A 69516-nucleotide genomic window follows, 5' to 3' on the forward strand; every position below is an offset into this window, starting at 1 on the left:
CCCCCTCTAAGCGTCAGTTTCTCTGGGCCAGCCCCTCCCCACTCTGGGTGGAGAGAGCAAGCCCAAGGATGGAGGACTGGGCTACAGAGGAATAGTTTGTAATTAAAAAGAGAAAGAATTAAAAGCAGCACCGAAAGAGACTGGGTAATTATCCTTCAGCTGCTGCCGAAATACAATTAGGGCCTTGCTCTCTGAGCCGCCAGGATATTGTTGCTTTTGCTAATTAAAAAGCGGATATGCCCCGCCAGCACAATTAGAGGCCGGCCAGGCAGCGGGGGCCTCGCCTCTGCTCTCTCAGGGCCCAGGCTTGGGGGAAGTTAAGCCGGGAGCCCAGCGCTGCGCCTGGCTGGGTTGGCGGCGGGGTGCAAGGCAAGGCCTCCACCTTCCCCCGGCCCACAACCTTTCCCCTTTTCCTCTCCTCTCTACTCTGCGAGGCCCAGCATCCCCACCCCACTGCCTTCGGAGCTGTGGCTCAGTAAGCACTGGGAGGATTGTCACCCTGGGCCTTGACTGTGGACTTGGGCGGGGGGGGGACCTGGTAGAGAGAGGGGTCACCATAACCTGGAGCTCTTCGCTTTTCGCTTCTCCATGATAACACAGTGTTCGGTGATTACCGAAGAAAGAAGTGAGGCATCCGCTGCGTCCCTTTTAAAAATAAGATCCCCCTTGTTATTAAAGGAAGTATGTTCACGATAGAAAACGGCACACGCCGAAGAAAGAAGTAAGGAAACAATCCCCCACCCCCTACCCCCATCAGAGGCCCCGGAGAATTCTGGGGTGGGGGATGGTGGGAGGAGGTGAGCTTGGGGTGGGGGCGGGAACAAGCTGGCCCGGCGGGAGTGTCGGGCTGGCTGGCCGCGTGGCGGGCCGAGCTCACCCAACGCCTGGCCGGAGTGGCGGGGGCGGCCGTGGACCAGCCAGCCCCATCTGGAAGACTAGTGATTTTGTTGTTGTCTCCCTGCGCTCAACAACAAGTCCCAGTCTGCCGCATGGTGCCGGCCACCGCAGCTGCGGCTGGGCCCGCTCCCTCTGTGTCTCTCCTTCCGTGTGTTCTTCCTGTGCCTTCTCTGTCTCCTAGAAAGCATCTCCGGAAACTACCTTGAGCACCCCACCTGAGCTGCACACCTCAGGCAGAATCTTCCAGAAACAATGACAGACTATAGTGGGGAGTGGGGGTGGACAGGGTCTCTGTCCTCCGGAAGCAGTGTGCTGCTTCCACACTACCCACAAGGGCACGGAGACAGAATCCCTGCCAGGGGCCTAGGGGTCTGGTTGTCTCGGGCAGGAGAGAGCCAGGGTGTGTGCAGACACAAAGGGGTCTGTGCTCATGCCCAGGCTGTCTGCGATGGTGGTGTCCTGACAGCCACCTGGAGGACATGCCTGTCCCTGGCCGGCCTGGACCTTGCTTTGCCTACCCCAGGGGGGACAGAGTGGACTTGTGTGTATAGAACTTATTCTTGGCCCCAGAATCTGCCTCTGTGCTGCTGGGCCCAGACTCCTCCCCAAGGGAAAACTGAGATGAGGAAGCCCAGTCCTCCAGCTCAGCCTGGAAACCAGTCCCCCACTGTGGCAGAAGCAGTGGTCATCAAAACCATTTCCCAGCCTTTGTCCCTGCCTCCGTGTGGGGGGCACCTGGCCCTCAGATGGTCATCATGTTCCAATGATGAGACTCTCAGTGGGGACAAATTTTTCAAGCAGCAAACTCAAATGCCCTTCCCAGCCCTTTCTAAATACTGTATATTCTCACCCTCCTCCTCCACCCTGGAGAAGGAGGCACTCCTGGGGGCCCTTGGGTCAGAGAAGGGAAGTGTTGGTCAGCAGCCTCGGGAGGCAGAAAAAAGCCTGGGAAAGTCTTTTTTTAAAAGAACCCTAACACATCTTTACCGATTTAAATTGGGTTGAGAGCTGTACTCCTTTAGGGAACCTTAAAAATGCAACCATTGCTGAGCTCACCCTGCCTCTGCCACTTGCCAGCTGTGTGACCTTTGGCAAGGCACTTAACCTCTCTGAACCAACCAGCCCTTCACTTCCACCCAGAGGCTGCTGCGGTCCCTGTCTCAGCTCCTCCAAACTGGCTCTCTCCTTCCCCATTTCCTGCCTCTTAAATTCTCTTTACTTCAATCCTTCCTGAAGCCCGTGGGCAGCCAGTCCTATTAGAAATCTCATTCACACTTGAGAAGGCTGCAAATTGGTGTCACTCAGCAGGTGCCTGGCCTTCACTGAAGGAAAGAGGCCTGGATTGGGTGGACCGATGGTCAGAGGTGGGGAACAGGGGAGGAGGGAGTCAAATCACTGCCAAGCAGTCCTCAGTATCCAGGGCTGCTATGGAGGCAGAAGGGAGAGAGATCCTGCCTCAGTGAAACAAGCATCTGGGAGGGCAGCAGGGTGCACTTCTGATTTGAGAGATGGAAAGAGTGACCCTGTAGATATGTAGCAAGGTGCAAAATAGAGGGAGCAAGGCAGTCCCTGGCGGGTGGGGAGGGAGTCCTGGCTCCGAAGTCAGACACACCCCAATTCCAATCCTGGCTGCCCCTTACTAGCTGTGTGACTTTGAGGCAGTCACTTAACATCTCTGAGCCTCAGATTCCTTCACTGTAAAATGGAATTGATCACATCCACCTTGCTATGCTATGATAATTAATCAAGACAAGTGTCAATATATAAAGGTACATATAAATACTCAACAGTAGTCTCTTTTGCCTCCTCTTTCATAGTTTTTCGCTTCCCGGATCTGGGATACCACAGGGCCCCTTCCCTGAAGTAGGAACAAATGAGAACCATCATCTATTAACCTCCCTCCATTGCGTAGAAGTTTTATCCTATTTAAATGTTTCTCTCTCCCCTCCCCAGATCAGTATCTTGTCCATTTCAGGAGGCTCTATATTTAAAGCATGATTATGGACCAAGGTTTCTCCCCTCCCCCCTCCCTCCCTCCCTTCCCTGCACCTCCCCGTTTTAAAAATGCAGAAACCAAGAGTTAGGTTGTATGACTTACCTCTAAGTCACTCAGTAAAACAGACAGCTTACTACTTCTTAAGGTAACTTTCTAGGAGTCTCAGAACACAAAATGGTTGCTGATCCAAGGGTCGGGCATCTGGGGTCCCTTACCTCGACTGCATCGCCTGGCGGTTTATGCAGCCCGCAGCCAGAGCTGCTCGCGCGTTTCCGTGGATAAGCAGGAAGGCGGCGCCCTCTGCTGGATCCTCCAGGTATCTGCGCTTTAGCGCCCGCTCTCAGTCTTGGCTGCAAACTAGAATCACCTGGTGAGCTTTAAAAATCTCCATGTTCAGGTCACATTGCAGACCTGTTACATCAGAATCCTGGGGTGTCACCCAAGTGTCAATATTTTTTAAAGCTCCGCAGGCAATTCCAATGTTCAGCCAAGATTGAGGAATAATTACAGATTAATCTTATATGTGAGGAAACTGTCGTCTAGAATGGAAAAAGTTAACGGTGGAGAATAAAATCCCCCTGGATCAGATCTTGCCAGTTTTCCATAAAATATCAGTCATGTGAGAATTGACATGGTTCTAAAGCTTCTGGGAAATCTCAGGAGTTGTGGGGAGGTATAAAAGTATCATAATTGTCTTGGTGACTGGCTGTGTCTAGTTAGGTCCAAAGTCACTGTTGGATCAAGAGTGCTAGTAGAGCGGGAATGTGCTTGAATAAAATGAGTAAGTTATTTACACTGGCTCCCAGGTTTTGTCAGCTTCATACCCTGTAACACATCTGATTTTAAATTTGAGCACGCATAAGGAAGCTGTTAATCCGCTTGTCGAAGCACAGATTGCTGGGAGCCACCCACCCCTGAATTTCTGAGTCAATAGGTCCAGCAAATTTCCAAGTGATACCTAGGCTACTGGTTTAGGACCACACTTAGAAAATTGCTGCTACAAAAAATGGCCAGATCGACACCTGCCTTCATGTTTACACCTGGTCCAGCAACATAGGAATCCCAGTAGCATCCCAAATAGTCCTCAAAACAGGCGTGTAAGGAAGGCAGAATGGTTCTTCCAGTGTGGCATGATAATTTGTAAGCGCAAAACACACATCAGGTCCTATGTGTTGAGTGCTTCTGGATTGACAAGGTGGGGCGGGGTGACAGGATGGGTTCCCTGTGGGCAAGGTTTGGATAATGGGCTTTCTCCCACCAAGTTCCAGCTCAAAGAGATCTGTTATAGAGGAGCCCCAGTCTTTGTGAAAGGAGGAGAGAGTTTCATTTCAGGAATGGGAAGGTGATGTCCATAAAGTCTGGGGTTGGAGGTACTGCCATTCACAGTCAAGATGCCAGTATTGTGCCACTGTGGACCTTCAACTTTTTTGGTTGATAATATTTTCTATCATAAGTCTTGATAGTTATAAAGGATGTATCATAAATATTGACATCTTTTTTAAAAATGTGTCTGTAAATGAGTGAATTGGAGTCTATATATCATAGCAATTTGATACCAACGGTAACCATTTTTAAAGAACATGAAGAAACTCTTACTGGCAATGTTAAATTTTACCTGAGTCCTGTGCTCTGGGAAAACAGCAATGGTGAAGAAATTTCCCCCCATCCTTTTGTGTTCCAGAAACTAGTTACTGCAAAGAAACACCCTGACCCATATGACCGTGTTAAGACTCTGGGATTCCCCACTGTTTACCTATGACGAGTCCTGGCATGGACACTTCAAATTCCCATTCTTTGCCTCACTGATGATTAGCTGAACTACTGGACCCATGGATCAATTGGAATAAAACACTTGTTAACCAAACTTTGGTTAAGCTTCTTTTCTTCCCCTAGATCCCTGAACTATGGCCCATCCTCAGCCAGAGCCAGTTTACAATCCCTCCCTAACAACCCCTCTAGGGAATAGGCTGGCCTCAGGGTAAAACAATCTCTATATCTAATATCTAATATCTTGATCCACTAACCTAATAGGGTCTGGGATCTGGTCACTCCTGCTTCTGTCACTTGTTCTTTCTAGCCCAGTTCACTCCTCTCTATAAAAGAAAACCCTTTTTGCCTAACCCTTGAGAATGAGCAGCACATTTTCTTTATTGCAATAAATCTCCCCTCCCAAACAACCCCTCCCCATCCTTTCAAATAAGTCTCTCCTTACTAAATCTCCATTTGTTTTTTATTTACATACAACGTTCTTTTTTGTTCTTCAACTTACATTTCCATTCAACTTCCTGCTATGGAATTTTATCCTAGCATAATCTAGTTTCATGCTTGGCAATATTTTCTGGAGAACTGATCATACTTTTATGTCATAAAATTATGTATATCAATTTGAACTTGTTAAATCTAGAAAAATGTCCTTGACCCATGAGGTTCTAAGTGTTTGTTTTTTTTTCCTTCTGAATTGAGATATTGTTGCAATTATTTCTATTACAAGTGAGCAAATGATAAATATACAGCATTTCATTATATGAGTAATGATCTTTACACATAAAAAGTAAATTTTCATTAGAATTGCCAGTGGAAATATGTCTCTTTAGGAGGTGGATTGAGCCAGTTATTTTTCCATTTTATAAATCCGGGGATGAATATCACCTTTTGCAAAAATGGGAAAGAGTTGGGCCTTCTATTTTGTTTTTATGGATGTAAACACTGATAAACATTGTTCACATTAAAAAGCAGATAAAAGTGTAAAAAAAATTAAAAAAAATAAAAAGCAGATAAAAGTGGGAGGAGGTTTTTCTGGCAATGTCTCTCAGTTCTTTTCATTCCTGATAATTATCTAGCCTCAAAAAAAATTTTTTAATGACCTATTAGCTGGCAACATGATTAAATCCTTCTCGGATCATAGTGAAAGCAAAGAATCAGAAACCACGGCTTGTTGAAGGGTTTCTTGCCCAGTCCTCAATAATAACCCATATTTAGAACAGTCTTATTTTTCTTCATCTCTGAGACTACTTTTATTTCCCACGGTAATGCTGCAGAGCAAGATTTAGGATGTGTGTGTGTGTGAGACTTTCCTTTGTAAAGGGGAGACAGCTGATTATAAAAGGGGAGAGGGGAGAAGGACCCCAAAGACTCCAGGTCCATTCCCAGGTCTAGTCCCATGGGAGTTGAGGATCTGGTTACTGACTCTCTTAAAACCATCCTTGCCCGGAGAGTTGCCTCTGACAAAGTCTCCATGTCTGAAGACAGCTGCTCTGCATCCCCTTCCCTTCTGTTCTCTGTCCTCTCAATGTTGCCTCCTAAGGAGCTCAGGAATCTGTCCCAAGCTCTTTGTCCTCTCTACCACTCTGGCCACCAGGATCTTATCCTACCTGAGTTTCCACATTCACCCCACCCCCACCCCTCTTTCTCCAGGCCTTGTCCGTTCCTTTCATACTGCCCCCAGAGTGAGCTTCCCCAAATGCAAATCCACTGGTGAACCAGCTCTGGCTTCATCTTTCCAGCTCCCCCAAGCCTGCAGGAATCTGAGTAGAAAGTCTTCTCTCTGGTGGCCTTATCCTTTGTCCTGCTTTTCTCAATTCTGTAGCCAGATTTGATCTGGTCAGAAATAGCCAATTGCTGGACCCTGGACTTCTGGGTACACTTACAGTGCCACTGCTGCTTGCAAAACGGGGCTAGGAGGAATCTGACTGCTTTGGTAAGGGTCTTTGTTTGGGTCCTAGCTGTTTTTCCTTAATTTCTTTAAATGTCAATTTCCTTAAGTGTAAAACAGAAATAATAGTACGTATCTCAGAGGGCGCGTCAGATTAAATGGGTGTATCGCCTGGCACACTGTTAACGATCACTTAATAAATGCGGCTCTTTGTTATCGTTTTTATTATTCACGTTGCACTAGGTTAACCTCTGCTATCGCCCCAAACCAAAGCAACTAGAGTCCCCAGCGACTGTGCTTGTTTTGCGTATCTCAATGCCGAGCCCATAGTAGGAACTTATTACTTATGAGTAAAGTAGAGCAAAAGGATAAATGAAAAAGCGCCGAAGGGGCAAACTTGACTTTTAAAAATCTTTCTTTAGTGCCCATGATGTGTATTATTTCACAGAATCCCCTCGACACCCAAGGAGGTAGGGGTTATTATTCCCACTCTGCAGACGTGGGTGTGTACTCTGTAAGTCATTCTGCCTTCAGTGGCACGTAGCTCCTAGGAGCCCACATCCCGACCCAGGGAGCGGGACAGATTGGAGCCTTTTGGCAAAGGTGGGAGGGGACGCTGGCGAGAGGATGCCACCGTGCCCTTCAGCCGCTTTAAAATCTCCCGCGGGCTGGGCCGGGCTTGTGGCACCTACCACGCCGCTCTAGGAGTCTCCGCCTCTTATGCTCCCGAGCCCCGGCCCGCGGGAGAGCCAGGCTCCCGGCCAATCAGAAGAGGCCTTAGGCGGACACTGTCGTTCAGCGAGCCAATAGGCGGCAGGCCGGAGTGGGGCTTGCCCGGGCTTGTAGGAGCAGCCGGCTCCCTAGACGCCACGTGCTGGCGTGGGAAGACTCGCGGGGCTTCAGGTGATCTCGGGGGCCCTGCTGGGGGTCGCGGGGTTGGGCGGGCTGGCGGGGCCCCGCGGCCGGGGTCTGTCCGCCCTCGGCTGGCGGCGGGGGACGCCTGGCCGGGGCGGCCCGGCTGCTGGGGCCCGCGGAGCGCAGGCCCGGCCCTGGGCGCCGCCCGGCCCGCGTCTCGCCCTGCGCGGGGGTCTCGGGCCTGAGCGGGTGGCGCTGGGCGACGGGGCTCGGCCTGCTGGGCGTCGGCCCGGCCGCCGCGACCCGCGAGTGACCGATGCCTCAGTCCTTCCCTGGGTGAGGCCGGGCCTCCCACGCGTCGCTCCTGGGGAACGCGGGCGGCCTGGGGAGGCCGTGAGGGGCCCTCGGACGTTTCTCGTCTCCTGAACTTTTTAGTAGCGCAGGGGATCTTATCCAGCCAGCTTTCCCCAAACTCGGGCGATTATTAGTATCATGGCTAGGGGGTGGGGCCGCGCGCGCACTCTTTGAAATACAGATTCCAGGCCCAGTTTCCCGAAATGGCAGTTACGAAGGTTGTCGGGGTAGGACTGGAGATCAGCCTTTTAAACAGACGTCTTAATTGTTTCTGATCATGAACTGCTTTGGGGAAGCCGCTAACTCAGTTCAGTGCTGGATTTAATAAACCCTCGTTTTAGGTTAGGAGACAGTGCCTTGGTCCGGTTGATCTAGCTCTTTGGTGTCAGAGCAGGGTCTAGAACGGCCCACCTTCCTGATCAGCCAGCAGCAGGTTGGTGGCCCTTAGGCCACTGGGGGTTCTGACTTAGGGACCATTGCCCAAAGGCCTGGTGGCTGCTGATTCAAAGTGCTGGTTCTGGGCTGGAGAGAGATTTGTTTGCCTCACCGAAACACTTGTTATTTGAGTGAAACTTCTCCCGAGCCTCACTGAGCTCCACGTGGGGGCCCAGGATGAGAGAGGTGTGCCCTGGATGATTAATTGTTGGTTCTGACGTGTGGGCTAGGTCAGGGTGTGTACAAGAGGACTACTTTCATTTCTTGGAACATGGGGCAGCAGAGGCCTTTTTTCTCAAGGATCCTAATTTCTGGCTTCTTTGAAACCTTGCCAGTGGAGTCAGGCAGGCTACCAACCCTAACAGGATGGGTCACTGTGCCCCCGCCTGGCCCAGGCATCACCAAATGGCAATTCATCTTCCCTCCCATTTCTCTTAGTCTCTGCTGCTATTGCGCAGATTTGTATGGTCTTTCTCCAGGTCTCTTCCTATAGGCAGTTGTGATCCTGTGCCTTTCTCCCAAAGGGAGATCGATGGTTCCCATCCACCTTTGGGTTTAGCCCAGACTTTTACCACTCTCCAGGAGCAGTTCTCTCTCACTGTCCTCACTGCACCCATCTCCTCGCCTCTTACCTCCTTGCTTTCCAGTTGCTGCATCAAATGCCTTGCTTTCCCTTAAAGGATATGCTTTGCCTCCTGGACTTTGTGTCTGAGTTTTTCTCTGTGTGGATGCCCTTCCCTTCCTGGGCTGCCTGGCAGACCTTTCTGAAACCTTTCAAAGTATCCCCTCCACTGCTAGGCCTTCTCTGACCTAGCACTTCTGCTTTTCAAATACCTGGCCTGGTGACTCAGGCTCAGGTCCTTTGTCCATCGCTCCCATCCTGGGCACACCTTGTAAGTTTCTGACTATCTCTCTCCTGACCAAAGCAGAGTTGCCTGATGATATGGTCACCTCCAGCTCTGTAGTCCCCACAGTCTGGCAGATAGCAGGCCTGGTGTCAGCTTCTGGAGAGGATCCGCTCCATGCCAGGTCCTGGGCTGCCTGTAGGGGAAGAGACACAGACAAATAAGACTGTGCCTGCCTTCAGAGTGCTCTGAGGTAGGCTGTATGTAACTTTTGACTTTGAAGAGTGCCGTGAATTCTCTGAGTGTGCTGTCAGAGCAAAGAGGGGTGAACTTCTTTTGCTCCCCAGTTAGACTGTAAATATCCAGGGTCAGGGCTGTTGTGCCATATTTCAGTGACCTCCCTAGGAGCCTCTGGGGCCCCCCCCCTTGACCAGCCGAGACTAGTATAGGGACACCAGCTTGAGGTAGGAAAAGCCACCAAAGTGTGATGGGCTTCCCAGAGTGTGGACAGCAGGTTGAGTGGTAAAAAGAAGAGAGGGGCAGTTCCTGCAGCCACGCCCACCATGTGCCTTACCCCCAAATGGCATCAGTCTGCGGGTGGACCCTTCCTCACTCCTGGGGTATTTCTTTCAGGCCTTTGCCCTTAACATGGCCACTAATTCCTCTCCCTTCTACCTGAAGGGCTGTGGTTCCACCATCATGCAGACTTAACCCCTTCAGCCTGTCTTGCATCCCTGGCATTTCTCACACAGCCCTTCACACAACTTCAGCTCCATTTCTGTCTCTGCAGTGAAACTAAACTCTTGAAGTCCAGGATCTATCTTTGTAACTCTGCCCAGCACTTGCCACATTTGGGACCCCAGAGGCCTCAGTGTGGCACTGGGCTGTGCAACCCGGGTGATTGTTCCAGAAGGGCTTCCTGGAGAATGTAGAGAGTGTAGGGCTGTGCAACCCTGAGTGATTGTTCCAGAAGGGCTTCCTGGAGAATGTAGAGAGTGTAGGGCTGTGCATCCCCGGGTGATTGTTCCAGAAGGGCTTCCTGGAGAATGTAGAGAGTGTAGGGCTGTGCAACCGCGGGTGATTGTTCCAGAAGGGCTTCCTGGAGAATGTAGAAAATGTAGGAGGGATATGAGTGGGAAGAGAGGCAGGAGGAAGGTCTGTGGGTTGGGAGGGGTCAGTGAGTCTAGGCTGAGGCAGCCCTGGCCTGGGAAGAACTGGTTACCAGCCATGAGCAGGAGACTTCACCTCTCTGTGGGAAAGGGAGCATATAATATATGCAGGGAGGGATTTCCCCAGCGGTCCAATGGTTAGTACTCGGCGTTTCCACTGCCATGGCTCCAGTTCAATCCCTGTTTGGGGAACTAAGATCCTGCAAGCTGCACAGCCAAAAGCAAACAAACAAACAAGCAAATAAATAAGGTAAAAAAGCAAATTGTTAAAAGGCAAACAATAAAAAGATAAAGTCCTTTAATATGTGTGTGTGTGCACACACATATATATTTATACAGGGAGTATATAATATATGCAGATATGCAGTTTAATGGGGATTTGGCCACAATCCAAATATACACTAACCAAGGGAACCCTGGGATATGACACTGCTGACTGCACAGAAAATCCCCTTGTTCCTGTTAAGAGTAGTTGATTCAGGAGTTAAGGATGAGCAGCTAAATTTTATCCAGATGTACTAGGAAATAGCATTTCCATGAATACAGATGCAACTAAAATTGGTCACCTGTAAAGATTTTAAAGGCTACATCAAAGTATATAGTCTTGACTAAAGACAGATTAATGAGCCAAATGACTGTAATAGTTCGTATTCTTAATAAAAAATAGGGTGTGGGAGGGAAGGATTGGGAGTTTGGGGTTAGTAGATGGAAAAGAATCTGAAAAAGAATGTATATGTATGTATAACTGAGTCACTTTGCTGTACAGCAGAAATTGACACGTAAATCAACTATACTTCAATAGAATTAAAAAATAATAAAAAATAATGATCAGTTAAAAAACATACGCAGATCCTAGCACACATGGATTTTGCCATTTCCTCTTCACACGGGAAGGCTAGTACGGCCATTTTACACACAAAGAACCTGAAGCTCAGCGATTAGGTAACTTATACAGAGCTGCGTTAGCCCCTGCTCTGCCTGTTTCAAAGTGCCAGTTTTCTGGTCTGTTCAAAACGTACCAGCTGAGGCTTCCCAAACTACATCCTTCACTGTTGGGAAGATGCTGGCCTTATTGCATGGAATTTGCAAACTCATGTGAACATCAGACATTTCCAGCTTTCAGGGACGGAGAGCTTGTGGGAGGTACCACAGAAATCTGCAGCACTATAGATCAGGGCTTTTTGTTTCTTTTTTATTAGAGTTGAGCTGGCTTACCAGCACACCAGTGCCTATAGGCTTCCGTGATTAAACTACATGTCCAACTGTTTTGAAATGTTTGTAGACAGTGTTGTGATGAGTGAATTAGAAAGTCATTTGGTAGATTACATTATTTTGGTTTTAACACATACCAAAAATACAACTATTGTGGGCTTCCTGTGAAATAGTTTCTCCAGGTTCTGCTGTGGGTCTGTGCCTTCACATTTCATAAAGTTTTTGTTTTTTAAAATAGGATTTCATATGTATACCGTTTCTGTAACCTTTATTTTCTTATAACCATAACTGTCTAAAAATTTTTGATGCTAGCAGTATTGGAGGTAAGCTGTGGCTTGGAGGTTGAGAGCATGGATTCTGGGTTCACATCAGCCTTTGTTTATTAATTGATCGAGTTACTTAACCTCTATGCCCCAGTTTTTGTGCCTGTAATATGAGGATAATAACGTTTTGTTCAAGTTGTTGGAAAGATTGAGCGATTCCACGTAAAGTACTTAAAACAGTGGTTTTGCAGGTTGTATTGACTGTATGAGTGCAATTATTATTAAAATAGGTCCTTGACTCCTGTCTGCTGGGATCCTGAGAAAACGTGAGGGTTCTGGGGCAGCCTAGCAGTAGGGAGAGCACTGCAGGGAGGGAGGGATGGAGGCGCAGGACTGGCCTGGCACACTCCTCACCCAGCCCCTCTGCCCTATGTCTTCTCTCCCCAGGCTGCTGCCCCATTGGCAGATTACCTCCCAGGCCCTGAATGGTGAGCTGATTGGGATGGTACCCCGGGAAGCTCCTGAGTCTGCCCAGTGCCTGTGCCCTTCCTTGGCCAGCCCGAGTGCCAAGGATGTGCTGCGGAGGAAACACAAGAGGAAGAGCCGACAGCACCAGCGGTTCATGGCACGGAAGGCCTTGCTACAGGAGCAGGGGCTGCTGAGCACATGCCTGGAGCCAGGATCCTCCCCACAGCCCATGCCGTCACGGGCAGCGCCCGGCACGGAAGCCGCCAGCAGTGTGAGGCAGCGTCCAAGGGCTGAATCTGGAGGTGCCCCGTGCAGCAGAAAGCCCACCCCCAGGGAATCTGCTGGGCCATTGCCCAGCAAGTGCGTGGCTATCGACTGTGAGATGGTGGGCACAGGACCCCGAGGGCGGGTGAGTGAGCTGGCCCGCTGCTCTGTGGTGAGTTACTACGGCGAGGTCCTCTACGACAAGTACATCCGGCCTGAGATGCCCATCGTGGACTACCGCACTCGCTGGAGTGGCATCACCCGGCAGCACATGCGCAAGGCCATCCCCTTCCAGGTGGCCCAGAAAGAGGTGAGGTCAGGGTGGGGGGCTTTGGGTTGGTGTGATGGGCTGGGAAGAGCAGCCCTGGGTCTAAGGCAACACTTAGCCACTGGAAGCGAGAGACCTTGGGAAAGTTACTTAGTTTCTGCAGGTTTCCTCTCCATAGAAAAGAGGGAATAGAAATCCTGCCCTACCTGCACGGAAGGATTGCTGGGGTGTCCCATGTGATGGTGTTTGTGGAAAGGCTGCGCTGACTGTAAGATGTGAAACAGCTTACCCTCCACATTTTCTTTTCTGTTATAAAAGTTCTACATGTCTGCGTAAAATTTGTACAGCACACAGTGCTATCACTTTCAGCTGTTTATATATATATATATCTGTATATATGTATGTATGTATTTTTAGTGTTTTTCATTGCTTTGAAAAAAATTAGTTAGTGGTTAGGATCACACTAACATGCCAGGAACTTCCAGATGTCCTCAAACATAGGAAACACCTAAATCCTTATTAACAGTCTTGGGTCCTTGTCCTCAGACCCCTCGGTAGAGATTCTGATCCTGTAGGTCTCTAGGCCTTGGGAGGGCTCTTATGTGTGCGTTCCTAAAAGCCATCATGCTGTGCAGACTTGCATGATAAAAACCCCAGAGCTGATGGGGAAAAAGGAGTTAGGGACACGATGCTTAAAAACCTTCATCGGTGACACCCCAAAAATAAGATGGAAACCCAATAACAGCAGGAGCACAGTTTTGCAGAGGTTCAGTGGTTAAGAAACGCATAAATTCACTGATAAGTATGGCGCTTTGCCTTGAAAAGACCTGGAGCCCTTGGGGAAGTGGGTGTCAGGAGGGTGGCGGCTTGTGCTGTGGGAGGGGTGAGGGAGTTACCAGGAAGTGGGAAGCCAGTTGCGGGCAGCGCACAGCTGAACTAAGCTGGCTGGTAGACGTGTGAGGCGTGGTCACTTTCTGGACTCCCCAGTGGCTCTGCTCAGCTGGCTGTGGTTTCTGCATTCACTTAGTGTTTCTCAAGGGGGAATTTGCATTATTCTCAGACCACATCCTATTTTATCAACCACGTTGGAACATTTTGCATTTTCAATCCAAGTGTAGCAGAACTGCTTAACGTTTCTAGTTTAATCTTGGGGTAAGGTACATTTAAGAAACACTGATATGCCATCTTGTATCTTTTTCACATAAGATACAGTGTAAGCATTTCTTTCAAAAGGTTATTTATCAAGCAGGCTGATCAGGAATAGAAGCAGCAGGAAGGGAGGCAGGTGGCAAACCCTCCAGCGCCCTGGTGCTTCCCTCGGCCTGCCAAGAGCAGGACCATGTTTGATCTGCCCAGACTCTGAACCAGTGCGGAGTGTCCCTTCCCGCCACATGGCTTATGTGGGTGTGTGTGAGGGAGTGACTAGAGTGGGTAGCCCGTCTCTACCTCTAAAGTCTAAATGCATCTTGTCCACACGCTGTGAAGGCTGAGTTTAGCGATAAACCGTGCATGGCCAGCAGAGGCGGCTGTGGGAGGCTGGAGGCGGGTGATCAGGAGACGCAAGCTCAGTGAAGAGGGCTCGAGGCATTTGCAGGCCCGCGGCCCTGGATGTGGCCTCCCTGGGGCTTGAGGAGGGCGGAAGGCAGGAGAGACAGGTGCGCATCGTGCAGATGGTCAGACCTGGGCCAGAGAGCAGGTGTCAAGGGTGAGGAACAGGAGTCCTGTACAGCAGAGCAGCCCAGGGAGAGAATCCTGAAGACAAGGACTGTTCCCTTAATGCTGTAAAAGCTGCCATTGGCGATATGTCTCTAGTGCCTGGCACAGTTCTGTGACTTCACCCTGACCCCTCCTGTGTGCTGAGCTGTCACTGAGCATCACTAGTCCAAGCACACATGGTCCCTGCCTGTTACCATGAGCTTACCTTGGGGGGGGCAGCTGGACAGGCCATGTGGAGCTGAATGTGTACTTAAAAAATGTGAATCCCCCCCAAAGGAGTGAACAGTGGGGGTCCTGATGGTGATGGGGGGAGGACTCCTGCTGTGTAAGCTGAGACCTGCAGTGAGAGGAGTTGGTGGGAGAGTTGGGGGGTGGGGGCTGGTGAGGTCTTCCGGGCTGAGAGAGAAGAGTGTGTGCCTACAGGAAAGAATGCTTGTATTGGGTAACTTACGCATCCCAGAGCCCCTTAATGCTCACGACCATCCCACCAACGCCGTGGCCAGCTTCCCCGTTTGCAGGTGCAGGGGGAGCTTAAGCAGCCCCCTGATTATAGTGAGTCGTGAATAGAGGGTCTGGATTCAAACTCGGGGCAGCGTGGTTGACTGTGGCGCCCAGGGTTGCACCTGCATGCGCCTCCCTCCAGAGGGGCCCTGCACCCACTGCTCAGGGTGTCGGGATATGTCTCATGCCTGTCTGACAGTGGGGCCTCCGTGACTCCTTCTCTGCTCACAGATCCTCAAGCTCCTGAAGGGCAAGCTGCTGGTGGGGCACGCTCTGCACAATGACTTCCAGGCCCTCAAGTACGTCCACCCTCGGGGCCAGACCCGGGATACCACTTACGTCCCCAACCTCCTCAGCCAGCCCGGCCTTCACACCCGGACCCGCGTCTCTCTCAAGGACCTGGCCCTGCAGCTGCTGCACAAAAAAATCCAGGTGCGTGGTGCAGGAGGAGCTGGGGGAGCAAAAGGGCCTGGCCTCCATGCCAGCCGGGCCGTGGCCAGGCAGTGGGGTGTGCCTCCAGCCTCCCAGTCCTGGTCCTGGGGCTCCCGCTTGCACACACAGCCCTGGGTCTTTTCTCTCCACATCCTCCTCCCCCAGTGCTTTGTGACAGGCAGCCACACCCTCCCAGCTGCTCTTTTTCAGATCAGTCTCCCACCCAGTTCCTGGCTCTGTCTCCACATTTGCATGCAGCACCCCATCTCCTGCAACCAGAGGTGGAGCCTTCGGTCGGGGGCAGCTGGTCCCTCTGGCTCCTGCTGTGCTTCACATGCATTATTCCATCTGCTCCTCAAGCCTTTGAAGCAGGGATTTTTAACCAGGTTTTATATTTGAGGGAACAGGCTCTGAGAAGCAAGAGAGACAACTTACGGTACAGCTGGGATTCCAGTGCTGTCCTGTGTGACTAGGACCCATGCCCTTCTCACTACCAGGCTGTACATCGGAATTCTGAGAGTGTGTATCCCTGGGCCTGGACACAGCTCGGGGTGCTGGGCCCCCCCCAGGATGCGGCAGTGATGCATGGGCTCTCATCTGCAGGTGGGCCAGCACGGGCACTCGTCAGTGGAAGACGCCGTGACGGCCATGGAGCTCTACCGGCTGGTGGAGGTGCAGTGGGAACAGCAGGAGGCCGGCAGCCTCCGGCCCCACCCTGAGGACAGAGAACCTGACAGCAGCACGGACATGGAGCAGTACATGGAGGACCAGTACTGGCCAGAGGACCTGGCCCAGGGCACCAGCAGAGGAATGGGGGAGGCGCTGGGCAGAAGGGAGTGAGGGAGGAGAGGTTCCCGTGGGGGCTGGGGGCCAGGCACGTGGCTGGGGCAGGATGCTGCCAGGGACCCCCAGGGTCTAAAGCATTGGGACCATCTGCCCAGAGCACAGTCCTCGCCTCCCCTCTGTGGTTTTGCTAATGGCACTTTATAGACACCATGAAAATGATAGGTGGGCTGCCTGCTAGAGCCCAGCAGGAGTAGGGAATGCGCCAACAGACGTCCCAGAGGTCACTGACCTTCCCCACCCCCATGCTGTGCTCTCCAGAGGGATACTGTCTCCCTCCTTGGGGGTAATGGGTGGGGGTGTCAATATTCAAGAGTTCCCTTATCTCAACCCAGTAACCTGGGGTAAAGTTCTCTTCCTGTTGTCACCTACCTCTTCCTCCAGAGTCACTTTCAGGAGAGTAAATCCACCCTGAAGCTAGAGTTAAGGCCACTCAAGGATCATTTTGTCCCTTTCTCTCAGAAGTGGATCTCTGGCTGTAGCCATCGCAGGAACCGCCAGGGCACAATGGAGTAGCAGAGACCACAGCTCGTGGGGAGCTGGGTCCTCACTTGCTCCCCACCAGGAGTCACCAGGCACTACTGTTCTGGGAGGAGGGAAGGCAGATAAGCTTTGGGTGGGGACTGGCCTATGTATCTTGACCCAAGTCAGGCATTCCTCCTGCCCACCCAGCACTAGGTTCTCTTAAGCAAAGGTCTGAGAAACAAGACAGCCGCTTGAATTCTGGGACCCCCGTGCAGAATTGCCCACAGGGGTCTTTATGTATTAAGAGCAAGGCCCCGGGTCTGTAGGGGAGCAGAGGGCGGGTCCACTGGGGTCGGGCTGGGCATCGACGGCTGTGCAGTTGTGCCTGCACTCGGGTGGGCTGGGTTTTCTCCAAGTCTCTAAAAATGTCCTCTGTCAGGATTCCTCCCCTACCCCTTTTTCCTTGTTTCCTAGGGGGCAGTTTGGGGACATTGGGGTAACCCAGGGCTCAGGTCACGCAGAACTTTTGAGCCTCATCTTTGCTCACCCCTCAATAGCCTTGAGACTCAGGCAAGTGTGCGACGTCACGCTGGAGTCTGTCCTCTCATCTGTAAAATGGGGGTAATGATTCCACCTACCTCACAGGGCTGTTAGGGGGATGAGGAGTTGAGTGTTTGGCCCAGGGCCTGGCACCCAGCAAGCCGAGGTCAGTGTGAGTGAGGTTAGTGCGGGCAGCTGTGTTTTCTTTAAGGATCAGCGTTAGGCTCTTCTGGGTAACAGCTGAATACCCCCTGGGGTTGAGTGGCTCTGGCCCAGACAGCACTGTCCTCATGGCTGTTCCAGCAGGTGGGGCACTGGCCACTGAGGGCAATTTGGAGGTTCCGGGCTCTCACTGCCCTGCACTGCATGGATTTCATCTCAGTCTGAGCAAAACAGCCAAGGCCAGGAAGGGAAAGACATTATTGAAACCACAGAACTGCGAACTTGTTCTGGGAGCTGGCTGAGTCACTGCCCACCACTGGCCTGGTTCCAGGACTTTGTTTTAGGTTCCTTAAAAATCTGTAGCTGATGCCACACTCACAGCTGAGCAGTAGCTTTGGTTCTTTGGTCTGTGGGTTGAGGAAGGATGGAGCTGTTAGTAGTGGGGAGATGTACTGGGTTTAAAATCAGCTTTGTTGTAAAACTGTTCTGGAATAAAACTCAAGTGGAAAAGTGGGGGAAGTGGCCTTTTTGAATTCTCCAGCTGAGGTGGGAGGGTGGCTTGGTGGAGGGGTTGTGGGGACGCTGGGGCACTGAGTCTTGCTGGGTGCTTTGGCCTTTGATGTCGGTGGCTTTCAAGATGATGCTTTGGGACGTGGCAAGAAAATATTAGAGCTACAGAATTTATACCATTTATTTTTGAAAATCTTATAACTCCCCATTATAGAGCACAAGTTTATTAAACTTGTTTCTCTTTGAAGCTGTGTGTTCACTTTCTTTATCTTAAAAAAAATCTTTGTAGTTTTAAATATAAAATACACAGCATAAAATTTACCTTCTTAACCATTTTTAAGGGTAAAGTAGTGTTAAATGCATTCATTGTTGTGCAACTTGTCTCCTGAACTGTTTTATCTTGCAAAACTGAAACTCTGTACTCATTAAACAATAACTTCTCATCCCCTCCTCCTTCCCACTCCTGGCAACTACCGCTCTTTCTGTTTTTATGAATTTGATTAGGTACCTCATGTAAGTGGAATCCTACAGTATTTGATTTTTTGTGTCTGGCTTATTTCACTTCATGTCCTCAGAGTTCGTCTCTGAGGTTGTAGTATGTGTCACAATTTCCTTCCATTTTAAGGCTACACAGTGTATGACACTTTTTGTTCACCCATCCAGCCATACATCAACAGACGTTTGGGTTACTTCTCCCTGTTGGCTGTTGTGAGCAATGCTGCTGTGTCTCTCCAGGACCCTGCTCTCAGTGCTTTTGGGTGTATACCCAGAAGTGGGAGTGCAGAATCACAGTAATTGTGTTTCTTTTTTTTGACCACGCTGTGGCTTGTGGGATCTTAGTTTCCCCCGCTACCAGGGATTGAATCCAGGCCCACAGCAGTGAAAGCTCGAGTCCTAACCACTGGACTGCCAGGGAATTCCCTGTATTTCTTTTTTTTGAGGAATCGCCATACTGTTTTACAGTGGCTGCACCATTTTACATTCCTACCAACAGGGCAGTAGGGTTCCAATTTCTCCATATTCTCACCAACACTTATTTGTGGTCATTTTGATAATAGCCATTCTGACAGGTGTGAGGTGATAACCTCTTTGTGGTTTTGACTTGCATTTCCCTGGTGATTAGCAACGTTGAGCATCTTTTTCACGTATTTATTGGTATATAGTTTATTTTTAACTCATTCTTTTTATGTCTGTGTTCTTAAAAATATATTCCATTAGCACAGTTTGACATGTTTTAAGTTGAACCACATGAAGTTGCTGATATTTGACTGAAGTGGTTCCATCTGTGGTATATAATTTAGAAATACACATACACATTTTAGGGGTACATGACCCGCTGAGGTTGGAGACAGTTGAACTGGATTTCAAAGGGCAGGTTGCCTGTAGTGAGAGGTTATCTGACCCACCGTTAGGAGTCATCCACTCAGCCTGTGCCCTGTGCCGGGGGCTCAGAGAACGCCACACAGTGGCAACCTTTGAACCTGCTACAGGCACTGCAGGTGGCCCAACAGGCCGGATGGTGTCTTGTAAGGCTGAGAGAGGTTTACCCTGAGTGACTCGCTTTCCTCTTGACCCAAGGAAATTTGTGGACTCGGTCTGACCAATGAGTGACATCCGTTAAACCTGGGAAGCATCACCACTAGGAAATCCCCAGCCCACCCCCCTGGCTGGGGTCAGGGATTCCTGGTCTAAGCTGTTACTCAGCAGTGCCCGTGTCCAACCTCAGAGCACACAATACATTTGAAACAAATTCAGTGTGATCCAGGCAGTGTTCCAGGTGCTGGGGGCCCCCACAGCGAGCCAGACACGTGGGAGGCGGAACAGTAAGTGAACAAGTACAACACGTGGTATCTCAGATGGCGCTAATTCTTCCAGAAGAAACCCAGGCAGGGGATGGGGGTGTAGTTTTAAATAGAGATCAAGAAAGGCCTTGGTGGGAGATGTGAGGGAAGGGGAGAAAACTGGTTAGATAACCTGGAGGAAGAGCTTTCCAGACTGGGGAGAGCAAGTGCCCAGGCCTTGGAGACAGAGAAAAAGCCAGTGGATGGGAAGGTGAGAAGGGGGTGCTGATTGAAGGCACGGGAGAGGGGCTGACCTTGTAGCGTGACTGTCCATCTCCTTGACCTGAAGGCTTAGGCCTGACTATACCCCTGATAGCCCTAGGCCTAGCATGAGATGAGTGAATTAAGGTATGACTGATCTCATTTGAAGGAGTCAATGTGAATTTAGGTCTAAACCTAAAAAAAAGTCTTAGATTGGATAGTGGCGCAAGATGAGATTGGAAAGGCAGGTGGCACAGATGTAAGAGGGTCTTGGGGGCTGCTGCACTGCAAAGTGAGGTGTGATTTTTTTTTTTTATTGGACAGCAGGAAATCACTAGGTTCTTGAGCAAAGTGCCGTGACAAACAGTGTACGAGATTAGATTTTAGAAAACGTAATCTGGTAAGATGTGAAGGATAATTTAGAGCAGGGCATGCAGATGGAGGTGGGGGGGCATATGAGGACTGGGGTAGGGTGTGGGTAGAAAAGGAGAAATGCAGAGAAGACTTGACGATGCACATTTGGAGTTGACCACAGAGCAGGCTCAGGACCTGTGGGGAAAAGAACTGTAGGGGCGGGTACGTGTTCTGAGTCCTGAGGAGGCCAGTGGAGGCGGGTTGAGACCTGCAGCTGGGATGTTGATGTGGGTGGATCACCAGGGGGTGCATGGGGTTCTATGGGGATTGTAGAAACAGAAACCTCCAGTTGGATCTTTAGGGGGTTAATTTTTCAACACAAGTTCATTTAGAGTAACGGGAATTTTGCTTCATCTCCCCCTAAATCAGGATAACAATCCTTTACGCATTTGAGAAACAAAAAATTCCGACAGTCTAAATTCAAGGAAAAGTTGCTCATTCAGAATGGGAACCCAAAACAACCTCTTCTAACACAGACTTTAAACCAGTTGAACAACAAACAGGAACAATGCCTTGTCCTTTAAACATATTTCAGTATCTGGTTTTCTTTTCGAGGTCTGTTAAATGAAGCTGGATGTCACTTGGTGAAAATACCAAGAACCTGGGGAAATTTCTTTCCAAGCCACAAGTCTTTGTGACAACTGGGGGTAGTCAGATTCGACAGCTCAAAGCTTGTAGACATGTGGATCTGGGGTAGGAGGCGAGATGCGGCCCTCAACTCACCACAGCATCTAATGGACAATTTCCTCATTTAAGCTGATTCTATTTTTGCCCCGGTTGTAACTCATTCATTTATTCACTAAATGTTGAGCGCTCCCTATGTGTCAGGCATTGTTCTAGGGGTCAGAGTTCTAGCCTGGGAGAGCGTAGCCCCTAGGAAATAGGGCTGGGCTGGTGGGGGCTCCCTTCAGGCCTGCTTCTCCTTGTCCACAAACGGTGGTAGCCCAGCGGGAGGCAGAGCCCACTGAGGGCAGGTGACCATTTCTGAGTCATCCCTGAGCCCGTGGAGGCTGTAGGGCTCCCTCCCTGCCTTTTCTGGGTTGGCGGTGGGAGCTAGCCCTCCTCGCCCCCAACTTGCTCCTGCCCTTCCCAATCAATAAGCTCAGTGTCCCAAGAGCCAGCTCTCCTTCTCCCCATAAAAGACCTCACAGAGGGACTTCCCTGGTGGTCCAACAGTTAAGACCGAGCTCCCAATGCCGGGGGCCTGGGTTCGATCCCTGGTCAGGGAACTAGATCCTGCGTGCCTCAACTAAGAACCTGCAAGCCACAACGAACATTCCCACGTGCCGCAACAATGACCTGGCACAGCCAAATTAATTACTTAATTTATTTAAAAAAAAAAAAAAGACCTCACAGAGTGTCACATTTGTTGCGGCCCTGAGAGTTGTGGGACATTCCCTGGGCCCGGGCGGAGGGTGAGAGATGAAAGACAGATGTTGCAATTCACTCCATCCACATCAGCTGCGTCATCTGAGGAGGGGGAGGGCTTGAGCGATTAGGTGGAGGGCAGGGGCAGATGTGGGACACCCAGGCACAGAGCCAGCCAGCTTCCTCAATTCTGACTCAGGCCACTGAGCTCCCCACCTGCAGGCAGCCTGAGGACATGAAGCAGCCCAGCCTACGTGCCCAGCCTCCCGCCCCTGACTTCACTTGATAACAAACTAGAAACTGAAACAGGGTCAGGATTCCCGGCTTGAAGTCAGAGATGAGTCACTGCTAAGAGCAACTGCAGCAGCCGAGGAAGGGCACCAGAGAGGCAGGCAGGTGAGAGCGGGAGGCAGGATGGTGGGTTCAAGGCCTTTCTCCGGGGTAGCGCTGGTCAGGGGAGGTGCTGGGGGGGGCATCCTGGTCCTGAGGCTGCCAGGCAGGACCAGAGAGAGGCCCTGGGACCGCCGGCTGAAGAAGCTGGTTTGGGTGGCAAGAGGCCAGCTTCCTTGTGTGCCAGGTGGTGTTTGTGACAAAGGGCAGGGCAGAGGGTGTAGGCTGGTTGGGAGGTGGCTGAGGACGCCTGGGGCCTCGGCTGGCCCTCGCGTGATGCCCCTCCTGCCGCCCCGTCTCCAGCACATCTGAGGGTCCCGGTGGAAAATGGCGAGAAGCGCGGACGTGGTGGCCATGGACTGCGAGATGGTGGGGCTCGGGCCGTTCCGGGAGAGCGGCTTGGCTCGCTGCAGCCTCGTGGACTACCACGGCACCGTGCTGTACGACAAGTTCATCCGACCCGAGGGCGAGATAAGCGACTACAGAACCCCAGTCAGCGGGATCACGGCTCAGAAAATGGAGGGGGCCACCCCGTTCGCCGTGGCCAGACTAGAGGTAAGTGAAGGGTCATGTACCAGCCCGGACAACACACGTGTACCCCTACACACATACACACTTCCTCGGCACGTCCCCTGCGTGCTGGACCTGTGATCTGTGACCCCAGCCATGTCAGATTCCCTGACACCCATGCGTGGGGAGCACCAGGACGTGAGAAACCCATTGGTGTGTCCATCACATTCCTGCCATCAGACAAGCTTAGACTGACATCTGGGAGCAGTCTTCGGGGCATCTGGTCCACCTTGCTGGTCTTATGATGGGGAAACTGAGTCCTGCCTGCTATTCCCTGAACACTGATGTGGGCGCTAGATTCTTCCTTCTTTCCTCTACACTGGCTGCCTCTGAGGAGCCCTGCAGGGGAAATGGGAGACAGGTCCTGGGTGGAGGCCCTCACTGGCTGAATGCTTGGCTGGGGGCCCTCCCGGTCCTGAAGGACAGGCCAGAACCCGCTGAGCCTAGGGAGCGCTCGCTCCCAGACCCACCACAGGCCATCCACTCAGAGAGGTGGGCGTGTTGCCCCAAGGTCTCCCATCCTTTTGCCCTCCAGCTTGTTGTGACATCTCTGGTCTACTTTCTGTTTCTCTGAATCACTAGAAGAAAGGAAACTTAAGCACTCTAGAAGTGGCACTAGTGTTAGTCATTTCTGGGAAGGTGAACTCATCTTGGGGAAGTTCATAAAGAACTGAGGTTCACCTCAATCCCACACACCGCGCATGTGCCAGGCTTTAGGTGCCAGAGATAAGGCCACAACAATAGCCACTGTTTTCTTTTTTTTAATTAAATTAATTAATTATTTTTTGGCTTCACTGGGTCTTCATTGCTGTGTATGGTGGATAAGCAGGGGCTACCATTCGTTGCGTTGCGGGGGCTTCTCATTGCACTGGCTTCTCTTGTTGCGGAGCACAGGTTCTAGGCGGGTGGGCTTCAGTAGTTGTGACATGCAGGCTCAACAGTTGTGGCTCAAGGGCTCTAGAGCACAGGCTCAGTAGTTGTGTGCACGGGCTTAGTTGCTCGGCGGCATGTGGTATCTTCCCAGACCAGGGATTGAACCTGTGTCCCCTTGCATTGGCAGGTGGATTCTTAACCACTGCACCACCAGGGAAGCCCCATAAACTTTGTTTTGTGAGCACTGGCTACTCACTGGATGCTCTCCTGAGCTCCATCCAGGAGCTCATTCACGCCTCACAAAACAGCCTTCCAGCAGCATCCTCGGGAGCTGTTAGCTCAGAGCTGAGAGGTCCAGGTTTGAATCCTGGCTTTGTTCCTTACCTGCTAAATTACCTTGAATGAGTTCCTCAACCTCTCTGTATCCCCACCTGGAAAAGAAAATGGGGGTGGTAACAGCAACAATCTCACAGGATTATTGTGGGGATTGAAAAAGGGCCTGGAGAGAGTGCCTGTATAAGTGCTCAGAAACCGTTAGCCATTAGGATACTTTCCTTGCTGTCCCCATATTACAGATGAGGAAACTGAAGCTCTCTTGAACTAAAGAGAGATTTGCCAAGGCTGCTGAAACAAAGTACCACAAAGTGGGTGGCTTCAACAACAGAAATGTCTTGTCTCACAGTTCTGGAGGCTGGAAGTCCCAGATCAAGGTATCAGCAGGGCTGGTTCCTTCTTCTTCTCATTGCTGCACGTGGACTTTCTCTAGTTGCAGCGAGTGGGGACTACTCTTTGTTGCAGTGCATGGGTTTCTCAGTGAGGTGACTTCTCTTGTGGAGTATGGGCTCCAGTAGTTGTGGCGCACGGGCTTAGTTGCTCCACGGCTTGTGGGATTTTCCCAGACCAGGGATGGAATCCGTGTCCCCTGTATTGGCAGGCAGATTCTTAACCACTGTGCCACCAGGGATGTCCCAGGGCTGGTTCCTTCTGAAGGCTGCAAAAGAAAACCTGTTCTGTGTCTCTCTCTTAGCTTCTGACAATTTGCTTGCCGTCTTTGATATTCCTTGGCTTGGAGAAACATCACCCCAACCTCCAGCTTCCTGTTCACATGGCACTCTCCCTGTGTGCATGTCTCTGTAACCAAATTTCCCCTTTTCATAAGGATACTAGTTGTACTTGTCAGGGGCCCAACCTACTCCATTATGACATCCTAACAATAACATCTGCAATGACCCTATTTCCAAATAAGTCACATTTTGACGTGGTTGGGGTTAGGATTTCAACAAATGAATTTGAGGGGGAGTACAATTCCACCCTAACTCACACACGTTCAGGTAACTAGACTGTGGCAGGCTCAATGCTGCTAGAGCTGTGCATCCAAAAGGGTACCACCAGTTATGTGTGACTGGTGAGCACCTGAAGAGTGGCTGGTCTGAACCAAGATGTGCTGTAAGTGTAAAACACACACTGGATTTCAAAGACTTGAATAAAAAAAGAACCATAAAGTACCTCAATAATTTTAAAATATAGATTATATCTATAAATGAGCATTTTTGATATGTTAGGTTAAATAAAATATATTAAAACTAATTTCACCTATTTTTTTTTTAATGAATGGTACCTTTTTAAAAAAATTAATTAATTAATGTGGCTGCGTTGGGTTTTTGTTGCTGCACATAGGCTTTCTCTAGTTGCTGTGAGTAGGGGCTACTCTTCATTGCGGTACGCAGGCTTCTCATTGTGGTGGCTTCTCGTTGCAGATCATGGGCTCTAGGTGCACAGGTTTCAGTAGCTGCAGCATGCAGACTCAGTAGTTGTGGCGCACGGGCTTAGTTGCTCTGCGGCATGTGAGATCTTCCTGGACCAAGGATCGAACCTGTGTCCCCTGCCTTGGCAGGTGGATTCTTAACCACTGCACCACCAGGGAAGTCCCACCTATTTTTTTTACCTTTTTAAATACGGCTTTTGAATGATTTAAAATTACATATGTGGCTCACGTTATGTTTCTTTCTATTAGACAGCACTGTTCTATTAGACAGCAGTGTTCTAGAGGTACTAAGAGGATAGTAAGGAGCCCTGAGGAGGGGGCACAGTACATCAGGGTGGTTCTGGAAAGGCTCCATGAAGCTGGTGCTATTTGCCGAAGGCATGGGAAGAGTCTGCATATGCAACTCAGTGGGCCATAGAGAGCCACTGAAGATTCTTGAGCAAGAGCATGGCAGAATCAAAACCACTGTCACGGAAACCTGAACAGGGGTGCTAGGGAGGGTGGATGGGAGTGAGGAAAGACATGGCAGCAGAGAGAAGAGCCAGAGCCCCTGGGGAGCAGTTCCAAGGGCCTTAGTCATCAGTAGCACCCAGAGAATTGGAAAGAAGGAAACATTAGGACAGAGGAGAACAAAAGCGAATCACCAAGAAGGGGAGGGCAACACGTAGAAGAGGTGGGCTTGTTCAGGGGCCAGTGGGAGGCCCAGGAACATTGCACGGAGCTGCCCACACCCAGATCCCCACTGTGTAGTCAGGCAGGCAGCACGGCGCCACCCCTTCTTCTCCTCCCCAGCCTCCCTCCCCTCACTGTGGCAGAAAGGGCAGGGAAGAACTGCACTTCCCTGGATGTCCTCAGGCACTGGCTTGGGAGTTGGGATACCTCGGTCCTCATCCAGACTTGGTGCCAGAAATGCTTTTGTTTCTCAGCTGGAGATTATGCCAGGCCCTGCCAGTGTGTAACACGCCCAGAGTAGGCATTTGACAGCCTTTCAAGGAGGGAGGCAGGGATCTGACGACAGAGCAGCTCTTTGGAACCACATCCGCGGTTCACATTTCCTGCTCCTTCACTCACTGGTTTGTGTGAACTTTGGCAAGTTACTGAAACTTTCTGAGCTTCAATTTTCTCATCTGTGAAGGGGGCTGGGTACAGATGCCTTGTGTGGGCTGGGTGCCATGATGCGGTCTGTAGCCCTAAGCACAGTGCCTGGCTCATGCCTGATGGTCATCAATGTGCCTGTGGAGAGAACAAGTCCGAAACTCAAATTTTACATCCAGTCCACTTCCCAACTTCCCTTGAAAACCGCAGTCTTAGAATCTGGCCCTTGCTTTCTGCCTGCTGCACCAGGTATGCCCCTGCCCACCTCTCCTACCTTGCTGCCAGAGAAACTACCCCAGGCCTGGCTCAGATCACAGCCCCCACTCCCATCCCCCCACCCCTCCGGGTTCAAATGCCTCCAAGGCTCCCCACTGCCTAAGGCCCCTCTAACCCAATGTCCATGGTCCCTCAAACCCCACCTACCTACCTCTCCTGCCTTCTTTCTCAGCTCAGCCATTGCCCGCTGTGCTTCAGCCCCAACCCTACCCTCTCCCATCCCCCATCCCTTCCCCTAGAAATACTGCCATTCTGGCAGGCCCCGGCCAGAGGAGTCCTGTGTGATGCCCTGCCCCACTTCCTCCCCCTCCTCCCCAGCCTACCCCCAGGGGTCTCACCCTCCTTGCTATAGCCCACACAATTTATCGATTGATTGCTTTATCCAAACCACCCAGCATGAGGGATCTTAGTTCCCTGACGAAGGATCGAACCCGTGACCCCTGCAGTGGAAGCACGGAGTCCTAACCTAACTGGACCGCCAGGGAATTCCCATAGCCCACACAATGTAGAGCTTGCCTAGCTCCACAGCTCCTGCCATGTACTTTATCAGCTCCAGGTTGGATACTGGGCTTCAAACACAGAAGGTACCCTGACAATGTTTGTGGGGTTGGAGTTGAATTGATTTTCGCAATACAGGAATTCTGACAGCTGCGTGGAACAGAATTGCCTCTGCCCTCGTGTTGGCCTTTGCTGTCAAGATGCAATAATACATGAATAGTTCAGGGGGCAGAGAGCAAGCAACTGCCTTTATTTATTTAAAAAATATTTATTTATTTATTTTATTATTTATTATTTATTTTGGCTGCGCCAGGTCTTAGTTGCAGCACGCGGGATCTTCATTGCAGCATGCAGTATCTTTAGTTGGGGCATGTGCACTCTTAGCACACTGTCTTTAGACTTGGCTGGATGTGGGTCCAGTTCTGCCATCTGCTTGCCTTGTGTCTTCCGGCTCGTTGCTGAACCTCTCTGTGCCCCTCAGTAGGATCCTCTGTAACACAGGGATGATGAAGTAGCACAGGTGTATCCAGCATCATGTCCAGGCCCTGTTCTAAGCACTTTTCATACACCACTTATCTTTACTCCCCACCACAACCCTGGGAGGTAGTTAACTAGTATCATCATCCCATTTTATAGATGAGCAAACTGAGGCACAAGGCTGAGCAAACTGTCCAAGAAAGGGGTGGAGCAGATACTCAAATTCTGGCCCCAAGGCTTGCTCTGTGATGTTCTGATCCTGTGATCAAAGTGTGTAAATGCGCGCTGTGAATGCTCAGTGCCCAGTGTATGTTAAGGGCAGTGTTGGCATAGTGTAGGAGTAAAGCCATGGTATGAGGCAACCGCCATCATTTGTTTTCATGAATGAGGACACTAAGGCACCTTGACCTCATTCATCATCCTCAGTATTTTAATCCCAAAGACCAGGCTCATAGGCCCCAAGATTTGCTGGGAGACTCCCAAAGGGAAGAACCCTGTTAGCCATTTATCAGACCCCACCAGGCCAAGTGACACCTCTTAGGTGAGTCTAGGGCTCAACAGGCATTGGTTTCTTGCAGGCATTTTTCAAAGGCAGCTCACCAACCTGTCTCTTACTCTCATGGGAGCGGCAAGTGGGCCCGGCTAGCAGTGAGCCAAAGACCAGGCCATAGAAGCAAGGTGGGCTCGGGAAGCCACTGAGCCCCCAAGTCCACCCAGGATACCCAGGAGCAATGTGGCCACAAGGCACTGAGATTCTCTTTTTTATTTTTTGTAATGGGATTACATTGCTTTTGTAATGCAACGTAATTGCCTTGTTATCTTCTGTAGGTCTGTCATCCAGGACAGTGGTTCTCAGGGCACTGTGGATTTTGCCCCCAAGGGGATGTTTAGCAATATCTGGAGGCATTTCTGATTATCCTAAGTGAGGTGGGGAAGGCTGCTACTGACATCCAGTGGCTTGAGGCCAGGCATGGTGCTGAACATCCTACAATGCACAGGACACACAGTCACACCAAAGAAGTATCCAGTCCCAAATATTAACAGTTTCAAGGTTGAGAACCCCATTCTATGGAGAGCCCCACAAATCAGACTGTCAGCATAGGAGGGAACCTGAAGGAGACTGAGGTCCAGAGAGGGGCAGTGACTTGCTAAGGACACACAGCAACGCAGCAAGGTAGGCTACCAAGTGCTCAGATTCAGGGTGCTCACCTGACAGGTCAATGCTCTTTTAATTCATTTTTTAATCTAACAGTAATTGTCAATAACTTGTAACTCATTTTTGTAAGTAATTGCTCTTTTAACGTTAACCCAGTATGGTGAGTAGCATCCACCCCATGACTGGGATTGGGGAACGATCATGACACTGTTAGTTTGCAAATAAAGAAGCTGAATCTTGTGTGGTATTATGGTTTAGGTGGGAAGCAGAAATGAAGACAAATAGCTTGTAAACAGGGAGTGGGTTCAGCCGTCCCAGGGCCATAGCCTTTGCCTGAGTCGGAGTGCCCTGTTGGGGCCCTGCCACCTGGCAAGTTTCTCTGGGGCTCAGCCAGATCAAAGAGGATGACTTCGTCACCCAGGTTTACCCCAGAGTAAGCAGACAGAAGCTGGGGGCAGGACATCCGGAGAGCTCGGCAGGGGACCGGAGGAAAGAGGGGGACGAGGCCCACTCCTGAAGATGACGGTAGGGGACCTGGGCCTCCACAAGGGCGACATTCTTCAGGGTCCCTTACAATCACGGCGTCTCCTGGCAGCCAGGAATGAATGAACGGACAGATGGAAGGATGGATGCATGGTGGGAGCAGAGGGCTCTGAAGGGCTGGACAGGTATCAGTGCCAGGATTGCCAAACTCCGCTGATGGGAAGAACACCCTGGAACATTTGCTAACGCCCCTCCCCTGGCGATGTTGATTCCGCAGGTCTGGAGTAGCGCCCTGCCCTCTGCATTTTTAACAAGGATCCCAGGCGATTTTTCTGATCAGGTCCTTCTGGCAAATACGTGGACTAGAGGGAAAACACAGTGGAAAGAGAATGCAGGCAGACACCTGCACCTGGGCCTGTCACTTCCCAGCGTGTGACATGGGTACACACCACTGGCACCCCCTTTCCCTGTTGATAAGATGATATGACAATCCCTGCCTCATTGGGGCCATAGTCCCAACTCAGAAATCTTCACTGAGTGCCGTCATGGGCCCAGCAGTGGAGGTTATTAATTTCCACTCTGACATTAATAATGCTAATATAATCCCTAGGTCCTCAGTAGGTGGTAATAATAGTGACAGGGTCAGGCAGATCTGGACACCGCATCTCAGCAATCAGCTCATCAGCTGTGTGACCTGGGTAAGCCTCTTACCCTCTCTGATCTGCAGCCACTCCACTATAAAATGACGCTAAGAATATTCTTGTTGAGAGGCCTCAGGATGAGGTGAGGAAAGTACCTGGCCCAGTGCCAGGCGATGAGACCAGATGGATGAACGTCCCTCTTCCCCACCCACTCCAGTTCTTTCCAGGAATCCGAGCACCCATTCCCTGCATTTGACACATCTGCCTCATGCCTGCATTTGACACATCTGCCTCATCTACCACAACTGATTCAGGGCAGGTCCGCAGCCAGCCGGTCACACAGCCCTGAGGCCCCACCAGCCGGCACCCCACACCACCCTGGGTTTCCCTCCCAGCCCTGCCTCAGAAAGTCCATGGAGCCTCACCTCTCCAGACCCTCACCTTACAAATGGGGAAACTGAAGCCCAGAGACAGTCTTTGACCTCCCTGAGACCACACAGTAAGTCACCGTGGCCTTTCCCTGCCCGGTGCCCGGCATCTTTGTCCTGAAGAGTTGGCATCTTTCCTCCTTTCCCTACTTCTTCCTTCCTCCTGCTTGTCCACCTCTTCTTATTTGTCTCATGATGAGTCCCATGGTCCTGAATGTACCCACCCCCCCACCCCTCCACCGGGACCCTTGGACTCAGGAAGTGATGCGTTTCCCAGGAATCTACCTCACGATGACTTGGCCCTCGTACGCCTGGGACCGGCTGCTGTGGCTGACTCTGGGCTGGCACAGTCCCCTAAGAGCTTTGTGTGAACTGGGCCTGAGTCAGCGCCCAGACAGGAAAATAGGCCCCATTGTTTGGAAACATAGAGGATGTCAGCAAGGAAAGGCATGTGACCCACAGCCACCGGGCACGGCCACCCTCCCAGGCCCTGTGCCTCTACCCCGCCCCCCCCCCCCCCCACTCCGCATGCCGGCAGGAGCCCTTTCTTCCACATGTCGGCTTCCCCTGGAGCTGCTGCTCTGAGGTCGTGGGGGGGCGGGGACTCAGGGGGACCCCGAGACGAGCAGCATCAGCACCACCTGTTAGAAATGCAGAATCCTGCATCTAAATCCAGATTTTGGTGAAAATTACCAAGTGATTCCTAAGCCCAAGTGTGACAAACGCTGGTGTCCCTCAGGAGTGGCCAAGCTTCATTCCTCGAGTGCACTTGCCCCAGTCCCCAGGTTGGACGGGGGTCTGTCCAGAGGAGGCCCCCAACAAAACCACAGTAACGGTTGGGCAGGCTGGTGACATTGCCTATTGATGGTGGATGGACGGACCCTGCCTCCAGTGCTCTGACCATGGACAGCTCACCTCACTTCTTGGAGCCTCAGCTTCTCTTCCGCAAAGTGGCCACAAGGGGAAGCAAGTCAAAGGCCCTATGGGATGTCTGGGGAAGCCACTAGAAGCAGAAGCAGGACACGGGAGGATGTTTGCCATCCAGAGGGCTCCTTCCTGGGGCCCAGAGGAAGAGATGAAGGCTGCCAGAGAGCTGCCCAAGGTGGGCCTGAGGTGGCCTTGAGCTGCCCTTCAGCCAGCGCCTGGTACAGCTCACCCCAAGGACCGCCTTCCATCCTCCCCAGTGGCAGCCAAGGGAAGGAAAGGTGACCCACCTGTGTGGCCAGCGATTAAGGCTCTCCACAGGGCCACTGTGGGAGAGGAGGTGAGAATGGAAGCCTGGGCACACGTGCAGGGCACAGGGTTGCCGTGCCCTCAGGGCTGCCCTCCGCAGCTTGACCGCTGGGCTGACGGAGGCCTGGAGCACGCGGCTCTTTCCACAGAGCATGGTGTGACACGCAGGCATTGGCGCCAGCCCACTGGCTTTGAGGGCTGCCCTGCCACGAATTAGCTGTGTGACTGTCCCAGTTATTTAATGACACTTAGCACGTCACCCCAAAAACCTAGTGCCCCAAACAATGTCAATGTTTCTGTCATTCAGGCATCTACAATCTGGGCAGCTGGTCAGCGCAGGCACCTAGCAGGCCTGGGATTAGAATCACGGGAGGGTTTGCTCACCCACCTGTCCCTGGCCGGTGCTGGGGCTCCTAGGGCACGTCTCCCTACCTCAGCTACCAGCGTGGCGGCTTCAGGGTAACTCAGGGCTCCTGGGACACTGGCCTCATAGAGAGATCAGAAGTCACACAGCCCGGCCCATATTCAAGGTGAGGGGAATTCGATGCCATCTTTTCTTTTCTTTCTTTCTTTCTCTCTCTCTCTCTCTCTCTCTCTTTCTTTCTTTCTTTCTTTCTTTCTTTCTTTCTTTCTTTCTTTCTTTCTTTCTCTTTCTTTCTTTCTTTCTTTCTTTCTTTCTTTCTTTCTTTCTTTCTTAAATGATGGTGGAGATGAGGAGAAGTGAAGAAGAATGGGAGTGTCTGTTTATTAGAACAGAGGGTAAGAGAGTATGTGTGTATATATATATTTTTTGGCTGCGCCGGGCCTTCGTTGCTGCATGCGGGCTTTCTCTAGTTGCGGTAAGCAGGGGCTACTCTTTGTTGCAGTGCGTGGGCTTCTCATTGTGGCTTCTCTTGTTGCAGAGCATGGGCTCTCGGCACGCAGGCTTCAGTAGTTGTGGCTCATGGGCTCCAGAGCGCAGGTTCAGTAGTTGTGGCGCACGGGCTTAGTTGCTCCGAGGCATGTGGGATCTTCCCGGACCAGTGATCAAACCCATGTCCCCTGCACTGGCAGGCAAATTCTTAACCACTGCGCCTCCAGGGAAGTCCCAGATGCCACCTTTTCTGAGAGGAATGTCAAGGAATCTGCAAATATTTAAAAATCATCAGAGTCACCTTGAAAAAAATTACTCCACTTCTTGGTGGTTCAGTTTTTTGCAATTGCAAAATTCACTTAAATACAGCCCTCCCTCACAGCTGTATGGGTTTTCTATGGCTGCTATAACAAAACCATAGACTCAGTAGTTTATTTTTTATTTATTTATTTAAAAGGCAAATGTGAATTTTTTTTTAAAAAATTGTAATGGTTTATTTATTTATTTTATTTATTTTTGGCTGTGTTGGGTCTTTGTTGCTGCGCAAGAGCTTTCTCTAGTTGCGGCGAGCGGGGGCTACTCTTCATTGCAGTGCACCAGCTTCTCATTGCAGTAGCTTCTCTTGTTGCAGAACACAGGCTCTAGGCACGTGGGCTCAGTAGTTGTGGCTCTTGGGTTATAGAGCGCAGGCTCGTAGTTATGGTGCTCGGGCTTAGCTGCTCTGCGGCATGTGGGATCTTCCCGGACCAGGGATCGAACCCCTGTGCCTTGCATTGGCAGGCAGGTTCTTAACCACTGCCCCACCACAGAAGTCCAACTCGGTGGTTTAAAAGAACACAAATTTGTCTTACAGTTCTGTGGTTCAGAAGTCTGATGCAGGTCTCACTGGGCTGAGATTGAGGTGTCAGCAGGGCCGTGTTCCTTTCCGCAGCCTTTGGAGGGGCGGCCGTTTCCTTGCCCTTTCCTGCTTCTATGGCGGCCCCTGCTCCTGACTCAGTGCCTTCCTCCACCTCCACAGCCGGAGGCAGCCCATGAAGAGCTCTCTGACCTCCACATATAAGGACCTTGGGGTTATGCTGGGCCCCCCTGGATCAGCCAGAACTCTCCTTATTTTAAGGTCATCTGATTAGCAACCTATAGTCCATCGGGAGCTTTAATTTCCCTTTGCCATGTGACATCTTCACAGCCCCTGTGGATTAGGGCGAGGGCATCACTGGGAGGTCATTATTCCACCTGCCACAGGAGGGTTGTTGAAAGGATTACATGACATGTATGTGGTGTACAAAATGAGTCCTGGCTCATGGGACCATGGCCATTGCTATTAGACACGGAAACCACTGAAGGCGTTGAGATGGGCCTTGGGCGCAGAACTAAACTGTTGAAGGTGAGGAGGGCCTGGTCCAGTACCCTCATTTTATGGATGATATATATGTTCAAAGCCCAGAGAGGGATGGTGATTTGCTCAGAGTCACACAGCAAGTCGGGGAGCGGCTGCGCCGGCCAGACCCCATGATGGCACCAAGCTGTCCCAGACCCACCCAAAGGACCCTGGGTGATGTGTGGGGTGCGTGTCTCTCTGGCCAGATCCTGCAGCTCCTGAAAGGGAAGTTGGTGGTGGGTCACGACCTGAAGCACGACTTCAAGGCGCTGAAGGAGAACATGAGCAACTACGCCATCTACGACACGGCCGCCGACAGGCTGCTGTGGCGCGAGGCCGGCCTGCTGCACTGCCGGCGCGTCTCCCTCCGCGTGCTGAGCCAGCGCCTCCTCGGGCGGTGCATCCAGGTGAGGCGCGCCCGCTCCCCAGGCCGGGGCTGGGCTGCGGGCTCTGCGGGCCCGGCCTTCCTCCCGGGACTGTGAAGCCCCCCAAAGGCTCCAGAGCAAACTTTTGTTCCCAGAGATGCTCAGCCTCCCGGTAGCCCCGAGAGGCTGTGTGCTGTGAGGGGGCGGGGTTTCCCCGGAAGGAGAGCGGGGCGTTGGTCTGAGAGCTGACCCAGGAAGCCCGGTGGAGGGAGGAGGAGGGGCAGGGACGGCACCCAATCAGGGCGTGTTGGTTTGTTTTCAAAATCACGCTGCTCCGGGGGCCCTCATTCCTCAGCACGTGCAGCCACAGGCGAGCAGGGACCCCCAAAGGCCCAGGCGGGGGCAGGCGTGTGCTGGGGGCTGGGAGCTCACCCAGGCGGAAGGACCCGGGAGGCGGGCTGCACACGAGGGGCTGCGGCCACACGTGGGCCCTTCCAGCTCAACGGATGTTTAAGAAGCGCCTGCTCTGGGCCAGGCGGGACCAGAGGCTGTGGACCCACCTGAGCAAGGCCCAGCCCGTCCTTGAGAACCCTGGTTGAAGGGAGGGTGGCCCATGACCTGCCCATCAGCACATCTGCGGGGCGTGTCCACAGCGGGGAGGGCAGGTGTCCTGGAGCAGGGACGGAGGATGGGGGGCAGGCAGGACACTGGGTCTGAGTGGGGGGTGAAGGGGGCATCTTAGTGGAGGAGGCGGGAGAGGCGGCCCAGGGAGGGGAGAGCCCGAGCCCCAGCCTGAGGAGTGGGGGCGGCTTGGCTGGGGGGGCAGGAACATGTGGGAGGCAGGGGGTGGGCCTGAGATTGGGCCCCTCAGAAGGGCTGGTGGTACCGGGGACCGAGGACAGCGTGTCAGCACCTCGACTCCCTGAAGAGCCCTGTTCTCACCGTGCTGAGCAAGGAGCGCTTTAGAAGCACCTGTGTCCACATTCCCCAGGGCCCCGGGGCTCCCTGTGAGAACTGCTTCAGCCCCTCTGGGTCGGAGGCCAAGTCTGCAGGGCCCCGCCCCCACCCAGCGGGTTGGAAGCCCCTGGAGGGCACAGCCTGGCCCTCAGGATGCTGGATTCTGGGCCTGGCCGGGGCCTGGGGCTCCTGCTAACGGGGGAGCCAGGCCTGCTCCAGCCACCTGCTGAGTCCAGGGTGGCAGGGGCCTGGGGAGACACACCCACTGCCCCACTTCAGCCCTGGAAGTCAGGGTGTGAGCAGGGAAGGCCCGGGTCACACGGGGCACCTGGATTCGGCCCCAAGTCCCCACTCTGTACCTGTGTCTGCAGGACAGCGTGTTGGGACACAACTCGGTGGAAGACGCCAGGGCAACCATGGAGCTCTACCGAGTCTCCAGGAGAATTCGAGACCAGTGAGGGCTGCCCGCCTGCTGCTACTCAGCCCCCTCCCCAAAGATGAGACCCTCCATCTCTTCAGAATGACTCTCTTACTTTTGAAAAATGCATTTTTAGCAATAAAGTGGCTGTATATTTTCTCTACTCCCTTGGATCCTCCTCTCGTCTTTTTCTTTCCTCTCTCTGAGCCGGGTGTCAGTGGACACTACCCTGCACTCAGAGGACAAGGAACACGTGAGCCGGGCTCGGGGCAAGTGTCAATTTCCTTAACATCCTGACTCCTGTGGGTCCAGGAACAAGTCCATGTGACTTAATTAATACCCTGCCCCCACCTCCCTTTTCTAGCTGCATGTATGTCCAGAAGGGGACATTATTTCCTGAGGTTGACACCCGGCTCAGAGGTCCATTCATTCCATTTTGAAATTGGTGCCAGGGCCCTAGTGAGCTTCCAGGCAAAGGTACAGGAGGTGTGATGGGTGCCACCCCTGGTGACCTTCAGCAAGTCACCCCTCCTCTCATTTGTAAAACAAGGACACAAAGGTGGTGGACTCTGGAGTCTGTGGGAACTATGTTGAAATCTGGGTTCTGCCCTTTAGTAGCTGTATGACCTAGGGCAAGTTACTCAACCTCTCTGGGCCTCAGTTTCTTCATCTGTAAAGCAGGAAAACTTCTAACAATTCATAGGGTGCTTGTGAGATGTTGCAACAAAGTGTACAGGACCATGCCTGTCATAGCTCAAGCAGCCACCAGATTCAATAAATGATGATTATTCTGCACACAACCCGGCAATCTAGGAGAAGAGCTGTCCTCGGCTGCAGGGCGTAGCCCTCTAAAGGAAGGACACGAGTCGTGCACGGAGAGAAGGGTCCAAACCAGAGCAGTGGCTGTGCGTTAGATCAGCTGCAGAGTTGTTATTTTAATCCCTGACTGGGTCCTGCTTCAGCTCCACTGAACCAGAATCCCTGGGTGGAGCGGGGCGGGGCAGGGCGGGGCAGGTGGGGGGAGGGGGGGTTGGGGGTTGGGGGTTGGGGGAGTGGGGATTGGCAGGTGCCTGTTAGTATTGTCACCTCCAGAGGTGACTCTGATGCCTAAGACACTGGAATCACCTCAGGAGCTTTTTCAGCAGCCTGGTACCAAAGCCCCGTGTTCTCACACTGGACCGGGGTCAGCACCACCTGGAGGCTACTGGGCCCACCCCCACGTTCTGATTCAGCAGGACTGGGGTGGAGCCCAGGAATCTGCGTTCCCAGCAAGTCCATGTTGAGGTTCTGCGGCTGGTCCGGGGACCCTGCTTTGAGAAGCACTGCCCGAGCATCAGGTGACTGTGATGTGCAGCCACGGATGAGCCCTGGCCTAAGGGCTGAGCACCTCCAGGGGGCTCCTGTCACTGTCCAGCCTTGCCGCCCTCCCCACCCCCACCATACCCTTGGGTGCCTGCTGATGCAGAGAGAGGGCACAGCCCTGCAGGATGTGTCCTAAATCGCCCACTGCGTGGATGAGGGGCTCCAGGTGAGGTTAAGAACCCAAGGGATTAGAGTCCAGGCCCATCCAACCAGAAACTCCAGAGCTTTTTACTGAGACAGATTTACAATGGTGGTGCCTTCCATTTGCACCACTGACTCTGAAAGCCTGGTCTGGGAAGGGTTGGGGAGGTGCAGCTTGACCTCTCTGGGTTTCCTCCGCCCGTCTTCCATGTTTTAGAGTCATGACCTCTGCTCTTAAGATTATTAATGAACCTTGGAAGCTGCTGGGTGAGGCTTGCGTGTTTTGCTGTGAGTGGCCACCCGGTGGAGCCCTTAGGCCATCTCTCCCCCAGGCAGCCTTGCAGGCAGAACCAGCCTGAGGGACACTCTGGCAGGAGGTGTGAGGGGCTGGGTCTTTAACATGGTTGGGGGCTGCTCCAGGGACCCTCTAGGCTGTCCTCACTCAGCCACTGAGCTGAGGCTCAGAGGGAGCCGGGGCAGTGGTGCAGCCTGGCCTGGAAGGTGACCCCAAGCTCTGACTCCCAGACTCCTGGAAGTTCCTTCCAGGGCTTCAAGCTTCCTTGAAAGAATAGGAAGCAGGATTCCCAGAGGAAAAGCTTTCCCAAAGGAAATCTCTAAGCTGACTTCCTGCTTCTGGTTCTGGGGTTTGGATGCCCCCAGGGGTGAGAAAAGCTGGGGAGGCACCCACCCTGCCTCCCAGGTGGGCCCCGAGGTGAGGGTCAGGCCCCAGAGGGCAGCGTGTGCTGTGGCCCCGCCCCTCTCCCGGGCTCCTTGCCTCCTGCACAGCCAGCTTCTCAGTGGGGGGAGGCAGTCAGGTGGGAAGCACAGGGGTTGATGCTCTCGAGAGACCCCAGCTTCACTCAACCCACTGGCTGGAGTGTCTCCCTCTGTGAGCTCAGGGTCCCCGTCCATCAGAGGGGCTGAGAAGGGGGCTGAGATCCCACAGGCAGGGGGCCCAGCACCAGGCTGGGGGTGGTGGGGACCCATAAACAGCACCGTCACCCCTGACCCCAATGAAAGGAAGAGCTGCTCCTGCTGCCCCTCTAGATGCCTGACCTACCCGGGTCCCCACACACCTGGGGATGTGCTGGTGGGGTTTCCCTCTCTCCTCCTCCGCTGCTCTCCTCTGAGGTCCTGGAGGTCGGGGCTGCTCCTCTGCTCATCTCATCATTCCCAGAACTTGCCCCAGGCCCTGGTGCTCTGCCGGTGAGGGAGGAGAAGGACGGAGTGATGGGAGGGAGGACGGATGGAGGGATGAATCCATTCTTACCCGATATTGGAATAAGAAGTCTTGTGTCTGATCTAAGCATCCTTCCTCCTTAAGCTCCCCCACCTGACAGAGCTCCTCTCCTCCCTGAGCGAGTGCACGTCACACACCCCAGCACAACTTGAGGACCACGTAAGACAGTGGCTGACATTTATCAAGGGCTTGTTGGGCAGCAGGCACAGTTCTAGGTGCTTCTCGTGTATGATCTCGTGTATAGCAGGCGCTATTATTCTGCTCATTTTATGATGAAGACGCTGAGGTACAGGGAGGTTAAGTAACTTGGCCAGAGTCATACAGAAATTAAATGTTAAATCTGGGACCTGAATTCCTCTTAGGGGGAAAGTACTTGGGAATTCCTCACCGTGTAGGAGAACTGACAGATCTCTTCTCCTTCTGCAGCAGCACAAGTCCCGTCCCTGGCTTGGAGAGGAAAGTACCCCCAGGCAATGGGAGAGTGAGGGTCAGCACTCAGGGGGCCCGGCTCTCAGCACCAGGCACTGGAAAAGGGAATTTCACCAATATTTCTTGGCACCTACTATGTGCAGGACTCGTTGTAGCATCTCCCAGTTTAAAAGAAAACAAAAGCAAACCCTTGATCCTACACCCGCCCAGCTAGTGTCCTTTGCACCCTTTCTCCACAAACATCCTAAACTCTATCTGCACCCCTCTCTCCATTCTCCCTCGTCTCATTTGCTCTAACCCGCTCTCTGCCTTCTGTTCCCACCTCTCCATGGAAACCGCTCTCATCGGGTCACCAGCAAGCACCATATTGGCCACTCAAGATACATGTACCTTCTCATCACTAGGTCTCTCAGCATCACTCCCCTGAGTCAGGAAACCTTCTCTGGAATGATTCTCCTCCTGCTGCTCAGCCTCTCCTCTGTCTTTCTCTCCCTCCTCCTCCTCCTCTCCCATCATCTGAGTGTCTCAGGTCCTCATGACGTGGGCCTAGACCACCTCTTCTCTGTGCACCTTCCTGTCCTCATCCAGTCCAATGGCTTTAAGATTCCTCTCAGTCAACAAATACCCTTATGCACTGAGTGTGTGCCAGGCACTGCTCTCGGCACTGGACAGAGAGCAGAGAAGAGAACCGTTTTTAGCCTTATGGAGCTGGTACAGGAGATGGAGAATATGCAAACCGTATATATTATATCAGGTCACTGGCTGATAAATGCAATGACCAATTATGACAGGTGAAAAGAGCATTATTGGAATGTGGGGGGTGGGCAAGGCTGCTGTTTTAGGTGAGTGGACAGGACAGGCTGCTCTATGGATGTGACATCTGAGAATATACTGAATGCAGTGAATAGGCCATGTGATGACAGCTCCCCAATTCCTGCCTCCGGAGCTGATCTGTATTGAGACCCAGAGTTACATCCAACTGCCTCCTGAGCTCTCCCTCTGTGTGTCTCAGGACACCTACACTCACCATGTCCAACCCCACCCCTTGAATCCACCCCTCAGCACACACCGATCCTTCCTCATCTTTCCCATCTTGGTCAATGGCACCACCTCCACAAATGCTCCTCACAGAACACTTGTGATTCCACCCACTCTTCTTCATCTCTAGAGCCACCCCCTGGTCCAGATCCATCCATCCCCTCACCTGGACACCTGCCACAAGCTTCCAGCTGATTCCTCTGTTTCCATCCTTTCCCTCAATGTCTGCTTGGAGTGAACTCGAACTAAGATACCTTTGACGTTTCTCTTTGCTCCCTCAGGATAAAAATGCAGACTCCAAAACATCACCTCCAAAGCCCTGCAAGCTCAGACCCCTTTCTACCTCTCCAGTCTCTTCGCCTCCCTCTCTCCAGCCACTGAGAACTTCTTCCAGGTCCTTTTTGTCATCTCAGAGCCTTTGCAAATGCAGCTCTCACTGCCTGGAACATTCCACTGTGAATAATAACGTTATTTTAAAAGGAATATTTAAAGAACAAAACGAGCTCCTCACAATTAAAAATACCATGGCATAAATCTTAAATTTAATAAAAATATTGGAGATGAAATTTTGTCCATCTTTCAGAAAATAGACTGAGATGTTTAGAGACAGAAAATAGGACAGAACAGATAAGAAAATTAGAGGCTCCAGCTAGGAATTTAATGTCTAACAAATAGGATTTCTAGAGAGAAGAAAGAAAACAGAGGAGGAAATTTTGTCAGAGTTGAGGGGTATGAATTTCCTAAGACAAAAGGCTCACTGCATGTTTGGCAAGAGGTCTAAAGGAAGACACACTGGAAGGCACATTACTGTGGAAATTAAATCACTGGGCATAAACAGAATACCTTAGACAGCCAGAGAAGTGTAAGAAGGTACACATCAAAGACCAAGAGTCAGAAAGACATCAGACTTCTTAAGACCAGAAGCTTGAAGACAATGGTGTCATGCCTCAAAATTCTGAGGGAAAATTATATCCATCCTAAAATAACATAACTAACCAAACTACTATCAAATATGAAGACAAAATAAAGATACTGTAAAAATTCTACACTTTCAAAAACTTATCTGCCATATTTCTTGTTAAAAAAGGCTATTGGAGGATGTGGTCCACCCAAATGCAGGAGGAAACCAAAAAAAAAAAAAAAGAGAGAGAGAGAAGAATAAGTATGGCAGGCAAAGGATGCTCCAGAGAGGCTGGGGAAGGGATGTCTCCAGGTGACAGTGTATATCGAGCCCAGAGAAGAGGCAACTCAGACTGCAGCAGGATCCCAGGGAGACCTGGATATCTCAAATGAAAAAAAGGGAATCACACCAAAAGGAGATCTCTAGTTCTACTGGTTAGTTAATATCAGGCACCTAGAAAACTAAGCAAAAGAAAGTATGAGATGATTATTAATTCTAAGAAACAAAGAATGTACAAGAATAGTAGAAATATGTCCCTTTTGTCAGTATTTCTGTAGTCATACCAGTATAAACACTGAGCATTGATTTAACCCTCAAAATCATGATATAACTATTTTGAGAAGATAGAGAAAGGGGGGACTTCCCTGGCAGTCCAGTGATTAAGACTTTGCCTTCCAATGCAGGGGGTGCAGGTTCCATCCCTGGTTGGGGAACTAAGGTCCCACATGCCTCATGGCCAAAAAATGAAAACATAAAACAGAAGCAATATTGTAACAAATTCAATAAAGACATTAAAAATGTCCACACTGAAAAAAATCTTTAAAAAAAAAAGAAGATAGAGAAAGGATGTGCATACTTCTTACCTTTACATTTCATAGGAAGGAGTCAGTACATAATATTCCAAATAGGAAAAGAAAAAAACATGAGTATAAGCATGCTATATTGAAGTATAGAGGTAACTACCATAAAAGAGAATTAAGTGAGTTGAGAATGCTTACCTTTGGGTAGCAGTTGTTGAGGATGGGGAGATTTGACCGGGGGTCATTGGTTTTCTATTATAAGCCTTGGTACATTATTTACTTTAAAAAACGGTTTGGGTGTTATTTTTAGAAGAAAAACTTAAAATGCTGTGGAGGAGATACGTAAATTGGATTGAAAAGAGATACACAGAGAGCTTCAACTGTATTATTGATTTTTTTACGTGGCAGGTGCACAAGTGTTTGTTATAGTATTTATATGCTTCTCAATATCTAAAATATTTTATAATTATTATTATTTTTTACCACGCAGTAACTAATTTATTATCTTGGGTAATGGAACAGGGAGATGGAGCTGAGTACAGTAATCGAGCTTTTACTGGAGGATGTTGGGCGCGTTTAAACCTTATAAATCAATTTTAACAGAAGGTACTAGAAAGGCTTTTTGGGGAACCTTGCAACCCATGTTTTCTATGCCAATGGCAAACTCTGTAAACAACTGTGCAAAAATGGCTCAATATCATGAAACTTCCTATTTCTTTTAAAAGGCAATAGTTAATATGTTAAGTTGGAATAAATTAAGATGTTAATATATTAAACAATTAATTTATAAACATTTAAAATTATAGATATCTTACAAAACAGCTCTGTGATAATAAATATTTTTTGCAAACATAAACAAATACGAATTAAAACAGTACAAAAATGTCTCTTAATCAGCATATTAACTGGGAGAGGGAAGAAAGTCTTAGACCTGAAATCTAACAGTTTCATAACATAAGACATTCCTAATTAAACCCCACATATATTATAACACTGAAATATTAAAAAAATTGAAAATTTCAATAATTGCTTATTTTAAGGCCATTGAAACAAGTTTCACATTGTTAAATTTCTGTGGTGTGTTATTTAGAGTCCAAGGATGTTTGGGTTCACTCATTACACCCATTCTGCTTTCCTCATCGAACAATACACTCTGTTGTGTTTTCTCCTTGAATTCACTAATGAAAAATCAGCACTCAACGGCACACATCACAATGTCTAGGAATCATTCATGAAATGGGAGGATGCTGATTTGCTGCAGATGTGGTCTGACTCCAAAGATAAATGGCTCTTGGGATATGGTTGCTATGACAATGATGTTGCTAGGATAATTCCAAGGATCACAAGCAAAATAACTACACAAATAATAATGAACATCATTTTTGCCACATGGCAGAGGCATGCACACCGATGTTATCTGCACCATCACTTGCCAACCGATAAACCAATAATTAGAGCAACCACAGCCAGCAGAACCAGTGACACAGCCACAATTATCCACTTTTTCCTTCTTGCTTTGCTTTTATATTTAATAGCTTTTTTTGTTTCTTCTTTAGCATGTTCTACATAGTCTGCGGCATTCATAACGTTTTTTTCTATGTTGTTGATCATTTCGCCCTGGGTCTCCACGAACATGGCCATGTCCACGAACATCTCGTGCAGCTCACGGATGCTGCTCTCCAGCTTCATAATGTCTTTATGACGCGACTCGATTTCATTGAGATTCTGTCTAGTGATTTGTGAATCTGATATAATGTCAGACGTGCAGATGGAAGGGTTCCCACTCTCCAGCATCTCTTCCAGTTCATCGTCGGTGGTAGTTTTTCTGGTTATTTCTAGCTGACGCTGTATCCGGCTTTTGCTTCGCTCCCGAAATAGAGTCGGTGCTTCATTATACTCTGTCATAACATCCACAAACTTTTGAGATAGCACTGAATGCTGGGTTCTTCGTATCCGAAGATCTACTGAAGTTCGGTTCCCACTCTCATCCTGATCGAAACTTTGTTCAATAGACTTTAACTTGGTCTGAATTTTATCAGCAGTTTTCTTGATTTCTTTGTTTAAATCTTCAAGTTCTTCTTTTATTTTTCCTTCTGGGTTTGGTGCAGAAAGAATGATGCTGTGGTTTTTCTTTACTTCTTCAACATACTGGGCTATTATATCTATACTGTTTCTGATCTCCTCAACCTGATGGATGAAGTCGTCCATAAAGTGGTCCTTTTCAACGACAATGGCTGCGTCCCCATCGTCGCTCTTCCTACACGCCGTCAGGTCTGGCAGCCGGTCTCGCATTCCCGCGGGCCAGGCTCCCACCAGCCACGGCCTTTTGGTGGCCCCGCCGCCCCCTCAGCCTGACGGTCAACCTCTATAATTATTTTTAAATGGCAAAATGATGCTATTCAGAGAGGGTAACTGAAGGTCCAGGGTTGTGGAGTGTAGGAGACGGGACAGAGCATGAATACAGAAGTTAACCATGGACAGAAAGAAGGACAGGTATGACTATACTAGAAGAAGAAAGGTTAGAAAAGGTGGAGAGGACTTCCTAGGTGGATATCCTAGGTGGCGCAGTGGTTAAGAATCCACTTGCCAATGCAGGGAACATGGGTTCAAGCCCTGGTCCAGGAAGATCCTACATGCCATGGAGCAACTAAGCCTGTGTACCACAACTATTGAGCCTGCGCTCTAGAGCCTGTAAGCCATAACTACTGAAGCCCATGCTCTGCAACAAGAGAAGCCCGCTCACCGCAATGAAGAGTAGCCCCCGCTCACTGCAACTAGAGAAAGCCCGTGTGCAGCAATGAAGACCCAATGCAGCCAATAAATAAATAAGTAAATAAATTTTTTTTAAAGGAAAAGGTGGAGATACAGAGATATTTTGAATTATACTTGGGAGAAATTGAGAAATTACAAACCCCACTGAAGGAAATAGAGTTGTAATTCTGGTTTTCAGCTGAAGATATAAGAGCTAAGGGAATATGTTAGTCTCCTAGGGCTGCTGAAACAAGTTACCACAACCTTGATGGCTTAAAACAACAGAAAGTTATTCTCCCACAGTTCAGGAGGCCAGATATCTGAACTCAAGGTGTCAGCAGGGCCACACTCCTCTGGAGGCCCTGAGGAAGAGTCTATTCCTTGCTCTTCTCGCTGCTGGTAGCTGCTGGCATTCCCTGGTATTCCAGGACTTCTGGCAGCATCACTGCCATCTCTGCCTCCATCTTCACACAAACTTCTTCTTTGTGCATGTTGGTCTATAACCTCCATCTGCCTCTCTTTGTTTTACTTATTTATTTATTGGCTGCAGTGTGCTGCATGTAGGATCTTTGTTCCTGACCAGGGATCAAACCCGTGCCCCCTGCAGTAGAAGCATGGACCCCCAGGGAAGTCCTGCCTGTCTTTAATAAGAACACTTATAATTGATTTCAGGGCCCACCCATAAATCCAGGATTAGCTTCTTATCTCAAGATCTTTAACTTAATTAGATCTGCAGAGGTCCTTTTCCCAAATAAAGTAACATTCCCAGGGCACAGGAATTTGACATGGAAATCTCTCTGGGGAATATTTTTCAGCCTACAAGAGGGACTGATGGAATTTAAGGAAGCAGTAATTTTCTCACTACTCCCCAGGGGAAATTCAGTAAGAAATCAACAAAAGCAGAAAAGAAGTTGCTGAATAAAAATGAAAATGAAACTGACTTGAATCAAAGGGCCTGAATTTTTTGAAGGATTCTTTCAACAAAGTAGGTCGGCTAAATTTTGTGTCAAAAGTCTCCTTTTCTGTGATTCCCTTATCACTTTGAGTAACCAAAAAATCTGAAATATTTGTGTAGATTGTGTAAATTTCAGGTGTGGCAGGGAATAGAGCAATGTGGAGAAAGATATTTTGGGTAAATGTAAATCAACTAAAGCCTGGGTTACACATTTGAATTCTGACAAATAGAAGTTGAGGTAACAAACATCATAAGGAACAGGAAGATATTTTATGAATCGACAAAATGAACACAGATCAAGAAGACATAACAAACACACACACATATGCGTCTAACAATATAGCCTTAGAATATATGCAGCAGGGCAGTCCAGTAGAAATTTCTGCAGTGATAGAAATGTTCTATACCTGCCCTGTCCAATACAGTAGCTGCTAACAACATGTGGGTATAGAATGCTTGAAATGTGGCTGGTGGGACTGATGGGTTGAATTTTTAATTCTATTTAATTTTCATTAGTTAGAAATTAAGTAGCCACACATATCTACTGGCTGCTATATTGGACAGTCTGCATAAAATAAGAACTGAAAGAATAATGAGGAGAAATACATAAAGCAGTGATAACAGTTGGAAACATTAATGTACTTCTCTCAGAATTAGGTTGATGAAATAAACAAGGTTAACTCTGAGGTGGTAGCAGCAGGTTTCTCCACAATAATAAACTTTACTATCTCCTTCTTTATTTCCTGTTTTGGACCAAAAAGAGTTGAATGTTCACACTATTTGATAACAAACATATTCACTATTTACTAAACAATTTCAGCCACTATCCTCATGATTCATGTTTTATCATGTTTTGGGCATTAAAAATATTTTTCCCCTTTGGACCTTGGGTCAGTATTTGGATGGTCCATTGGGTTGAAGTCAAGCAATAGTAAATGACCTTCTGCAAACTCATCATCTAGGTTCCCTTGACCCTTGGCTCCTCTCCAGCTATGACCATGAGTCTCCTTCCCCTCACAGCCCGTAGCTGCCCCAGGAGAAGCATATACTTACTGTCTTCCCTTCTCCTTCTCCCTTTCCAATCCACTGGCTTCTGTCCTGAGGACATCATGTAAAAGCTCTAACCAAGGCTCTCAGTGACCTTCAAATGGTCACATCCAATGGACACTTTTCAGTGCTCATTTTATGTGATCTCTGCTTATCTCTGCAGCATTTAACCATGTTGACCACACCCTCCTGGAACTCTCTTCTATTTTATTATTTTTTTTATGACATGAGCCCCTCCTGATTCTTTCCTTTCTCTGCCTATTTCTTTGTAGATTCCTCTTCTGCCTGCCACTTAAATATCAGTGTTTCCTCAGAACTTTCTTCTCAGCCATCTCTGCTTCTCACTCTACTTAGTCTCCCTGGGAAATTTTATTTATGTCCATAACTTCAATTACCCTTTAGGCAATGACTTACTAACCTCTTTCTTAAACTGCTAACCTGTCCAGTTGGATTATCCACAGGAACTTCAAACTCAGCATGTCCCACAATTCTACCTGGCATCATCATTCCTGTGCTACCTTCCTCATGTACTTCTCTCTTGGTTTCATGACTTCATCCATCCATCCAGTCACTTAAGCCAGAATCCAGGGTTTCCTTACCTCCTTCATCTCTCTTTCACTCCCCATATCCAATCATTCTCCAAACACCTCCCGCAGGTACTCTCATCTTCACTGCTCATGACCTCATCATCACTCTCCTGGATTTTATTTAAATTTTCTTCCACTGGCCTCTTATTTACAGTCTTGCTTTCCTTCATTCCTGATTCCACTTTGTCTTCCTAAAAGTTAAAAACTTGTTATTCTTCTGCTCAAAATATCTTTCAAAGTCGTCTAGTGGATAGTTGTTATACAATATTAATTTCTTCTTCTTTTAGAAATAACACTCCATCATTTCTCTGAGATCTAATCCTCTATAGTACGCAGACCTGATGGGATCACAAATCAACAGTTCCTGGCCTCCCCAAATGGTCCCTGTATCCAAGAGGTTTGAATCTTGTGTGGATTGATTCAAACCTGCAAAATATTGCTCATGTATTCCAGCAGCAGCACTCTGACAAATCAGGTGTTCTCACTGCCTAGACTCTTAGTACTTCCTTGAGTTATCAGATATTCTCCAAATAAATCAATATTCTGATGAAATCAGCAAATATCTATTTCCGTTTCTTACCACTATGAAGCCTGCTCCAAAATCCGAACTGATTTATAAGGCAGGTCAGGCCCCTCGGGAAGTGGCCTCCACCTCTCCTGCATTACCTTCTGTCATGGTCTTCCTACACCATTCACTCCAGCCTCCAGAATAACGCTCACACTCCTAACACTCCACGCCTAGAAAATACCACCCCCTCCTCCTCCAAGTCTCAACTTGTGCCACTTCCTCTGTGAAGCCTCCCCTGCCACCCCCCGGCACCCACCTTCCATGGTCCCTTGTGTAACCTTCCATCACGTTTAACTGAAACTGCCCCCTTACGTGTCTAACCTGCACCCCCTCGCACCCACTGAACTGAGACCAGAGCACAGCCTGACACATGATAGTCTTGTGCTCAGTCAATGCCACTCTAAGCCTCAGTTTCCTTATCCAGAAAATGGAGATAATAGCATCTGCTTTTGGACATGAAGATTCTTGATTACACCCTGCAGAGAACATCTCTGGTAACTTAAGCAGAGAACAACTGTACTAGAAGGATGCTGGGTAGCTTGGACAATTATTAGGGAGGGACCAGGCTCAAAATAGGCTCAGACCAGGAAGGACAGGTGCTAGGCAGCCAGGGCACAGCCAAGGGCAGCTGGTCCAGGCACCGTGGCCTTTGGAAGCGCACACTGGATGCTACTGCAGGCCCCAGCAGAAGGACCCTGACCTGGTGTCTGTGTGTCACCTGCTGCTTAGGTGTGTGTCCAGGCCCTACTTGTGGGGCAGGTCAAATATTTATCTGGCCTTTTAAATTTCTTATTTTTTTTAAATTTATTTATTTAGTTTATTGGCTGTGTTGGGTCCTTGTTGCTGCACAAGGGCTTTCTCTATTTGTGGTGAGCGGGGGCTACTCTTCGTTGTGGAGCGTGGGCTCCTCATTGTGGTGGCCTTTCTTGTTGTGGAGCATGGGCTCAAGACACACGGGCTTCGGTAGTTGTGGCACATGGGCTCAATAGTTGTGGCGCGCAGGGCTTAGTTGTCCCACAGCATGTGGTATCTTCCTGGGGCAGGGATCAAACCCTTGTCCCCTGCATTGGCAGTTGGATTCTTAACTGCTGTGCCACCTAGTAAGTCCCAAGTTTTCTTGTAAACAGGGAGACCCAGTCTCACCAAGACTCACACGATCCTCAAATATGTGGGGAGTTCACGTTCTCAATGGTCCTCCTCCCTCAAGATGTTCATTATACAAGGCCATGAGGTCATTAGGAGGATTAAAAGAGATAAAACATGACTCAATGATTCTCAAACATTTCCCCTAAAGGCAGAGGGGATGGAATGTATTCAGGTCAGGAGGTCCAGCTTGGATCCTGAGGCTGTAAGCTCATGTAATATTCATTCAGCAAACACCTCAATGTGCCAGGCTTTTTTCTCAGCACTGGGAATACATCAGTGAACAAAGAAGAAGATACCTCTACTTGGAGGATCTATATTTTAGTGTTTATCTTTGAAGCCTTATGTTTTACTTGAAAGAGAATGCAGAGTTTTGCACTCTATTTTATAATAGGACCCTTATAATATATCCATAATATATCAGGCTTGTTTCAATACAAAAGTAATAACTTCCTAGTAATGGGCTGGTGGCTGAGCTGTCCTATTTGCTCGAAGATACAGAAAATGGTGTCTTTAAGTGCCTATATTTGAGCAAGTTCTAATTGACACCAAGAACAAAGCTTTGCTGAATGTGTGGGAGAGGAGAAGAGAAAGCTGGGGTGCCAAGGCCCTGTGGAAGGGGGGCAGAGGGTGAGAGGGATGATGGAGAGACCTGGGACCCTGCCAGCCTCTGCAGGATCCAGGAACAGAATATTCTGGAAGTGCCTCCTCCTGCCTGAAGCACCAGAAAGAACCACACGCTCTTTCTTTCAAGGGTTTTGCATAATGAATGATCCCAAACTGGCAACAAGAGTGTTACTGGGGGCAGTGGTCAGGGCTGATGGGCAGCTGACCCCAGCTCAGCATGGACTTGGACCACTGGGGTCACCAGGGGGCCTGAGGGATGACGTGCTGCTGGCAGCAGTGGGCGGCCGGGAGCCCGAGGGGCAGGCGGGCTGCAGCCGGGACAAGGGGAGTGACTTCCCTTGGCGGCAGTGCTTAGAGGGTGTCATTGGCCCTAAGGCTTGTCAGGGCCAATGTGGGGAGGGAAGGAGGCCCAGAGGGACCCCCAACCCCACCCCATGAGCAGCCTGGTTGCCCAGATGGGTGGATTTGGAGAACTTTGTTGCCTGAGGAAGCTCACTCTCCTTCCAGGCAAAGCCCTGGAGGAGTTTATGGGAACAGATGCTGGGTGGAGTGGGAGTGAGGGGATGGGCTTGAACTGAGCTCCCCTGCCACCTCCCCAGCCCTGGTCGGAAGCAGACCCAGAAAAGACCAACTGGGCAAAGCCTTACCAGCTCAGCCTGGCTCCAGAAGAGGCCTCAGATTACAGCGCACAGGTTTTGTCAGCTAAGAAAGGGTCCCTGAGGACTTGGGTTGCAGCGGGGCAGGTGTTGACACAACTGTTCTAAGAGGTCACACATGCCGTGCTCACTGCAGGTCAAGCCCTGCTCTGGATGCATTTGTCCCTCCCAGCAGCCCTATGAGCTCTGTACTCACTGTCCCCATCTTCACAGGCACAGGGAGGGTAACTGCCCAGGATCACACAGGTAGGAAGTGGCAGAGCTGGGATTGGAACCCAGTCACGTGGGTTTAGGACCTTAAACTCTGCCTGGCGTTGATTTGTCCCTTATACCCGAAGGGAGAGAGTAGCCAGTATTTCTTCAGCACCAGCTATCTGACAAGGTGTCTTATTACCTCCATTTAATTTCATCTTCAGGGATGTTATTATTAACATCCACCATTTTATAAGTGCTGAAACTGAGGCTCAGAGAGTACCTTATGTTATTTGCTCAAGGTCATACACTTACTCCTTAAGACAGAGCCTGGATTTGAACACAGGTCTGTTTCACTGCAAATCTCAGCAGGTAATAGAACCTCAGTAAATGCTGAGTCCCTTCCCTCCTCTCTTGGGTTCAGGAATCATCTCCTGGCTCCTGTGTGTCCTGGTCTGGCTGCAGTGCCCCACCCAGAGGTCCTGCAGCAGGGCCCCCGTCTCAGCCAGACCACATTCTGCTGGCAAGCCAGCCAGAAAAATCCAGAGAGAGCTTGGAGATCTCAGGCAGGGACTGATTGGAGCCTTGACACCCTCTTTTGGCCTACCTGCCTCCCTACAGGACCCCTAGAACAGGAGCCAGCCACAGACAAAGGCCACATGGATTGACAGCTAGAGGCTTGACCCTGGGGTGGGCAGCCAGGTGCCTGAGGCAGCAGGAGAGAAGCCGGCTCTGTGATTTTTCCAAGAAGCTGGTCCAGAGCTAGAGAATGAGAACATTGATGTTCTGGGCTCTGTTCTGGACGTGGCTCAGGCCACAGTCTGGGGCTGGTGTCAGCTGGAGTCACCCCTGTGTGGGGGAGTCTCAGTCCGGCCGGCTGATGAGGGCAGCCTCTGGCCGCTGCCCCAGGAGACAGGGAGCCCAGGCCAGGCAGGGAGCAAAGGAAAGGCCTGAGGTTTTGGCACCAGGGGGCTTCTCCATTAACTGTGTGTGCTAAAGGCCTGGGGGAGGCCCTGGCCACCCAGCAGGTGGGCTTGGGGGCTACAGTTCCCCTACCCAGACCCTTGGACCCAAGGCACTTCCCTCCTGTATGCCTTTGGAGACAGGCACGTGCAGGCATCTCTCAGCTCCTCCCCCAGCCTGTCCATCAAGGCTGCAGGGAATATGGAGACCATCTGGCCAACTCTCCCTCCCCTACCCTTCTTCTCTACTTGGTTTCATACTTAATTTTATTTTCTTAAAAAGGTAATATATTCACATTGTTCAAAATCAAAATGCTCTAAAAAGCCACATATTGAGAAACGTGCCTTCTACCTGTGGCTCCACCCACTCTCCCCTCAGCTCCCCTCCCCCACCAGGACCAGGGAACTGCTCCACTGCACTCATGGGAGTCCATCCTGTGCTTCTGGATGCAAACCAATTTTATACAGATGTCTTTATTTGTATTTCTCCCCATCTTATTATATTAAAATAACATACAAGACATGGTTCTGTATCTTACTGTTTTTACTTAATATATCTTGGATACATTTCCTCATCATTATTTTGAGAGCATCCTCCTTTTCCAGCTGTACAGTCTTCCCTCTTCTGCCTGTACCATGGTTTATTTACCTGCATCCTAAAGATGACCATGTGGGTTGTTTCCAACCTTTCCAATCTTATTCTCAAGTGAGATCTTCAGTGGAGCTTGGCTCCTGCCAGGCTGCCCTGGTTAGAGAAAGTGGTGGGTGAGTCCAGCCCCCCACCTGCACCTCCACCATCTCACCAGAACCCTCAGGGCTCCATGGAACACGGCCCCAAAACCATGATTTTACCCCAATCTGCTCATTTTATAAATGGGAACCTGAGGCTCAGAACAAGGATAAGCCTCATCTGTGGTCGTGAGTTACCCTGTGGCAGAATAGGAATGAGAAAACAGATCTCTTGGACTCTGCTCTCCATATACTCACGGTTCATGCCAGGGGGACCAGACCAGGGCTATGGGGCCACTTTCCTGGAGTCAGGACCACATGTGACTGGGACCCAGCCGTGGACCCCGGATCTTCCTCTCTCTTACTCTGGGCTTCCTTTTCCTTTTCCCCTGCTTGGGATCCGCCCCTCTGTACTCCCAGCAGAAAGGACTTTGCGTTCCCTAAAAGAAACATGAGCTCCCCAAAGAGGGTGAGAGCACTGGGGCTGCTGAGCTGGACTCTGAAGAAGTGGAAAGTCAAGAATGTGCAGGAATAAGGGTGTCTGGGGGATCTCAGACTGTGGAGGCACCTGGAAGCAGTCTGTGTTTTTGAAAAGAATCACTGGAGAGTTGGACCACGGGTAAGGGACTGAGGAAACCCATGTTATGAAAGAGAAACGTATTTACTGCCAAGCAGAGGCTGTGGGGAAGGAGGCTGTGTGTAATCAGGAAGGATGGAACCAATTAACAGGACCCAGCAGCCAAGAGGAAAACAGGCAGAGAGGCTGGACAGAGGGGAGGGACCAGCTTCCATCTCCACATCTGAGTCTCCAAGACGGGCACCATCCAGGGGCACCGGGAAGAGGCAGGGGAGCAGGGGTCTCTGGCATCCCCTCCCCCATCTTGTAGATGAGGAAACTGCCTCACCCAGCAGTGGGTGACCTCCTCAGGGTGACGTGGCCGGTTTGTGGCAGAACTAGGGTGGGTGGGGCAGAGTCCCAGCCTGGAGGATGCTGCTGCCACACTTGGAACAAGCAGCGTGGGGCAGAGGGAAGACAGCCAGCCTGGGAACCAGGAGACCTGGGTCCTGTCTCTGACTCTGCCACACATGGGGTGACGCTGGACACGTCTTGCCCCCTCCATGGGGTCCAACTGCACCTCCTCTGTGATGAGAGGGTTGGAGTAAACAGAGGACTTTAAACTTTCTTATGAGTGAGGGGGCTGGACCTTGCCTTGGAATTGTGACAAATGACCCTTAACCCCCACCCAACAGGAGGGGTGGAGCAGCCGCCCTCAGAAAACAAGGGGCTTGAACAATGAGCACCTCAGGTGAGCCCATCCTGGACAATTCTTTTACTAAAGCACAGAGGCATTTCCATCCTCCTGGGAAGTGAGCTCTCAGGGGTGTGTTCAATTTGATTCAGGAAAATGTCAGAACATGACATTCCTTTGCACGCAGACTTGTGGAGGTCAATGCACACTTGCTTCTGTGGATGAAAATTTAGTCAATATTGAATCTAAGAAAGAAGTGGAAAATTTCATTTGTGCCAACCTGAGGATTGTAACTGGGGAGACTTCCTCTCAAGAAGCTCTGAGATCTGTCCTGAACAGGTAAGGGGGAGACCAGTATATATGTGATTTGGGTGGAAGGGATACACGCAACCAGCACACATCTTGGTAGAAGGTTACTGCTCTTTTGGAGAAACAAATGCCTAAGTTAGTTTTAGTGCTTTTCTAAGTATGCGAAGATGCAAGAAACTGGATTCACAAAAACTTCTAAAAATATCTGACTATCTGAGGGCCAGTTTTCCCAGAGCACAAAGTGTCTCATCCTGATTTTTGCCCTGAATTCCTTTCAGGGTGGGTTGTAGGTCAGTGACTACAGGGGCTAATGACTTGATTCTTGTAGTACTGGGGGCTAGAAAACATTCTTTACTTCACAAACCCCTCCCTTTTGGCCTTAATTTCGACCAAGGTTTGCAAGTCATTTTCTAACCACGTTGTCCCAGGAGTGCTGATTCCCAGGTCAGCCGAGAATTTCGTTGCTAGGCCACTCAAGGTGTTATTACTCATCTAGTCCTGTTAACAGCAGCCAAGTGCCGCAGGACCACCTGTCTTACTAGTCTGTCAGCTCCAGGAAATGGTTCCCTCCTGTTTCCTCTTCTCATATCTAGAGTCACACTATTACAATCATGGATCTTATAGACTATACATCAGGTCAATCATTTCAAGTCACTTGGTCATCATTAATTTTATCGTAGGCTCAGTTATACATTTGTTAATGCAAGAAATAATAACCTTGTAAAAAAGGCAGAGTACAAATAATATAGCCTGTGACATTAATCAGGCCATAAGTAGGTAGTGTTATCTTCTAAGGAGTTACATGGCTGGGGCCAGAAGAAGAAAAACTGATCTTTATGGTGGAGCAGGTATTTCTGCCCTTGAGGAGGTCTGGTTAACACACAATGCAGATTGAACAGTGCACACTAGAGGGGAAGGAGGAGACCCAAATGGACAGAGAAACATTTTATGTTTAAATTTCTCTTCTCTTCCCTTAAAATATGAATTTTATTTCATTACTTCTTAAGATTTTTCTGCCATGGGTGATCTCGGACGCAGGCAGCAGTAAGCGGCAGCTTGCAGAAGGCAGCAGTGGGCAGTAGCTAGAAGCAAGATCTTGACTCTTAGTTCCCAGACTGGGAGTCCTCACCACCGGACCACAGGGGCTAGTGGCCAGGGTCTGGGTCCCTAGTTCTTCCCTGCCTTGTCAAGAATGAATTCAGGCGAGGAGGCAGAAGGTAAAGAGAAAAGTAAAAAAGTTTATTGGAAAAGCAAAGTACATGTGGAAAGGCGCATGGGCGAGCTCAGCGAGACAGCCCCCAGAGTTGCGCCTTTGGGGAGATTAAATTTTTTAATAAAGGGGTGGTCTTCTGGGTCTTTGTCTTCTTCTTGGCCAATCATATTGTTTCAACCCCAGGGTTCATTTGCCTCTGGGCCCTCCCCTGGGTGCGCACGCACCCCTCAGTTAAGATGGATCCTGTCGCAAAGGCCTCTGGGAGACAGATAGCAAGACTTATTATGGTCTGGCATCCCCTGCCTTTTTGACCCCATGAAGGCTTTTACACATGTGTAGTGTCTCCCTTGTCCCAAAGATGGGGAGTGTATGGCCTCTTGATCTCTTAATAGGGTTTAGCTCCTCTCTGTCCCTGCCATAAAGGTGTTCAAATGTCCAGTTCTTTACCCTATTTCTGTTGCTGTTTCTTATATCGAGGTGCAAATCTCAAAACATAGACAGGAGTCCAGTCATAAATATGTAATCTGGAGCCCAGTTGTCTCTTGCCTTAGGAAATGTAAACAGGGAGCTGGTAATGGATGTCTGGCCTGGAGCTCATCTTCTTCTCACTCCAGAGGTGTGAACAGGCCAGTTGTACATGCCTAGCCTGGAGCCCATCTATTTCCTACCTCATGGGTACCACCCCCTGGGAGCCCTACCCATCCACCCAACCTGCCACTGGGTGAAGGTCACATACCTCATCCCAGTGTAGGAGTGAGTGGCAGCAGTGGGGGTGGGGGTGAGGGGTCCTTCCCCTGACCCTCCCCAACAGCTCTGCTTGCCTGGCCCCTCTGGGCCTGGGGACACTAGGATGCTCGGCCCTGAGCCTCTGTGTCTGAGATTAAGAGAGGAAGAAGGCTTCAGGCGACTTCCAGGCCGTCCGTTACTAAAAAGTGCTGCAGGTCTCAGGGCACACATGCACAGGGACACACGCATGCACCCACACACAGCGTGCACACAGGCACACCTTTAACGAGAGGCATCCAGGGGCTGGCAGGTCCCCTTCAAGATCTAGGGGGCAGGATCGTGGGCATTGGGGGGGCCCAACCTCTGCTCTCCTAAGGCTGGGACACTCCACAGGCTCTGGCTGAGGTGGGGGGGGGACAGTGGGCTGGGTCACAGAAAGGGCGGTTTGGGTGAGGAGGGAAGGCTGCTGGGCTGCCTCTGAGCTCTAGGCAAAGCTGAGGCAGTTAGCATTTGGGGATTCTGTGGGTTTGTGTATTTTCTTTCTTTTTCTTTAAAAGGTTAAAAAAAAGAACAGTATGGATTTGGGATAAGGGACAAGACTTTTTAGTATGACTGGCAGAAGGAATTGATGGGAAACAGAAGTTCTGTGTATAACTTATAACAATAATAAAAAAAATTATATACATTTCGTAGATCACATCATGCCTGAGTCCCAGAGCAGCAGGAAGCAGCAGCAGAAAGCAAGAGGCCGGGGACGCACCCAAGCAGGGTGGTCCCTCTCACGGTGGCAGCAGGACCCACCCCCTCCCCACCCGCCCAAGAAAGTTTGAACAGAAACCTCCCCTTTAAGAGCAGGGTCCCCCAGTAATTTTTGCCCTCCTGACTAGGAAAAAGAAAAGAAAAATCAAACACCCAGGCTGACATCAGCTTTAAGGCTGCAGTGGCCCTTCTCCTCTCCCTGCAGAGGCAGGACATGCTGTTGTGAACACGGAGGCAGGAGGGCCTCATCCCTGCCCCTCACAAACCTTGCAGACATGTCTTCATGCATACAGCTGATTCACTTTGCTGTATGGCAGGAACTAACAAAACATGGCAAAGCAATTATACTCTAATAAAGATGAAAAAAATAATAATAAATAAAATTGGGAAGTGTAAAAAAAAAAGCATATAAAGCCCTTGGCTAATAATGAAGAGGATATAGGCCTGCATCGCTGGGGTTGGATTGTTTGCTTTTGTTATGTATTTAATTTTGCAATTGAAAGCAATTTAATCTGCTAAAAAAAAAAAAAAGACCCTCGGTTTTTTTGCCAGCTCCTTTTTTTTAATTCCCCAGAGAATATTTGGGATGGAAGGCTTGCTTCCTCTCAGTTTGCCTCGAGGCAGTGGGTGTTTAGGAAGCCTGCAAAAATTCTGGAACCAATCTCAGGTGCGGCTGAGCACCAGGTGGGGCCTTGGAATCCAAGGTCACTGTTTTAAGCCTCCTGCCCCCTGGAAATTACCGACCCCCCGAGGGGTTTGTTTTTAACTTAAAGAGGAGGTGCACTGTACCTCCCCCTCCACTAGGATAAAGGGGGCCCAATCCCTGCCTACCCACCCCGCCCCCACCCGTATACACACACCAATTAGGCACGCCAGGGGGACAGGCACACTTTGGCAACGGGACCCCTCCGGAGGCCCAGGGTGTGAACAGCTGCACAGAGGGCTGTGTGGTGTGCAGTCAGCACCTTAGGAGGTGGGAGGGGGGCGGTGGGCAGAGTAGGAAGACGTCTCAGGGTCCTGATGGATCAGAAGCAGGAAAATGGGAAGAGGTGGTCAGGACCCAGGAGACGAGAAAACAAAGGACGACCAGAAAAGGGCCAAAGAGCAGAAAATGTAGAAACGATGAGAGCAGCAAGAGAAAGGGGGAAAACAGGGTGTGGGCAACCACACACAACAGGAAGGAGACAGAGCAGAAGGAGGGAAGGAAGCAGAAAGGAGAGCAAGATGAATGGGGAAGGATGTGAGAAGGGAGAGGGGGACAGGAAGAGGACATCAGAGGACGTCAGAGCTCTGTAAAGATACCTCCCGTGAGCAGAGGGGAGCAGGAGCACTGGGCACATCTTCAGTCCGTACAAAGCCTCTCGGGCCAAGTACGCCATGTCGGCCACATGAAGCCGCAGGTTGATGGCTGTCAAGATGGTCACAGCCAGTCGCTGGTCCCAGATGCACAGCAAGGAGGTGAGTCTGTCACTGCAGCTCTCATCGCTGGACCACTGGGGCTGCCTGCCAAACTTCTCATGGAACTGGTAGAGTGACCAGAGGATCACAGCACTGATGTAGAGGAGGACGGAGAGCAGGGTCTGCCCCACCAGGAATCTGGGGTGGGGGAAGTTCAGACCTCTGATATCACAGTCTGACCCATTCACCATGAAGTCCACGGCCCCCAGGATGAAGCAGATGGAATACACAACCATGTACCACACCAGGGCTGGCTGGTGCAGGTACAGGGAGGGGCTGCTGATGTAGGCAAAGATGACACAGGCCACAAGGTTCTCCAGCAGCTTGAGCATGTCTGGCAAGGTGGGCACAAAGCAGACCATGGCTCCAGGCTGGGCACAGCCCCAGGCCACTTCAGTGGCGTAAAGCACAGCAGCCACACAGGTGAATGCAGTGGTGGTGATGGTGTGGTTCTGGTGGGGCCTGGAGACAAGGACTGGATGTAGGTGGTGCCGAAGATGATGGAGGCTGAGAGGCAGATGACAGCAAAGCAGAAGGTGTAGGCATAGAGAAAGCCATCCCAGGAGCAGGGCAGGCGGGACTGGAGCCCACGAAACTCCACTATGAAGATGAGGAGGGTCACGGTGAAGCAGAAGCGCCAGATGAACACACACCAGTTAATTACGCCCCCTCTCAGAGTGTCCTCTCTAGCCACCAGCGAGAAGGGGACGCAGGTGGAGAGCAGCTGCCCCAGGCGGAGCAAGAAGCCCACGATGCGCGTGGAGCCCACGCCTGAGGACGCGCACATGGCGATGGGGATGGTCAGGCAGGGCTCCCTCACGGGTGTTGTAACCTCGCTTGTTTCACAACCAAAGGCTTCTGAAGAGTTAAACACGGTTCCGGGGTTGATGTTCTGGTTGCTTTTTCACTTTGCCTGTTTTGCTCTGTTTCTGTCTTTGTTCTTGTTTCTCCAGAAATATACGACCACTGAGCCGTAGAACACTGACCCTCTGATCTGGGCAATGTAAGGACCAGACTCAAGCTTAAAAGCCAGCCAGACGCCCCGTGGTTAATGTAAATGTCTCAAACATAGAAGAGCAGGGCACCCCCATCACGCAGCCTGTAGCCTTTCCTGCTTCCCTTCTTGTGTAAATCCTCCTGCTCTAGAGCATGGTGGGCACATGGATCCGAGGACGCCTTGTCATAACCCTGTGGTCCCCAGTGTCTGAGACTCATGGGGGAGGATCCACTGATCTAGAGAAGGGTGGTCAGTCCAAACACGCACAGGAGCTGGGAGGGAAGGAGATAAGGGAAGGGGACAGAGAGGACTAAGGCCCCCTGGAAAGGACCAGCTGCATTTGTCAGAGGTGGTAGAAAAGCAGGATGCTGTGTACCTGACATGGTCTCATGTTTATAAACAAGGGGAGAAAATCTACAGATACACCTACAAACATGTGTGCATACATGTACACACATATGTAAATATGATGTGAGAGCATGTGAAGTGTGCTGAAGGCTGTATGTGAGGTTGAGGACATGATGCTCCCTGGATGGAGGGGTTGACGCTCCTGTGAGCAGGCAGGAAGGCTGGCCAGGTGGAAGAGGGGAGACCAGGCACATGTGAGATGATCAGAGTCCTGCTTTATGTCAATTATACACAAGAATAAGGAAATATAGAAAATACCAAACAGAAATGAAGAATGAAAAACAATATAAAGCAAAGGGCGAAGCAGCTGCTCAGCTCCAGCCACCCCACCCCCACCCCGGCAAGGAACACAGCCCAGTGACACCAGATCCCCTGAGGCTTTAAAAGGAGCTGGAAATCTGGATTCTTATTTGAAATTAAAACACTGCAGCTACTAAACACTTAAGGAATGAATGATACCAATTCTATACCATCTCTTCCAGAAAACACTGTGAAAGGAAACCAAACACATCCCTGGGCCACCTGTAGTACAAACTAGTTTGCATCCCCTGATCTGGAGCGGATCAAGCTTGCATGTACTTATGCCCAGAGTGGGGCCAGGGCCTTCTGGGTCCTCTTTGAGGGGGAGGGGAACAGGTAGCTGGCACGGATTGAGTGGGCCATGTGCCAGGCCTTCTGATGAGCCCATCACATGCTTTAATTCATTTAATTGACACAACTTAGGTATTAAGCCCATTGCACAGATGGGGAAACTGAGGTTCTGATGAGTAACTTGCCCAGGATCATCCAGCTCTGAAGTGTCTCCTTACGCCCCACAGCCTCCCTGTAATTCTGAGTCTCCATCTCCCCTCCTCCTTCCCTGCCCTTCTTGCACCTCCTCCTTCCGTGGTTGGTCCTGGTCATGACCTTCCCACCTCACTGTCTTCTGAGTCCACAGGGCTGGCCGCTGGGCAGGCAGGGCTCAGCCACAACTAGGCTGTGCTCTGACGGGGGGCCCCATGTTCATGCTCACAGATGAGAATGGAGGAGGGGCTGCTGGGGAAACTCAGGCAAACCTCCTGCTTTCCAGGTGGAGGAACTGAGGCCCAGAGAGGGCACAGGCCTCACCCAGGGTCACACAGCTGGAGCCCCCACACCTCTCCTTCCCCAGGCCCTCCCTCTGTGGCAGTAAGTGCATCCAAAGCTGTCATTTGGCCTTAGGTGGGATCACGGGTGAGTTCTAGGAGATTGGTGAGAACAAACTGGGGGACAGACAGCATGACATCCCCATCCACCCTCACAGCCAGTGCCGCTCCCCAGCCCCGGCAGTGCCCACTGGGAGGCCAGCAGGCTCCAGGGCTCCCCTGGTAATTGGGGCTGAAGGAGTTTTGTGAGTCCAGGTAGGTCCTCGGGCTTTGCTCTGTGTTTCTCTTTCCAGCCACAGCATTTCCCAGGGTTTATTATCAGCAAAGGTGACAAGGTCCCTGAGGGCAGGAAGCTGGCTATGGGCTCAGGGTGCTGGCCCTTCAGCCCTGGGGGCCTCTTAGCAAATAGTCCCTTTGAAACAGGGCAGCTGTCCCTGAGGAGGGAGCAGGCTGGGAGGGGCTCTCCCTCCCCCCACACACGGGGACCCTCACAGGAGGCCCCTGTGGGAGGCAGGACTGAGCCCTGGGTAGCAGGCCTGTCTTGGGCAGGTGACCTGGGCAAGTCCATGGTCTCCTTGGTCCCTGCCACTCTCACCATTTGTCCCCTGTCCCAGCCCTGAAACCCCTTTAGGCCCCTGTTCTCCTCTCTCAGTTCCATGCCAGGCCCCTCCTCCACGGGGAAGGTGGGCTCCAGGCCTGCATCCCTTCTGGGTCAGAAGACACCAGCTGGGCTGCCTCAGGGCCACTCAGACCCCAGAATCCCCCCAGCCATCTCCACTCTGCCCCCCCCACCCTCACCCCAGTGCTGGGTGCATCCTCAGGGCTGTCACCTCCCAGGGGTCCAGCAGGTGCCTCCTCTTCCAGCTCCTGCCCCTAAAAGGGGGCCGATCACCCGTCCACGCTCCACCCCCTCCCCGGGACACCCTGAAAGGCTCCACATCAGCCTCCAGACACAGCATCCTTGTTCAGTTCTAATCCCTTCTTCCCAGCTTGGAAGCTGCTACTCCGTCTCCCAGCCAGAAAAATCCTCGCTCTAGGTACTCCTAGATCTTTCCAGACTCGCCCCTGGATGGCAGTTTGGAGCTTAAAAGCCCAACATTGTGTTAACTTAGTCTGCGGTTCCTCCATGACGCTCCACCTTGGAGTCGTGCTGGGTTGGTGTCTCCCTCCCTTCCCACGTGGGGGAGAGTCACGTGTTAAGGCAATATGGGGGGGGCGGGGGAGGGGGATTCAAAACAGGTCCTCCTTCCCATATCGTCTTCTCCCCACGGCCTTGCTCTCACCCCGTGGCTTCTCCCTGTTCACCCCTGACGCTGCCCGCCTCCGGGTGGGGCTGTGTCACCTCAGATGGCAGCTCCTTCTAGCGATGGCTGCAGGGAGGAAAGGCCGGGACACTGTCTCTTCAGGGTGCTGTGGAAGGAGGCCGTGGCCCTGAAGGCGTGTCCTGGGTCCCAGAGCCTGAGCTTTGGTCCTGGGTTCCCACGCATGAGCGCTCTGAAATGCTGGGCTTAGAGCAAAGCCGTTCAAACCCACAGCTTTGGCATTTTTATCTGGGGTTCCCACTCCTAACTTTTCATCCCATCCTTAGTTTTCTCATTCAATAAATGGGGTTAGCAGTACCATCCACAGTCCCTTTTCTGAAAACTTGGTGTCAGATATGCTCCAGAATTCAGAATTTTTCAGCTTCAGGTATCTAACCCGGTGCATCTACTCTATACGACGTAACATCCCACAGGGGTCTGAAGGCATCTTGTAATCAAACATATTAGTGTGCCTGCAACTGAACTTTTGAACATTCACACAAATTGAAATAAATAAAGACCATAAATTGTCTCATGCACGTTCAGGTCAAATTTTTAACCAAACGAATTTTTTTAAAAATTATTTTTCTATTTTCAGAGCCTTGAAAGTTTGGGTTGAAGGGAAGTGGCTCTCCATAGATAATGGCACATAGGTCAAGGAGCTCCAAAATGATCATTGTTTTGAGGCCAGACCCCACCCAGATGTGAGCTTTGGAAGAAGACAAGTCTCCTGATAAGGCCAAGGGTGATGGGTGGGGAGAATCACTCTGGAGCAGCGGTGCCGTTAGCCGCGTGTCTGTGCCATTGGTTCAGACGCGACAGATCCTGAACCTCAGCCGCCACAGACCATGGAGCTCTTTCCAGGCATCTGACTTAATCCACCTCCAGAGCCAGATCTTTCTCTGGTGGGTCCTCAGCAAACGCCACTGCCCTATGGGTGGTGGTGACCCACACGACCATGATGCTTTTCACATTTCAACCTCAGCCCCAAGGATACTTGCCATCATGTACTTCTACTGCCTGCTGCAGCTGCTCTCCAGCTGTGTGGCCTTCTTGCTGATGGTCAGGGTGGACATAGGTAACTGGTTCATGTTCCACTGGTTCATGTTCCACTGGTTCATGTTCCACTGGTGTTTCTGCTTAGTTGAGAACCTCATCATCCTCATAGATGGGTTATGTGACCTAGAGGATCACATGTGATGCCTTTTACATCTCCTCTGCCTGCTACGCCAGCTTCTACTGCCTCTTGGCCTCCATCATCTACCCACCACCATCCAGTTCACACCTCATGACCCTTTCTGGGACCACACCATCGCCGCCACTGTATTCTCCTTCATTTCTTCCGTGCTTTATACCATGGAAGTGGCCTTGTCCCTGGTCAACAGTATTAGCTGCTATGTGGGCACCATGCCAGGCTTGCTCAAGGTACTGGAGACCTTCATGGCCTGGCTCATCTTCACTTTCATCAGCAGCCCCTACCTGTACCTGCAGCAGCCAGCTCTGGAGTGGTACGTGGCCATGTACTCCATCTGCTTCGTCCTGGGGGCCGTGGTCTTACTATTGAACCTGGGTGACTGTGCCAACAGGCTGCCTGTCCCCTTCCCCATTTTCCGGTTGGGGCTGACTGTGCTCTGTGTTCTCCTCTATGCCAGCACTCTGGTCCTCTGGCCCCGCTACCAGTTTTATGAGAAGTTCGGCGGGCAGCCCCACCGGTCCAGTGATGTGAACTATAGCAACAGACTCATCTACTTGGTGACGTGGTCAACCTGGTGATCTCTGCCTGCCAGTTTTTTGTTAGGAACTGAGGATCTACCCAGGGCCTCCAGATTCCCTGGAGCTCTGTCCTCCTCTGAGGTCATCTTCCTGGCTTCCCTCTCTCCCTTCTCACATCCTTCCCCATTCATCTTGCTCTCTTCTGTTTCCTTCCCTCCTTCTGCTCTGTCTCCTTCCTGTTGTGTGTGGTTGCCCACACCCTGTTTTCCCCCTTTCTCTTGCTGCTCTCATCGTTTCTACATTTTCTGCTCTTTGGCCCTTTTCTGGTCGTCCTTTGTTTTCTCCTCTCCTGGGTCCTGACCACCTCTTCCCATTTTCCTGCTTCTGATCCATCAGGACCCTGAGATGTCTTCGTTCTCTGCCCACCGCCCCCCTCCCACCTCCTAAGGTGCTGACTCCACATCACACAGCCCCATGTGCAGCTGTTCACACCCTGGGCCTCCGGAGGGGACTCTTTGCGAAAGCATGCCTGTCCCCCTGGTGCATCTTAGTTGGTGTATGTGTGTGGGTGTGGGGTGGTGGGTATCTAGCAATTGGGCCCCCTTTTTCCCAGTCAAGGGAGGTGTAGAGTGCTCTTCCCCTTTAAGTTAAAAAATAAACCTCTGGAGGTCAATACTCTCTAGTGGGCAGGAGTCTTAAAGCAGATACACTGGGTCCCTAGGCCCCACCTGGTGCTCAGCCCCACCTGAGATTGGTTCCAGAAATTTTGCAGGCTTCCTAAACCCCATCACCTAGAGGCCATCTTAGAGGAAACAAGGCATGGATGTCTTCCATCCCAACTATTCTCAGGGGAATCAAAGCCGCTGATGAAGAACTGCACGGTCTTGAAGACCACTGTCTGCAGTGTTTGTGAGGGGCAACGACGCGGCCCTCCTGCCTCCGTGTTCGAAACAGCATGTCCTGCCTCTGCAGGGAGAAGAACATGGCCACTGCAGCCTCAAAGCTGATGTCAGCCTGGTTTTTTTCCTTTTCTTTTTTCTGTCTGGAGGGCAAAAATTACACTGAGGCCCTATTCTTAAAAGGGAAGTTTCTTTTCAAAATGTTTTCGTGGCCTTATGTTGCTGGGTAAGGATTGCTGCTGCCATAGTCAAAGGAACTGCATTGCTTGAGGGTGTGCTGCACACACGTGTGTTTCTGTGTGCCACTTGCTTTCTACTGCTGCTTGCTGCTTCTCTGGAACTCACGCATAATGTGATCTATGTAAATGTGTATATATATATAAGATGTATGTGCATGTATCTTTTTCAGCTTCTGGTTCCCATCAGCCTGCTGACTAAAAAAATATTCACAGCCTAAAAGTTGAGCGTTATGTTTCAGTTGGCAGGAATTTTTAGGACTTCAAGCCCAGGAGGCAGCATCTCAAGTAACCCTGAGAGAACTGCCCTGAGGAGGCGAGGAGGGGAGCCAGGTTGTATAGAAGTTTTGTAACAAAGGGCAGGTAGTTTGAACGTCAAAAGATTATTGTTAATTAAAGAAAACCAGATATCCCAAGTTAAGGAATTTAGTGCTTTTCTCTGTATGGGAAGATGCAAGAGTCTGGGCTCATGGAAATCATTCCTCTGGTATGCACCCCAGCTCTCTGGGGCCAGCATCCTGTGTTTTCACATCCTGAGTTTCCTCAGGGCTCACTGGCTCACTTTGGAGGGCTGCAATCACTGATGACTGTGACATCCTTTGTTTACTGATATGGTAGGCAATATTACATTTATCAATTCCTCCTCTTGGTTGTAAATTTGACCAATATTTGGGAGATATTTTATGACCAATTTTTGTTCCATGGTGCTGGGAGGCTCTTCCCAGATCAGGTGAAAAATTCTTGTTGATGCCACTTCAGATGCTAATTTCTGGGTTAGGCCCTGTTGATAAAAAAATAGATTCTCTGGATCCTGTTTTACTAGTCTATTATGATCCAGGAGATATTTTCCCTTGTTTCTTCTTCCTATACCTAGAATCACACTATTATACTTATTCTGTAAGAGTCATAAATGTGATCTATTTCCTCAAGATGCTTAGCCAACATCAATTCTGTCGCAGGCCTGGTTATACACTGGGTACTGTAAGAGACAACAGTCTTATAAAATAGACAGGATATAAGTAATGTAGCTAGGAACATTGATAAGTCATAGTGTAGCAGGGAGACACAAATCGCAAACTGTTTGGAAACAAAGAACAAATTAAAACAATGATCAGTATAACTAGTTGTAATCCAGTTGTAATAAATCATGAAGTCCACAGAAGAGCCAGCCAGAGAAGCAAAATTCTGGAAGTATCAGGTAGAGAGAAAAAGATAAATGTTTCATCTTTGTTCACAAAGGTATACTTTCGAGGCAACAGATAATGGGCTCCAGGTTAGGCATTTACAACTAGCCTCCTGTTTACATTTCTTGGGGCAGGAGAAAGGTGGGCTTCAGGCTGGACACTTACAAATAGCCTCTTGTTTCATTTCCTGAGACAGGAGACAGGTGGGCCCCAGGTTAGGCATTTACAGTCAGCCTCCTGTTTGCTCTCTGAAATGAAAATAACAGAAACAGGGTGAATATGCAGGCTTTGTCTCATGTAGACACCTTAAAGATAACAGGCGTGGCGGGAAAAAAGAGGGGCGAAACCCTATTTGAGTAAAGGATCAGGAAATCACATATTTCCCCGTCCTCGGGGCGAGGGAGACACTACACATGCACAGAAAGTCTCCTTAGGGATCGTGAGACAGGGGATTCCAGGCCATAATAAGTCTTGCTTTTTTCCTCCCATACGCCTTTGCGTTGAGATCCTCGCGGTGCGTGCACACCCAGGGACGCGTCCTGAGACAAATTAGCCAGGGAGCTAAACAAAACTATTGGCCAGAGGGAACGCACAGACCTGGAAAACTGCCCCCTTATAAAGGCTTTTAACTTCCTGAAGGCGCAACCCTCAAGACTCTATGCAGAGTTCACCTGTGCGTCTTTCAGCATGTACTCTGTTTTTGCAATAAACGTTTTACTTTTTCCTTTACCTTCTGCCTCCTCGTCAGAATTTTCTTGTCAAGGCAGGCAAGGACTGGGGAGTTAGGCCCTAGCCACTGGCCTCCGTGGTCTAGCTGTTAGGTGCGCTGGTCAGGGAACTAAGGTCTGGGTTCCAGCTACCGGTCACCGGTGCATGTGTCCAAAATCACTTGCTTTATCAACTTGTTGCAGGTCACAGCATAAGAGGAAGGTTTTTCTGGAAAACAAAGATTTAAGGGAGTATATTTCCCCAAAAGTCATGAAGTTATAAATCACATTCATCAGTTCATTTGGTCACATGTAATTAATTCCTGTGGTTCTGGATGAAGTCGTCAGGTTTTCCATTAGAATTTTGTCATTGTTACCTGGCTCAGTGGTGTTATCTAGAGGCTACCAGAAACTTATATTTGCTTTTAAAAAGTCCTTTTTAAGGGCCAGGACAGGCAGGGTGGGAGGGAGTCACGGGAGGGAGGGGATATGGGGATAGATGTATAAATATAGCTGATTCACTTTGGTGTTCCTCAAAAGCTGATACAAGAGGGTAAAGCAATTATATTTCAATAAAGAGCTTAAAAAAACAAAAAACAAAAAAACAGCAGGGAAAAATAAGTCCTTTTTAAGAGTCTTCTTGAAGCTCTTCATTTTGTGAAAGCATCAGCGTAAGATAATGATTGTCTATAAAGGACAAAACAAAATAGCATGGTTAAAGATTTGAGTACAATGCAATTAGCAGGAAACTTGGATATTTTTTGTGACATAACATTTAAAGTAACTAGACTTATGACTGACAACATTATATCAGGACATATCAGATGGTAGGGATTCCATATAAATTTTGGAATATCTATATTAATGACATTTATCCATACACTCTAACCTAAGGTTCAATCTTCAACCACTTGACAATGTTTTTGAAGTAATTTAACATACCAAATAAACTTAGTGTAACATTCATCTCTGAGATGTCTCAGAGATGCTCCTTCAAAGCATCCCAGAGTCAGCTGGAAGCTAAAAGAATTAGATTTTGATATTTGGGAAGTTGGTTAAGAATATCAAGAAGGTTTTAAAACACAGCAGGATCATAGGTCTCTGTGAAACAATACTTATCCATTTAATCAAGGTCACAAAAAGATTTTAAAATACAAATACAGATCACTTAAGGGCACAGTAACTCAAACAACCTGTTATCAAAAAGGAGCACTCTAAGAAATAAGAAACTTCATTCAAATTCCAGTCTTGTACTAGCGTACTTAACATCAGAATCCATTTACTTAATTAGCTTCTATCTAAATTTAGCTAATCCTGACATCCATAACATTTTTTCCTTGATAAAATGTAATTCCATTTCTCATACCTTCTTTACTGAAAACACACATTCTACTTTCCTACTGTATATGGAAATGTTTCCATGTTATTCCTATTAGCTTTAATTACAAGTTTAAATTAGAATCCTCAACTCTTAAGAACCTTAATTTCTAGTGAAAGCTAAGTAACCAATTATGAACTGTCTTCTACATTAGCATTCTATAGATTGGTGAACATAAATATCAATGATAATCTCTAAAAACAATTGTTTTCTTACAAAGAACATCTCAGGGTGACACCAAACATTTTCATTAATAGCCTAAATACCGTTAGTTTCTCTATTTAGTAATTGGTGTCTCAGTATCTTATTTTTTTTTTTTGAAATTATCTAGCTATTCAATAAATTGCATCACTTAAATCTAGAACTTTAAGTTATCTGGAAAGATCATTTTAAGTAGACATTTCTAAAATATAAATATTTTTAAAGAGTTTACCCAAAAGCTCTTATCTCATTTACATTTAAAGTCTCATCATATCAAGTTATTTGCCTTGCAACAGATATAATAAAAGTCTTATTCGACTTCTATTAAACCTAGGTACAGTAAAGTATTCATACTGAATGTTGATGACTCTAAAGATGTCTATATTAATTAGATCAACAAACAAATTTTAACAACAGGTAGCAACTTAAAGCTTTTTCCCTGTTCACGTGAACCTGAAAGTCTTTTTGGCCAGTTTCTTTATATTTAATTTGTAACCACTTTCTTTTAAATTAAATAGAGCTCTTTATAAATTCAATTTTGATGATACTTCCCAGAGGTAGAGATATCTCACATGCATAATGTGTACATAGACATATAATATAAACAGGCAAAACAAGACATCTCACAGCTTCACTTAGAAAAACTTATGTATGAATCACGTATTACAATATAAACTTACTAGTTTACCAAGAACAGTTGGAATACATTAAAATTACTTGCTCAGATGACTAAGGTTTTACTATTTGTAAAGTTGGGCTGAGGGAGCACTTTCAGAGGTTTGAATTTTAAAACTGCCACTCTGTCATTTATTTTCTTGGTTTTGGGTCTTGCCTGATTGAACTAATTAGGCACAGTCTCAGGTCCTTGTGGCCTGTCTTTACATTTCTGGTTTGTAGAGATTTGCAAGAGAAAGACAATTACTTTTAGTTCCCCAAAGAACAGATCTGTCATCTAAATGGTTCTGAAAGATTGGTTTGTCCAATCATATAACAGTGAGAAAATTTCTAACGAAAGTGAAATTTACGAGTTTTATATTCTAGAACTTTAGAGTTTATCATGCTTTCAAAAGCTTGTATAAAATATTTAGCAAAGACCTTCGCTCTGAGTTCATAAGTTAAACCCAGAACAAAATCACCATTTTAATTTTTATTAGCCTTTGAATGTTAGTTCCCAGTTTTTACTTATTTGTATGGCCTCAGGTAGCCCTATTGGTTTTCTTTAGTATGTTCAATTAATATTTCCTGAGGGGCAGATCTATATGCATTCCCCAGTGAAACCTGCCTACCCCGCAATGTAAACAAAAGAGATGTAACTGTCTTATATAAAGCCCATTTGATTATACTAATTTTATAAACTTTTATCTCCATTTCATCAACGTTTATACCTTTAATTTTAGTTTTCGTTAGGATCAACAAGCTTTGATCTTACAGGAGGAGTTCCAGAAGTTTTTCTTCCCTTTAAATATAAATATATATTTTAACTGGGGTAACAGAGCAGACTTCTTTGGCTTTTAATGGTGTGGACCAGTAGGGGGTCCTTTTTTTTGGGTCCCATTTAACCTTAGGTAGTATAATAGCAAAACCTTGTGTTTTACTCACATAAATACCCATTTTATTTATCCCATTTTAAATAACCATCTAAAGATTTCTTTATTCATTTGAAATAAGTCCTTTTAAAAATTTTCTACTTTGTTGGAAAAGTATCTCTAGACTTTTCTTACAGGTTGTTTTTTCCTGTTAATTATTCTGATGCTTTTATTAGCATCTGTAATAATAGAGGGGAAGCAAAAACCACAAATAAGTCTTCCCACACCAGCTTATCTTACTCGTCTTAAACTAAAGAAATATTTAATCATTAGATATATTTCTTTTTCCACCTTTAATTGATTTTTTCTTTTATAGGTACCAATAAAATATCTGTTTATAAAGAGAGTACTCTAGACTTACCAATTTATTAGTTTCTCTATTTTAAAAGGATCCATCACTTGGCTATTAATA

General features: G+C 49.4%; 4 protein-coding genes and 2 pseudogenes across 5 annotated transcripts; 3 read left to right on the top strand and 3 right to left on the bottom strand.

Moving 5' to 3' along the window:
* Positions 1-7263: 7263 nt before the first annotated feature.
* On the bottom strand, positions 7264-9059 carry LOC130844502 (proline-rich protein HaeIII subfamily 1-like). The gene is made up of 2 exons (XM_057720720.1): positions 9024-9059; positions 7264-7764 (listed from the first exon to the last, which is right to left on the bottom strand). The coding sequence occupies exons 1-2, from the start codon at positions 9057-9059 to the stop codon at positions 7264-7266; spliced, it is 537 nt and encodes a 178-aa protein (XP_057576703.1).
* Positions 7375-17856, top strand: AEN (apoptosis enhancing nuclease). The gene is made up of 4 exons (XM_057725190.1): positions 7375-7448; positions 12126-12720; positions 15127-15327; positions 15931-17856. Exons 2-4 carry the CDS (start codon positions 12181-12183, stop codon positions 16165-16167), a joined length of 978 nt encoding a protein of 325 aa, XP_057581173.1. The 5' UTR covers positions 7375-7448; positions 12126-12180; the 3' UTR covers positions 16168-17856.
* Positions 17857-21976: 4120 nt separating this feature from the next.
* Positions 21977-35790, top strand: ISG20 (interferon stimulated exonuclease gene 20). The gene is made up of 4 exons (XM_057724461.1): positions 21977-22067; positions 22365-22616; positions 33994-34194; positions 35481-35790. Exons 2-4 carry the CDS (start codon positions 22389-22391, stop codon positions 35565-35567), a joined length of 516 nt encoding a protein of 171 aa, XP_057580444.1. The 5' UTR covers positions 21977-22067; positions 22365-22388; the 3' UTR covers positions 35568-35790.
* Positions 35791-42743: 6953 nt separating this feature from the next.
* On the bottom strand, positions 42744-43730 carry LOC130845978 (syntaxin-2-like). 2 transcript variants are annotated; one of them, XM_057723892.1, is made up of 2 exons: positions 42946-43730; positions 42744-42822 (listed from the first exon to the last, which is right to left on the bottom strand). In XM_057723892.1, exons 1-2 carry the CDS (start codon positions 43728-43730, stop codon positions 42744-42746), a joined length of 864 nt encoding a protein of 287 aa, XP_057579875.1. The 2 variants fall into 2 exon arrangements, with proteins under 2 accessions (XP_057579875.1, XP_057579874.1); XM_057723891.1 differs by lacking the exon at positions 42744-42822 and having other exon boundaries at positions 42864-43730.
* Positions 43731-55470: 11740 nt separating this feature from the next.
* Positions 55471-58157, bottom strand: LOC130844503 (myeloid-associated differentiation marker-like; annotated as a pseudogene).
* A 4048-nt stretch (positions 58158-62205) lies between these two features.
* On the top strand, positions 62206-62973 carry LOC130844504 (myeloid-associated differentiation marker-like; annotated as a pseudogene).
* The last annotated feature ends 6543 nt before the right edge of the window (positions 62974-69516 follow it).

Source organism: Hippopotamus amphibius, chromosome 2, assembly GCF_030028045.1.
Source record: "Hippopotamus amphibius kiboko isolate mHipAmp2 chromosome 2, mHipAmp2.hap2, whole genome shotgun sequence".
Lineage (NCBI taxonomy): Eukaryota > Metazoa > Chordata > Mammalia > Artiodactyla > Hippopotamidae > Hippopotamus > Hippopotamus amphibius.

Excerpts from the sequence above, each read along its gene's own strand:
- LOC130845978 (XM_057723891.1), bottom strand. The coding sequence starts at position 43,730 with ATGCGAGACCGGCTGCCAGACCTGACGGCGTGTAGGAAGAGCGACGAT.
- AEN (XM_057725190.1), top strand. The coding sequence starts at position 12,181 with ATGGTACCCCGGGAAGCTCCTGAGTCTGCCCAGTGCCTGTGCCCTTCC. Across the intron at positions 12,721-15,126 it reads TCCAGGTGGCCCAGAAAGAG|ATCCTCAAGCTCCTGAAGGG; the intron begins GTGAGGTCAGGG and ends CTCTGCTCACAG. Across the intron at positions 15,328-15,930 it reads TGCTGCACAAAAAAATCCAG|GTGGGCCAGCACGGGCACTC; the intron begins GTGCGTGGTGCA and ends TCTCATCTGCAG.
- ISG20 (XM_057724461.1), top strand. The coding sequence starts at position 22,389 with ATGGCGAGAAGCGCGGACGTGGTGGCCATGGACTGCGAGATGGTGGGG. Across the intron at positions 22,617-33,993 it reads TCGCCGTGGCCAGACTAGAG|ATCCTGCAGCTCCTGAAAGG; the intron begins GTAAGTGAAGGG and ends CTCTCTGGCCAG. Across the intron at positions 34,195-35,480 it reads TCCTCGGGCGGTGCATCCAG|GACAGCGTGTTGGGACACAA; the intron begins GTGAGGCGCGCC and ends CTGTGTCTGCAG.
- LOC130844502 (XM_057720720.1), bottom strand. The coding sequence starts at position 9,059 with ATGGACAAAGGACCTGAGCCTGAGTCACCAGGCCAG. Across the intron at positions 7,765-9,023 it reads AGCCTGAGTCACCAGGCCAG|GAGCGACGCGTGGGAGGCCC; the intron begins GTATTTGAAAAG and ends CGCGTTCCCCAG.